Source organism: Ranitomeya variabilis, chromosome 3, assembly GCF_051348905.1.
Source record: "Ranitomeya variabilis isolate aRanVar5 chromosome 3, aRanVar5.hap1, whole genome shotgun sequence".
Lineage (NCBI taxonomy): Eukaryota > Metazoa > Chordata > Amphibia > Anura > Dendrobatidae > Ranitomeya > Ranitomeya variabilis.
Window position 1 is genome coordinate 364840442 of NC_135234.1, and position 62511 is coordinate 364902952.

Genomic DNA, 62511 nt, shown 5'->3' on the forward strand with positions numbered 1-62511 from the left:
ATCATCAGGACGGGCGACCCATCTGCCGCTGCTGCAATCAGGCAGGCCACATTGCAAGGTACTGTCATTTTAACAAGCCACCCCTGGGGAAGAGGGCCCAACCCCCAGGAGTAGGACAACCAGGCCCAAACAACTGGTGAGCAAAGTACATTGGAGGACGACCTGTTCTCCCCATTGTGATCGACGGTATCCCCATGAACGCTCTGTTGGACACCGATTCTCAGGTGACAACTATGCCTTACATCCTTTATAAACGTTATTGGGAAGACACCGATATTACTCGTGGCCCTGATGATGACTTCACCATAGTAGCCAGTAACGGTCAGCCATTGCCACAAGTGGGGTACAAAGAGGTCACCATTAAAGTGGGGCGGGTAGAATTGAAGGCCCAAGGAATTGTAATTGTTGATATTGACCGACGTGAATGTAACCCCATGATGACCATTGGTACTAATGTCATAGAAAATTGTCTTGCAGAGGTTATTGTCTTGTTACAGCAGGTGGCAGAAACAGCTGGTTCCAGTGAGCAACGTGTCCTGCAGAAAGAAATCAAAGCTCTAGTGCAGAGACAGCAGGTAGAACTATCTGGTGGAGAAATTGGCCGTGCCACAGTGAGTGATTCAATCCCCATTGCAATACCCCCCAGGAGTGAAATGTTAATATGGTGTCGGGCAGCAATAGGCCTCAGAGGTAAAGACTATCAGGCCCTGGTAGAACCTGTGTATTCAGACAGCAGGCCCACAATCCTGACAACCAGAGGGGTGGTTGAAGTCCGCAAGGGGAGGGTACCAGTGCGTGTCCTTAACTGTGGAGAAGAAGAGGTCCACCTAACCAAATATGCCACTCTTGCCAAACTGTTTGCTGTTGATAATAATGTGATACAGGCAACAGAATCCTTGGTCCCGTCCAACCAGGTGGAGGACAATGGCTCTGCAGGACAAATGGAAGATTGGTGTCAGAAACTACACGTGGGCACTGACTCTACACCATCACACCAAAAACAAGGAGCTTACAGGGTGGTCCATGAGTATGAGAGAGTATTCAGCAAGCACCCCCTAGATTTTGGGCAGGTAAAAGGGATTCAACATCATATCCACACGGGAAATCATCCACCCATTAAAGAGAAATACCGTCCTGTACCTCCAGCTCATTATCAGTGTGCCAAGGACATGTTGCGAGAGATGAAGGAGGCTGGGGTAGTTAGAGACAGTTGTAGCACCTGGGCAGCTCCATTAGTCCTTGTCAGGAAGAAGGATGGCACGATGAGGATGTGTGTAGATTATAGGCAGATAAACGGCATTACACATAAAGATGCATACCCACTGCCTAGAATAGAGGAATCATTAGCTGCTTTAAAATCTGCTAACTACTTCTCTACCTTGGATCTCACTAGTGGGTACTGGCAGGTTCCCGTAGCAGAGGCAGACAAGGAAAAGATGGCCTTCACCACACCGATGGGTCTCTGTGAATTCAACTACATGCCGTTCGGACTGTGCAACGCCCCAGGGACTTTTCAGAGGATGATGGAGTGCTGTCTTGGACACAAGAACTTTGAAACCATCTTGCTGTATCTGGACGATGTCATCGTCTTCTCCAAGACTTATGAGGACCATCTGGAGCACCTGGCCGAGGTCTGTCCAACTTTGGCCTAAAGGTAAAACCGTCCAAATGCCATCTGTTAAAGCCCAAAGTGCAATACCTGGGCCATGTAGTGAGTGCCGAAGGAGTGGCCCCAGACCCTGACAAGGTCACTATGATCAGAGACTGGCTGAAGCCCAGTAACCTCCATGAAGTCCGGCAGTTCCTCGGGTTGGTAGGCTACTACAGGAGGTTTATCAAAGACTTCACCAAGAAAGCCACGCCACTGCAAGACCTGTTAATGGGCCAATCCAAGAAAACCAAGGGTAAGAATACCCCATTTGACTGGAACGGCGGACTGGAGAGATCCTTCACTTGTTTGAAGTTGGCGCTGATGGGAGAAGAGGTACTGGCTTACCCTGAATACGACCAACCGTTTGTGCTGTATACGGATGCCAGCAACATGGGACTGGGAGCCGTGTTGTCCCAGGTCCATAAAGGCAAAGAGAAGGTAATTGCTTACGCCAGCAGGAAACTTCATCCCACTGAAAGGAACCCTGACAACTACAGTTCCTTTAAGCTGGAGTTCCTCGCCGTCGTCTGGGCAGTGACTGAGAGATTTAAGCATTACCTGGCCTCAGCAAAATTCACCGTCTTCACGGACAACAATCCACTGACACACTTGGACACAGCAAAACTCGGTGCCTTAGAGCAGCGGTGGATGGCCCAGTTGTCCAATTATGATTTCACCATCAAGTACCGGGCAGGGCACAAGAATGCGAATGCCGATGCATTGTCCAGGATGCCCAACTTGCCAGAAATGGGAGAAGACTCGGAAACACTCAAAGAAATAGAGTTGCCATCTTTCCATCGCCCCAAGGCCACTCAGTATTCCCATCATGTGATGAACAGGTGCAAGAACAAGCAGGACGCCACGCTGAATCCCCTGCCCCACCATGGATGGGCAGAGACCCAGGACAGTGACCCCGCGGTCCGTCAGGTGAAAGAGCTCCTGACGCAGGCAGGTTCACACCCTGGCCCGGATGATCCACAAGAGACGCAACAACTGTGGAAGGGGAAAGGCAAACTGTTTATCTACGATAGTAAGTTTTGCCGAAGAAGCATCGACCCACGCACTCATGAGTTAGTATGGCAGATAGTAGTCCCAAGACAAGATGCGCCAATGGTTCTGAAAGTGTACCACAATGGAGCAGGACACTTCGGATGGAGGAAGTTGGAGAGCCTACTTCGTGGAAGGTTCTACTGGGTTGGCATGAAGAAAACCATCGAAAAGTGGTGTCGAGAGTGTGGCCCATGTAGCCTACGCAGGAAGGACCGTGACAGCCAGAGGGCTCCTTTACAGCCCATAGTCACCAAACAGCCACTTGAATTGGTCGTGCTAGATCATGTGAAGCTAACACCAAGCCGATACGGCTATGTCTATGCTCTGACCATTGTAGACCACTACTCCAGATTCCTGGTGGTTGTACCTGTCAAGGATTTGACGGCAAGAACAGCGGCCAAGGCCTTTCAATGGTACTTTTGCAGACCACACGGATTCCCAGAGAAGGTCCTTACTGATCAAGGTCCAGCCTTTGAAGCGGAGGTATTCCAAGAGTTCTGCAACTTATACGGATGCAAAAAGATCAGAACTACACCGTATCACCCACAAACTAACGGAATGTGTGAAAAGATGAACCAAGTGGTAATTGACTTACTGAAGACCTTGCCTGTGGAGGAACGGAACTTATGGCCAGAAAAGTTGCCAGACTTGGTAGATTTGTACAACCACATTCCAGTGAATTCCACCAACTGTACTCCAGCATATCTGATGAGAGGAAGATCCAGCAAACTACCTGTTGATCTAGACATGGGAGTTCTAACCCCGGAAAATCCATCATCTGATGCAGATTGGGATACAGAAAGACAGCAAAAGTACCGTCAAGTACAAGAGTGTGTTGAAGAAATCTATCTCAAGCCAGACAAAAACAAGAGCGAGACTACAACCAACGTGCTCCTGCAACTCCCTTGACACTAGGTGAACAAGTGTTAAAGCGTAAAAGAAGAATGAACAGAAAAGTTGCGGCTACCTCTCCCTGAGGAAGCCGCAACTTTTGCGGCGATACGCGTGGGTTTCTTTTCCCACATCTCCTTCCCTCCTCTCTTTTCCATCGGTACACACATGGCCCTAGCCTGATCTCAACATTTGGATCCCACATGGTGTATGTATTTGATTCTTTTTTTACATGCAGGACCTTATCATACTTTGTGGTCTTTTCATTTAGCATGGCTGCATTGGGTAAAGGCCGTTAAGGCATTGATCTTTATTTGCCTGTGGGGTCCATTGTTTTCCATTGATACCTATAGGGCTATATGGTGCTGTGATACTAGCAGGTCTACACTTGTTTGCTCATATTGTTGTGTTGTTTTGATCTGTGAACCATGTAGATATAACTAATTGTTTCTGTATACTAAGCACATTGTATATGGTTATACCACAGGCCATTATATTGTATTGTATGACCATGCTGGAGTAGTTGGGGATGTGGGTTGTCACTGTTTTCCTACATTATCATATTAGGATATGACTTGTGTACAGGATTTGTGCTGTTGCTGCACTTTTAATGTTTTTATCCGTTTTTCTGTGTGATGTATCTTTTTGTGTGTTGCATTATTTTTTTGTAAAAGCTTACTAATAAAAGATTTTGTATTTTTTACATATGGTTGTGGTGCTCCCTTCCGTGTGGACTTGATCTTTTTCTATGGGTTAAGTTGCTATGTTTCCAAGTCCACGGTGAGCCCCAACATTTATACAGTATATTCAGCGGTGCCCTCCGCCCTCACGAATTTACATCATCCACCATCCATCACCTACACTCTGGGAAGCCCTGGGGACACACTTCACCTGTAGGAAGGTATACCATCTGGCTGCCATAACACCACCCCAGCGGACCCCTAAGTCACGTCGGTCACTCTGACCGAATACCACAGGTGGCATCACGAACATTATACAAACTTTCCCTTTTATTGTACGTCCCTCAAAGGGCCACGGACCGGGTCGGGCCACCGTGACATTCCCCGAACCGAAGGACCCGGTACCGAGTACCCCATTGCCCTTACGTGGGGGCGCTACAACTGCACCTGTAGATACATTCCCAGGCGGGTGTAATTTTCAATATGGGGGTCACTTGAGGGGTGAATTCTTGTCTTCTGGCACTTAGGGGCTCTGTATATGGAGTCTACTAACAATTCAATGATCATTTGTTCCCCAAAAGTCAAATAGCTCTCCTTCCGTTTTGAGTCTCACCGTGTGGGTAAGCAGTACTGAACAGCCACATATGGGGTATTGCCACTTTCAGAAGAAATTGAGTGACAAATTTTGGTGCCATTTTTACATATTTCCCATTATGAAAATGTAAAATCTAGGGCTAAAACCCAATTTTTCCTTACTGCCGAATGGTATACAATTCATTGACACGCCCATGGCATCTATATGATAACTGCGCCCCTAGATTAATTAATTGAGAGGTGTAGTTTGTAAAATGAGATCACTTATGGGGGGTTCTGCTGTTCTGGGACCTCAGGGGTTCTGCACCCTCAAATCATTCCAACAAAATGTGCACAACAATATAATGCTCCTTCCCTTCGGAGCTTTGCTCTGTGCCTCAAAAGTAGTTTTCAACCACATTTGTGGTATTGGCGTACTCAGGGGAAATTGTGTAGCATACATTGTGGCCACTTTCTCCTATTATGCATTCTGAAAATTAAAAACTTGAGGCTAAAGTAACATTTTATTGGAAACAATGGTAATGTTCCATTGACTCAGCCCTATGTTATACAATTCTGTTAATCGCCTAAGAGTTAAAAATGCACACTACATCGCTAGATGATTCTCTCAAGAGGTGTAGTTTCCAAAATGTGGTCCCTCGTGGGGGTTTTCTGCTGTTTTGGCATGTTAGAAGCTCTACAAATGTGACATAGCATCCGCAATCCAGGCAAAATTGCACTCCAGAATTCAATTGGCACTTCCTCCCTTCCAAGCCCTGCCGTGCGCCCAAACAGTAGTTTTCCACCACATATGGGGTATCGGTGTAGTCAAGAGAAATTGCAAAACAAATTGTATGCTTTGGCGCAAGAGGAACTTCTTTGTGGGAAAAATGTAATTTTTCATTTTCACGACTCAACGTTTTAACATTCTGTGAAGCACCTTTAGGTTCAAGGTGCACACCACACATCTACATAAGCTCTTTGAGGGGTGTAGTTTTCAAAATGGGGTCACCTGTGGGGGGGTTTACACTGTTGAGGCACATCAGGGGCTCTACAAATGCAACATGGTGTCCGCTATCTTTCCAGACAATTTTGAACTCCAAAAGTCAAATGGCTGTGGTAAAATTAAAGTGTTAACTTTTTCCTTCCACATTGCTTGCGAAGCCCCTAAAGGGTTAATAAACAAGCACAGAGTGACTATCTTACGTTGCCAGTCCACTGCTGAGTGGGTAGTGGTGAAACTATGTGCATGGGTAACAAGTGTTTCTTCTGCGTAGACGCAATGTGAACGTTGCCGCCAATCAGTGGCTGCCAGTTGGAGGTATTCATTTATGTTACCATCTATTTGGGCCCATTAATACGGGACTTTATTCTCGCGGACATGTCCTTTAGGCCGGGGTTACACTTGTGAGTGCAATGCGAGAAACTCACACATCAATACCCGGCACAGCCGCCGGCACTCGGGGCATAGAAATATATGCAGTCGCACGCTCCGATCCTGAGTGTCGGCTGCAGTGTCGGGTATTGATGTGTGAGTTTCTCGCATTGCACTTGCAAGTGATCCCGGCCTTAACCCCTTCCCGACCTTTGACGCCACGCCACGTAGGCGTCATGAAAACCCGTGCCAATCCGACCCATGACGCCTATGTGGCGTCATGGAATGATCGCGTCGCTGCAGAGCGGGTGAAAGGGTTAACTCCGATTTCACCCGATCTGCAGGGAGAAGGGGAGTGGTACTTCAGCCCAGGGGGGGTGGCTTCACCCCCCCGTGGCTACGATCGCTCTGATTGGCTGTTGAAAGTGAAACTGCCAATCAGAGCGATTTGTAATATTTCACCTAAAAAACTGGTGAAATATTACAATCCAGCCATGGCCGATGCTGCAATATCATCGGCCATGGCTGGAAATACTGAAGTGACCCCCCCCCACCCCACCGATCGTCCCCCCAAGCCACCGATCTGTCCCGTAGTCCCCTCCGTCCTGTGCTCCGCTCCCCCGTCCTCCTGTCCGCTCCCCCCGTGCTCCTATGTCACCCCCCCCGTGCTCCGACGCCCCCCCCGTGCCCCGATCGCCCCCCTTATACTTACCGAGGCTCCCGGTGCCCATCCGCCTCCTCCATGGGCGCCGCCATCTTCCAAAATGGCGGGCGCATGCTCAGTGCGCCCGCCGAATCTGCCGGCCGGCAGATTCATTACAAAGTACATTTTGATCGCTGTGGTAGGTTCTATCACAGCGATCAAAATAAAAAAAATAATAAATACCCCCCCCCCTTTTTCACCCCCATAGGTAGGGACAATAATAAAATAAAGAAAATATTTTTTTTTTTCTTTTTCCACTAGGGTTAGGGTTAGAACTAGGGTTAGAACTAGGGGTAGGGTTAGGGTTACGGGTAGGGTTAGGGTTAGGGGTAGGGTTAGGGTTAGGGGTAGGGTTAGGGTTATGGCATGTGCACTCAGTGCGGATTTGGCTGCGGATCCGCAGCGGATTGGCCGCGGATCCGCAGCGTATTGACCGCGGATCTGCAGCGGATTGGCCGCGGATCCGCAGCGGATTGGCCGCGGATCTGCAGCGGATTGGCCGCGGATCCGCAGCGGATTGGCCGCTGCGAATTCGTAGCAGTTTTCCATCAGGTTTACAGTACCATGTACACCTATGGAAAACCAAATCCGCTGTGCCCATGGTGCGGAAAATTCCGTGCAGAAACGCTGCGTTGTATTTTCCGCAGCATGTCAATTCTTTGTGCGGATTCCGCAGCGTTTTACACCTGTTCCTCAATAGGAATCCGCAGGTGAAATCCGCACAAAAAAACACTGTAAATCCGCTGTAAATCCGCAGGTAAAATGCAGTGCCTTTTACCTGCAGATTTTTCAAAAATCGTGCGGAAAAATCTCAAACGAATCCGCAACGTGGGCACATAGCCTGTTATGGTTCTCAATGGCAAGAGAACATAGCCCAGCATACATAGGAACTAGCTCTTGGAAGGATGGAAACTTAAACTGACCATGAACTAAACCTGCCGCACAACTAACAGTAGCCGGGTAGCGTAGCCTGCGTTTTATCCCTAGACGCCCAGCGCCGGCCGGAGGACTAACTAATCCTGGCAGAGGAAAATATAGTCCTGGCTCACCTCTAGAGAAATTTCCCCGAAAGGCAGACAGAGGCCCCCACATATATTGGCGGTGATTTAAGATGAAAATGACAAACGTAGTATGAAAATAGGTTTAGCAAAATCGAGGTCCGCTTACTAGATAGCAGGAAGACAGAAAGGGTACTTTCATGGTCAGCTGAAAACCCTATCAATACACCATCCTGAAATTACTTTAAGACTCTAGTATTAACTCATAACATCAGAGTGGCAATTTCAGATCACAAGAGCTTTCCAGACACAGAAACGAAACTGCAGCTGTGAACTGGAACAAAATGCAAAAAACAAACAAGGACAAAAGTCCGACTTAGCTGGAAGTTGTCTGGTAGCAGGAACATGCACAGAAAGGCTTCTGATTACAATGTTGACCGGCATGGAAGTGACAGAGGAGCAAGGTTAAATAGCGACTCCCACATCCTGATGGGAACAGGTGAACAGAGGGGATGATGCACACAAGTTCAATTCCACCAGTGGCCACCGGGGGAGCCCAAAATCCAATTTCACAACAGTACCCCCCCCTCAAGGAGGGGGCACCGAACCCTCACCAGAACCACCAGGGCGATCAGGATGAGCCCTATGAAAGGCACGGACCAGATCGGAGGCATGAACATCAGAGGCAGTCACCCAAGAATTATCCTCCTGACCGTATCCCTTCCATTTGACCAGATACTGGAGTTTCCGTCTGGAAACACGGGAGTCCAAGATTTTTTCCACAACGTACTCCAACTCGCCCTCAACCAACACCGGAGCAGGAGGCTCAACGGAAGGCACAACCGGTACCTCATACCTGCGCAACAATGACCGATGAAAAACATTATGAATAGAAAAAGATGCAGGGAGGTCCAAACGGAAGGACACAGGGTTAAGAATCTCCAATATCTTGTACGGGCCGATGAACCGAGGCTTAAACTTAGGAGAAGAAACCCTCATAGGGACAAAACGAGAAGACAACCACACCAAGTCCCCGACACAAAGCCGAGGACCAACCCGACGCCGGCGGTTGGCAAAAAGCTGAGTCTTCTCCTGGGACAACTTCAAATTGTCCACCACCTGCCCCCAAATCTGATGCAACCTCTCCACCACAGCATCCACTCCAGGACAATCCGAAGATTCCACCTGACCGGAGGAAAATCGAGGATGAAACCCCGAATTACAGAAAAAAGGAGACACCAAGGTGGCAGAGCTGGCCCGATTATTGAGGGCAAACTCCGCTAAAGGCAAAAAAGCAACCCAATCATCCTGATCTGCAGACACAAAACACCTCAAATATGTCTCCAAAGTCTGATTCGTCCGCTCGGTCTGGCCATTAGTCTGAGGATGGAAAGCAGACGAGAAAGACAAATCTATGCCCATCCTAGCACAGAATGCCTGCCAAAATCTAGACACGAATTGGGTTCCTCTGTCAGAAACGATATTCTCCGGAATACCATGCAAACGAACCACATTTTGAAAAAACAGAGGAACCAACTCGGAAGAAGAAGGCAACTTAGGCAGGGGAACCAAATGGACCATCTTAGAGAAACGGTCACACACCACCCAGATGACAGACATCTTCTGAGAAACAGGAAGATCCGAAATAAAATCCATCGAGATGTGCGTCCAAGGCCTCTTCGGGATAGGCAAGGGCAACAACAATCCACTAGCCCGAGAACAACAAGGCTTGGCCCGAGCACAAACGTCACAAGACTGCACAAAGCCTCGTACATCTCGTGACAGGGAAGGCCACCAGAAGGACCTTGCCACCAAATCCCTGGTACCAAAGATTCCAGGATGACCTGCCAACGCAGAAGAATGAACCTCAGAAATGACTTTACTGGTCCAATCATCAGGAACAAACAGTCTACCAGGTGGGCAACGATCAGGTCTATCCGCCTGAAAATCCTGCAAGGCCCGCCGCAGGTCTGGAGAAACGGCAGACAATATCACTCCATCCTTAAGGATACCTGTAGGTTCAGAATTACCAGGGGAGTCAGGCTCAAAACTCCTAGAAAGGGCATCCGCCTTAACATTCTTAGAACCCGGTAGGTATGACACCACAAAATTAAACCGAGAGAAAAACAACGACCAGCGCGCCTGTCTAGGATTCAGGCGTCTGGCGGACTCAAGATAAATTAAATTTTTGTGGTCGGTCAATACCACCACCTGATGTCTAGCCCCCTCAAGCCAATGACGCCACTCCTCAAAAGCCCACTTCATGGCCAAAAGCTCCCGATTCCCAATATCATAATTCCGCTCGGCGGGCGAAAATTTACGAGAAAAAAAAGCACAAGGTTTCATCACGGAGCAGTCGGAACTTCTTTGCGACAAAACCGCCCCAGCTCCGATTTCAGAAGCGTCGACCTCAACCTGAAAAGGAAGAGCAACATCAGGCTGACGCAACACAGGGGCGGAAGAAAAGCGGCGCTTAAGCTCCCGAAAGGCCTCCACAGCAGCAGGGGACCAATCAGCAACATCAGCACCCTTCTTAGTCAAATCAGTCAACGGTTTAACAACATCAGAAAAACCAGCAATAAATCGACGATAAAAGTTAGCAAAGCCCAAAAATTTCTGAAGACTCTTAAGAGAAGAGGGTTGCGTCCAATCACAAATAGCCCGAACCTTGACAGGATCCATCTCGATGGAAGAGGGGGAAAAAATGTATCCCAAGAAGGAAATCTTTTGAACCCCAAAAACGCACTTAGAACCCTTCACACACAAGGAATTAGACCGCAAAACCTGAAAAACCCTCCTGACCTGCTGGACATGAGAGTCCCAGTCATCCGAAAAAATCAGAATATCATCCAGATACACGATCATAAATTTATCCAAATAATCACGGAAAATGTCATGCATAAAGGACTGAAAGACTGAAGGGGCATTTGAAAGGCCAAAAGGCATCACCAAATACTCAAAGTGGCCCTCGGGCGTATTAAATGCGGTTTTCCACTCATCCCCCTGCTTAATTCGCACCAAATTATACGCCCCACGGAGATCTATCTTAGAGAACCACTTGGCCCCCTTTATGCGAGCAAACAAATCAGTCAGCAGTGGCAACGGATATTGATATTTAACCGTGATTTTATTCAAAAGCCGATAATCAATACACGGCCTCAAAGAGCCATCTTTCTTAGACACAAAGAAAAAACCGGCTCCTAAGGGAGATGACGAAGGACGAATATGTCCCTTTTCCAAGGACTCCTTTATATATTCTCGCATAGCAGCATGTTCAGGCACAGACAGATTAAATAAACGACCCTTAGGGTATTTACTACCCGGAATCAAATCTATGGCACAATCGCACTCCCGGTGCGGAGGTAATGAACCAAGCTTAGGTTCTTCAAAAACGTCACGATAGTCAGACAAGAATTCAGGAATCTCAGAGGGAATAGATGACGAAATGGAAACCAAAGGTACGTCCCCATGCATCCCCTTACATCCCCAGCTTAACACAGACATAGCGTTCCAGTCGAGGACTGGGTTATGAGATTGCAGCCATGGCAATCCAAGCACCAACACATCATGTAGATTATACAGCACAAGAAAGCGAATAATCTCCTGATGATCCGGATTAATTCGCATAGTTACTTGTGTCCAGTATTGTGGTTTATTACTAGCCAATGGGGTGGAGTCAATCCCCTTCAGAGGTATAGGAGTTTCAAGAGGCTCTAAATCATACCCACAGCGTTTGGCAAAGGACCAATCCATAAGACTCAAAGCGGCGCCAGAGTCGACATAGGCATCCGCGGTAATAGATGATAAAGAACAAATCAGGGTCACAGATAGAATAAACTTAGACTGAAAAGTGCCAATTGAAACTGACTTATCAAGCTTCTTAGTACGCTTAGAGCATGCTGATATAACATGAGTTGAATCACCACAATAAAAGCACAACCCATTTTTTCGTCTAAAATTCTGCCGTTCGCTTCTGGACAGAATTCTATCACATTGCATATTCTCTGGCGTCTTCTCAGTAGACACCGCCAAATGGTGCACAGGTTTGCGCTCCCGCAGACGTCTATCGATCTGGATAGCCATTGTCATGGACTCATTCAGACCCGCAGGCACAGGGAACCCCACCATAACATCCTTAACGGCATCAGAGAGACCCTCTCTGAAATTCGCCGCCAGGGCGCACTCATTCCACTGAGTAAGCACAGACCATTTACGGAATTTTTGGCAGTATATTTCAACTTCATCTTGCCCCTGAGATAGAGACATCAAGGCTTTTTCCGCCTGAAGCTCTAAATGAGGTTCCTCATAAAGCAACCCCAAGGCCAGAAAAAACGCATCCACATTGAGCAACGCAGGATCCCCTGGAGCCAATGCAAAAGCCCAATCTTGAGGGTCGCCCCGGAGCAAGGAAATCACAATCCTGACCTGCTGAGCAGGATCTCCAGCAGAGCGAGATTTCAGGGACAAAAACAACTTGCAATTATTTTTGAAATTTTGAAAGCAAGATCTATTCCCCGAGAAAAATTCAGGCAAAGGAATTCTAGGTTCAGATATAGGAACATGAACAACAAAATCTTGTAAATTTTGAACTTTCGTGGTGAGATTATTCAAACCTGCAGCTAAACTCTGAATATCCATTTTAAACAGGTGAACACACAGCCATTCCAGGATTAGAAGGAGAGAGAGAGAGGAAGGCTGCAATATAGGCAGACTTGCAAGTGATTCAATTGAAAGCACACTCAGAACTGAAGGAAAAAAAAAAAAAAAATTTTTCAGCAGACTTCTTTTTTCTCTCCTTTCTCTGCCAATTAATTTAACCCTTTGTGGCCGGTCAAACTGTTATGGTTCTCAATGGCAAGAGAACATAGCCCAGCATACATAGGAACTAGCTCTTGGAAGGATGGAAACTTAAACTGACCATGAACTAAACCTGCCGCACAACTAACAGTAGCCGGGTAGCGTAGCCTGCGTTTTATCCCTAGACGCCCAGCGCCGGCCGGAGGACTAACTAATCCTGGCAGAGGAAAATATAGTCCTGGCTCACCTCTAGAGAAATTTCCCCGAAAGGCAGACAGAGGCCCCCACATATATTGGCGGTGATTTAAGATGAAAATGACAAACGTAGTATGAAAATAGGTTTAGCAAAATCGAGGTCCGCTTACTAGATAGCAGGAAGACAGAAAGGGTACTTTCATGGTCAGCTGAAAACCCTATCAATACACCATCCTGAAATTACTTTAAGACTCTAGTATTAACTCATAACATCAGAGTGGCAATTTCAGATCACAAGAGCTTTCCAGACACAGAAACGAAACTGCAGCTGTGAACTGGAACAAAATGCAAAAAACAAACAAGGACAAAAGTCCGACTTAGCTGGAAGTTGTCTGGTAGCAGGAACATGCACAGAAAGGCTTCTGATTACAATGTTGACCGGCATGGAAGTGACAGAGGAGCAAGGTTAAATAGCGACTCCCACATCCTGATGGGAACAGGTGAACAGAGGGGATGATGCACACAAGTTCAATTCCACCAGTGGCCACCGGGGGAGCCCAAAATCCAATTTCACAACAATAGCCTTAGAGTTAGGGTTGGAGTTAGAGTTTGGGTTGGAATTAGGGCTAGGGTTGGAAATAGGGTTAAGATTAGGCTTGTGGTTAGGGTTACGGATAGGGTTAGGGGTGCGTTGGGGTTACAGTTGTGGTTAGGGTTGGGATTAGGGTTAGGGTTGGGATTAGGGTTAGGATTAGGGTTGGAATTAGGGTTACGGGTGTGTTGCGGTTAGGGTTGTGGTTAGGGGTGTGTTGGGGTTAGGGTTGTGATTAGGGTTATGGCTACAGTTGGGATTAGGATTAGGGGTGTGTTGGGGTTAGTGTTGAAGTTAGAATTGAGGGGTTTCCACTGTTTAGGCACATCAGGGGTCTCCAAACGCAACACGGCGCCACCATTGATTCCAGCCAATCTTGCGTTCAAAAAGTCAAATGGTGCTCCCTCCCTTCCAAGCCCCGATGTGCGCCCAAACAGTGGTTTACCCCCACATTTGGGGTACCAGCGTACTCAGGACAAACTGGGCAACAACTGTTGGGGTCCAATTTCTCCTGTTACCCTTGCAAAAATAAAAAAATTACTTGCTAAAACATAATTTTTGAGGAAAGAACAATTATTTTTTATTTTCACGGCTCTGCGTTATAAACTTCTGTGAAGCACTTGGGGGTTGAAAGTGCTCACCACACATCTAGATAAGTTCCTTCGGGGGTCTAGTTTCCAAAATCGGGTCACTTGTGGGGTGTTTCTACTGTTTAGGCACATCAGGGGCTCTGCAAATGCAACGTGATGCCCGCAGACCATTCCATCAAAGTCTTCATTTCAAATGTCACTACTTCCCTTCCGAGCCCTGACGTGTGCCCAAACAGTGGTTTACCCCCACATATGGGGTACCAGCACACTCACAACAAACTGGGCAACAAATATTGGGGCCCATTTTCTCCTGTTACCCTTGTAAAAATAAAAAATTGCTTGCTAAAACATCTTTTTTGAGGAAAGAAAAATGATTTTTTTATTTTCACGGCTCTGCGTTGTAAACTTCTGTGAAGCACTTGGGGGTTGAACGTGCTCACCACACATCTAGATAAGTTCCTTGGGGGGGTCTAGTTTCCAAAATGGGGTCACTTGTGGGGGGTTTCTACTGTTTAGGCATATCAGGGGCTCTGCAAACGTAACATGATGCCCGCAGACCATTCCATCAAAGTCTGCATTCCAAAACGTCACTACTTCCCTTCCGAGCCCCGGCATGTGCCCAAACAGTGGTTTACCCCCATATATGGGGTATCAGCGTACTCAGGAGAAACTGGACAACAACTTTTGGGTCCAATTTCTCCTGTTACTCTTGCAAAAATAAAAAATTCTGGGCTAAAAAAATATTTTTGAGGAAAGGAAGCACATTTATTATTTTCACGGCTCTGCGTTAGGCTGGAGTCACACATGGCGTAAGACAATACGCCACGTATTATACGTCCGTACTACGGCCGTAGTACGGAGAAATGTTCCCAAAATAGTGATCCGTAGTCAGGGTGTTTCAGCGTATTTTGCGCATGGCATCCTCCGTATGTAATCCGTATGGCATCCGTACTGCGAGATTTTCGCGCAGGCTTGCAAAACCGACATCTAATGGATTTATGTGCTCAAATGTTCGGGAAAACATATATACAGTATATATATATATATATATGTCATTGAGACACATATATATATATTCTGTATTTATATTTACTTCAGCGCGATATCTGTGAACAGCCGGTAATTCAATTGCCGGCTTTTCATTTCTCCTGCACAAACCCGACAGGATATGAGACATGGTTTACATACAGTAAACCATCTCATATCCCCCTTTTTTTTGCATATTCCACACTACTAATGTTAGTAGTGTGTATGTGCAAAATTTCAGCGCTGTAGCTGCTAAAATAAAGGGTTAAATGGCGGAAAAAATTGGCGTGGGCTCCCGCACAATTTTCTCTGCCAGAATGGTAAAGCCAGTGACCGAGGGCAGATATTAATAGCCAGGAGAGGGTCCATGGTTATTGGCCCCCCCTGTGGCTACAAACATCTGCCCCCAGCCACCCCAGAAAAGGCACATCTGGAAGATGCGCCTATTCTGGCACTTGGCCACTCTCTTCCCACTCCCTGTAGCGGTGGGATATGGGGTAATGAAGGGTTAATGCCACCTTGCTATTGGAAGGTGACATTAAGCCAGATTAATAATGGAGAGGCGTCAATTATGACACCTATCCATTATTAATCCAATTGTAGGAAAGGGTTAAAACACACACACACACATGATTGAAAAGTATTTTAATGAAATAAACACAGCGGTTGTTGTAATAATTTATTGTTCTCTCAAATCCATTTGCAGTCCCTCGCTTGGCAACATAATAAACGCACAAGATACATACCTTCTGATGTACTGTCAGGTCCAACGATGTAATCCATCTGAAGGGGTTAACTAATATTACAGGCAGGAGCCCTGCTATAATGCAGCTGTGCTCCGTGCTTGTAATTCCCCTGCGAATGAATGAAATGTAGGTCATTGACCTACATTTCATTCATTCGCGGTGAGGCGCCCTCTGGTGGATGTTCTCATGAACTGCAGCCTGGGAACTTTTTCCCACGCTCCAGGTCATATGAGGACATCCAGCAGGGGGCGCCTCACCGCGAATGAATGAAATGTAGGTCAATGACCTACATTTCATTCATTCGCAGGGGAATTACAAGCACGGAGCACAGCTGCATTATAGCAGGGCTCCTGCCTGTAATATTAGTTAACCCCTTCAGATGGATTACATCGTTGGACCTGACAGTACATCAGAAGGTATGTATCTTGTGCGTTTATTATGTTGCCAAGCGAGGGACTGCAAATGGATTTGAGAGAACAATAAATTATTACAACAACCGCTGTGTTTATTTCATTAAAATACTTTTCAATCATGTGTGTGTGTGTTTTTTAACCCTTTCCTACAATTGGATTAATAATGGATAGGTGTCATAATTGACGCCTCTCCATCATTAATCTGGCTTAATGTCACCTTCCAATAGCAAGGTGGCATTAACCCTTCATTACCCCATATCCCACCGCTACAGGGAGTGGGAAGAGAGTGGCCAAGTGCCAGAATAGGCGCATCTTCCAGATGTGCCTTTTCTGGGGTGGCTGGGGGCAGATGTTTTTAGCCACGGGGGGGCCAATAACCAAGGACCCTCTCCTGGCTATTAATATCTGCCCTCAGTCACTGGCTTTACCGCTCTGGCGGAGAAAATTGCGCGGGAGCCCACGCCAATTTTTTCCGCCATTTAACCCTTTATTTTAGCAGCTACAGCGCTGAAATTTTGCACATACACACTACTAACATTAGTAGTGTGGAATATGCAAAAAAAAGGGGATATGAGATGGTTTACTGTATGTAAACCATGTCTCATATCCTGTCGGGTTTGTGCAGGAGAAATGAGAAGCCGGTAATTGAATTACCGACTTTTCACTAACACCGCTGCGTATTTCTCGCAAGTCACACTGCAGGTCCGTGTGGAATCCGTATTTTTCTCGCCCCCATAGACTTTCATTGGCGATTTTTTTGCGCAGTACGCTGACAAACGCAGCATGCTGCGATTTTGTACGGCCGTAGAAAGCCGTATAATACTGAACCGTAATATACGGCAAATAGGAGCAGCCCCATTGAGAATAATTGTGCCGTATGTTATGCGTGTTTTACGGACGTAGTTTCTGCGCTCTTACGTCCGTAAAACACGCATGTGTGACCCCAGCCTTATAAACTTCTGTGAAGCACTTGGGGGTTCAAAGTGCTCACCACACATCTAGATAAGTTCCCTTGGGGGTTTGGTTTCCAAAATGGAGTCACTTGTGGGGAGTTCCTACTGTTTAGGCACATCAGGGGCTCTGCAAAAGCAACCTGACGCCCGCAGAGCATTCCATCAAAGTCTGCATTTCAAAACATCACTACTTCCCTTCCGAACCCCGACATGTGCCGAAACAGTGGTTTACCCCCACATATGGGGTATCAGCGTACTCAGGAGAAACTGGACAACAACTTTTGGGGTCCAATTTCTCCTGTTACCCTTGGGAAAATAAAAAATTGTGGGCTAAAAAATCATTTTTGAGAAAAGAAAAATTATTTTTTATTTTCATGGCGCTGCGTTATAAACTTCTGTGAAGCACTTGGGGGTTCAAAGTGCTCACCACACATCTAGATTAGTTCCTTGGGAGGTCTAGTTTCCAAAATGGGGTCACTTGTGCGGGAGCTCCAATGTTTAGGCACACAGGGGCTCTCCAAACGCGACATGGTGTCCGCTAATGATTGGAGCTAATTTTCCATTCAAAAAGCCAAATGGCGTGCCTTCCCTTCCGAGCCCTGCCGTGCGCCCAAACAGTGGTTTACCCCCACATATGGGGTATCATCGTACTCAGGACAAACTGGACAACAACATTTGGGGTCCAATTTCTCCTATTACCCTTGGGAAAATAAAAAATTCTGGGCTAAAAATCATTTTTGAGGAAAGAAAAATTATTTTTTATTTTCACGGCTCTGCGTTATAAACTTCTGTGAAGCACCTGGGGGTTATAAGTGCTCACTATGCATCTAGATAAGTTCCTTGGGGGGTCTAGTTTCCAAAATGGGGTCACTTGTAGGGGATCTCCAATGTTTAGGCACACAGGGGCTCTCCAAACGCGACATGGTGTCCGCTAACGATTGGAGCTAATTTTCCATTCAAAAAGTCAAATGGCACGCCTCCCCTTCCGAGCCTTGCCGTGCACCCAGTGATTTACCCCCACATATGAGGTATCGGCGTACTCAGGAGAAATTGCCCAACAAATTTTAGGATCCATTTTATCCTGTTGCCCATGTGAAAATGAAAGAATTGAGGCTAAAAGAAATTTTGTGTGAAAAAAAAGTACTTTTTCATTTTTGCGGATCAATTTGTGAAGCACCTGGGGGTTTAAAGTGCTCACTATGCCTCTAGATAAGTTCCTTGGGGGGTCTAGTTTCCAAAATGGGGTCACTTGTGGGGGAGCTCCAATGTTTAGGCACACGGGGGTCTCCAAACGCGACATGGTGTCCGCTAAAGATTGGAGCCAATTTTTCATTGAAAAAGTCAAATGGCGCTCCTTCCTTTCCGAGCCCTGCCGTGCGCCCAAACAGTGGTTTACCCCCACATATGAGGTATCAGCATACTCAGGACAAATTGGACAACAACGTCCGTGGTCCAGTTTCTCCTTTTACCCTTGGGAAAATAAAAAAATTGTTGCTAAAAGATCATTTTTGTGACTAAAAAGTTAAATGTTCATTTTTTCCTTCCATGTTGCTTCTGCTGCTGTGAAACACCTGAAGGGTTAACAAACTTCTTGAATGTGGTTTTGAGCACCTTGAGGGGTGCAGTTTTTAGAATGGTGTCACTTTTGGGTATTTACAGCCATATAGAACACTCAAACTGACTTCAAATGTGAGGTAGTCCCTAAAAAAAATGGTTTTGTAAATTTTGTTGTAAAAATGAGAAATCACTGGTCAAATTTTAACCCTTATAACTTCCTAGCAAAAAAAAAATGTGTTTCCAAAATTGTGCTGATGTAAAGTAGACATGTGGGAAATGTTATTTATTAACTATTTTGTGTCACATAACTCTCTGGTTTAACAGAATAAAAATTCAAAATGTGAAAATTGCGAAATTTTCAAAATTTTCGCCAAATTTCCGTTTTTTTTCACAAATAAACTCAGAAATTATCGACCTAAATTTACCACTAACATGAAGCCCAATATGTCACGAAAAAACAATCTCAGAATCGCTAGGATCCGTTGAAGCGTTCCTGAGTTATTACCTCATAAAGGGACACTGGTCAGAATTGCAAAAAACGGCAAGGTCATTAAGGCCAAAATAGGCTGGGTCATGAAGGGGTTAAGTACCGTAAATAATTTCTAGACTATCTAGAAAAAATAGCATGGTAAGCCTCTGTAAGGGTTATAGGCCCTTTGGGAAGATGGGTGGCAGTTGTGACGACTTATTTCATGTCATATGAATCCCTCTCCCTCAGTTCAGTGACAGGATAAGTATATAATAAAACTTCAGCTATGTCCTGCATTCAGACTGCTTTCCGCAGTCAGTCATGGGGAAGCTGCCCATAACCAAGATGGCCGCCCGGTGACTTCCGCGTATCCGCTTCCTTCGCTGGGAATTGGTTGAGCCTAGAGTGTATGGGCTCCTTCCAGGTCCTGACTGCAGCCCATACACTCTAGCCGGCTCACTGTGAAGATGCTAGAGTGTATGGGCTCCTTCCTGGTTCCCTGACTGCAGCCTATACACTCTAGCCGGCTCACTACTGAAGATGCTAGAGTGTATGGGCTCCTTCCAGGTGCCTGACTGCAGCCCATACACTCTAGCCGGCTCACTACTGAAGATGCTAGAGTGTATGGGCTCCTTCCTGGTATATATTATTGTAGATATAGACTGTACAGGCTCCTGTCAGGTATATAGTATTGTAGATACAGACTGTACGGGCTCCTGTCAGGTATATATTATTGTAGATACAGACTGTACGGGCTCCTGTCAGGTATATATTATTGTAGATACAGACTGTACGGGCTCCTGTCAGGTATATATTATTGTAGATATAGACTGTACAGGCTCCTGTCAGGTATATATTATTGTAGATATAGACTGTACGGGCTCCTGTCAGGTATATATTATTGTAGATACAGACTGTACGGGCTCCTGTCAGGTATATATTATTGTAGATATAGACTGTACAGGCTCCTGTCAGGTATATATTATTGTAGATATAGACTGTACGGGCTCCTGTCAGGTATATATTATTGTAGATACAGACTGTACGGGCTCCTGTCAGGTATATATTATTGTAGATATAGACTGTACAGGCTCCTGTCAGGTATATAGTATTGTAGATACAGACTGTACGGGCTCCTGTCAGGTATATATTACTGTAGATATAGACTGTACGGGCTCCTGTCAGGTATATATTATTGTAGATACAGACTGTATGGGCTCCTGTCAGGTATATATTATTGTAGATATAGACTGTACGGGCTCCTGTCAGGTATATATTATTGTAGATACAGACTGTACGGGCTCCTGTCAGGTATATATTATTGTAGATACAGACTGTATGGGCTCCTGTCAGGTATATATTATTGTAGATATAGACTGTACGGGCTCCTGTCAGGTATATATTATTGTAGATACAGACTGTACGAGCTCCTGTCAGGTATATATTATTGTAGATATAGACTGTACGGGCTCCTGTCAGGTATATATTATTGTAGATATAGACTGTACCTACTCCTGTCAGATATATATTATTGTAGATACAGACTGTACGGGCTCCTGTCAGGTATACATTATTGTAGATATAGACTGTACGTGCTCCTGTCAGGTATATATTATTGTAGATATAGACTGTACGGGCTCCTGTCAGATATATATTATTGTAGATATAGACTGTACAGGCTCCTGTCAGGTATATATTATTGTAGATATAGACTGTATGGGCTCCTTCCTGGTTCCCTGACTGCAGCCCATACACTCTAGCCGGCTCATTACTGAAGATGCTAGTTTTATGGGCTCCTTGCTGGTATATATTATTGTAGATATGGACTGTACAGACTCCTTTCTGGCATATATTATTGTAGATACTGACTGTACGGGCTCCTGTCAGGTATATATTATTGTAGATATAGACTGTATGGGCTCCTGTCAGGTATATATTATTGTAGATATAGACTGTACTGGCTCCTGTCAGGTATATATTATTGTAGATATAGACTGTACGTGCTCCTGTCAGGTATATATTATTGTAGATATAGACTGTACGGGCTCCTGTCAGGTATATATTACTGTAGATACAGACTGTACAGGCTCCTGTCAGGTATATATTATTGTAGATACAGACTGTACGGACTCCTGTCAGGTATATATTATTGTAGATATAGACTGTACGTGCTCCTGTCAGGTATATATTATTGTAGATATAGACTGTACGGGCTCCTGTCAGGTATATATTATTGTAGATATAGACTGTACGGGCTCCTGTCAGATATATATTATTGTAGATATAGACTGTACAGGCTCCTGTCAGGTATATATTATTGTAGATATAGACTGTACAGACTCCTTTCAGGCATATATTATTGTAGATATAGACTGTACGGGCTCCTGTCAGGTATATATTACTGTAGATATACTGTAGACTGTACGGGCTCCTGTCAGGTATATATTACTGTAGATATACTGTAGACTGTACGGGCTCCTGTCAGGTATATATAAGTGATGATATCAGAATGTATGGGCTCCTATCAGGTATATATATATCATTGACGGTATCAGAATGTGTGGGCTCCTGTCAGGTGTATATTAGTGATAATATCAGAATGTATGGGCCTCTGTGAGGTATATATTACAGTAGTGATGATATCAGAATGTGTGGGCTCCTGTCAGGTATATATTAGTGATGGTATCAGAATGCATGGGCCCCTGTCAGGTATATATTACTGATAATATCAGAATGTATGGGCCCTGTCAGGTATATATATTAGTGATGATATCAGAATGTATGGGCCCATGTCAGGTATATATTAGTGATGGTATCAGAATGTATGGGCCCTGTCAGGTATATATTAGTGATATCAGAATGTATGGGCCCTGTCAGGTATATATATTAGTGATGATATCAGAATGTATGGGCTCCTGTCAGGTATATATTAGTGATGATATCAGAATGTATGGGCCCCTGTCAGGTATATATTACTGATGATATCAGAATATATGGGCTCCTGTCAGGTATATATATTAGTGATGATATCAGAATGTATGGGCCCATGTCAGGTATATATTAGTGATGGTATCAGAATGCATGGGCCCCTGTCAGGTATATATTACTGATAATATCAGAATGTATGGGCCCTGTCAGGTATATATTAGTGATATCAGAATGTATGGGCCCTGTCAGGTATATATATTAGTGATATCAGAATGTATGGGCCCTGTCAGGTATATATATTAGTGATGATATCAGAATGTATGGGCCCATGTCAGGTATATATTAGTGATGGTATCAGAATGCATGGGCCCCTGTCAGGTATATATTACTGATAATATCAGAATGTATGGGCCCTGTCAGGTATATATTAGTGATATCAGAATGTATGGGCCCTGTCAGGTATATATATTAGTGATATCAGAATGTATGGGCCCCGTCAGGTATATATATTAGTGATGATATCAGAATGTATGGGCCCCGTCAGGTATATATTAGTGATGATATCAGAATGTATGGGCTCCTGTCAGGCATATATTATTGTAGATACAGACTGTACGGGCTCCTGTCAGGTATATATTATTGTAGATATAGACTGTACGGGCTTCTGTCAGGTATATATTATTGTAGATATAGACTGTACGGGCTCCTGTCAGGTATATATTATTGTAGATATAGACTGTATGGGCTCCTGTCAGGTATATATTATTGTAGATATAGACTGTATGGGCTCCTGTCAGGTATATATTAGTGATGATATCAGAATGTATGGGCCCCTGTCAGGTATATATTAGTGATGATATCAGAATGTATGGGCTCCTGTCAGGTATATATTATTGTAGATACAGACTGTATGGGCTCCTGTCAGGTATATATTATTGTAGATATAGACTGTATGGGCTCCTGTCAGGTATATATTAGTGATGATATCAGAATGTATGGGCCCCTGTCAGGTATATATTAGTGATGATATCAGAATGTATGGGCCCCTGTCAGGTATATATTAGTGATGATATCAGAATGTATGGGCTCCTGTCAGGTATATATTATTGTAGATATAGACTGTATGGGCCCCTGTCAGGTATATATATTAGTGATGATATCAGAATGTATGGGCCCCTGTCAGGTATATATTATTGTAGATATAGACTGTATGGGCCCCGTCAGGTATATATATTAGTGATATCAGAATGTATGGGCCCCGTCAGGTATATATTAGTGATGATATCAGAATGTATGGGCCCCGTCAGGTATATATATTAGTGATGATATCAGAATGTATGGGCTCCTGTCAGGTATATATTATTGTAGATATAGACTGTGCGGACTCCTGTCAGGTATATATGCTGCGATTGTTCTCGTATGCTGATTTGGCATGAAAAAATAATCACAGATGTGATCTGCCCCATAGATTAACACTGGTCCGAGTGCCATGCGATGCTTTCTCACATAGCGCTCGTCCGTATTCTACGCTAGTGTGACCCCGGCCTTAAACTTATGAAGCGACACAGACCACCTGCAGTTCAGCCACCATCAATATTTAAATTACAAGTTTTTCACCATCCAAAAAAATGCTAATTTTAACCTAGTTCCATAGGTTTCTTAAAGGGAACCTGTCACCAGGTTTTCCCCATATATAGTACCACCAGCACCTATATGGCCTTATACACACCCTTCTAGAGTGCTGTACCGTATATACTTGCGTATAAGCCGAAATTTTTGGGGGCAGAAAGAGACCCTCTCGGCTTATACTCGAGTCATTGTCGGCGGGGAAGCGGCGGCTGTCACATACTCACCTGCTCCTGGCACGGTCCCTGCATGTCCGATGGTCTCCGGGCAGCTCTTCCTGTGTTTAGCGGTCACGTGGTTCTGCTCATTAATGAATATGGACGCATAATGGTTAAGGCTATGTGCGCACGTTGCAGATTTGCTTGAGGAAATGTCTGCATGGTTAGTGCGTCTCTTAGCAGAAAACGCAGTGGAAATTCTGTACTTTTTTATGCGGATTTGATGCGTTTCTGTAAATCGTGAGCGCTAAATAAAGATATATTAAAAAAAATAAAAATAAATAAAGGAATTTGATGCATTTCCTTATTCAAACTCTTCACGAGATACCCTCATTAATATTAACTAAAGACACACACACACCCATGTAGGAGCATTAACATAATTAACCTACATATGCTGTAAAAAAAAACAACTAAGAAACCTGCGTGAAATGCAAAATGTTTATTTTTCAAAAAATAAAGCCTGCATGGGCTCCCGCATAATTTTCATAACCAGCAGTGGGAAAGCTGACAGCTGATGTTACTATTCTGGAAAGGAGCCAATAACCATAAAGGTTCCCAGGCTATTAATATCAGCTCACAGCTGTTTGCTTAGCCTTTACTGGCTATTTTACAGGGGGACACAAAATATTGACATAAAATCCAACCAGCAAATGCTAGGCAGACAGCTGTAGGCTGATATTTATAGCCTGTGAAGAGGCCATGGATATTGGCAGCCCCACAGGCTAAAAACCATCAGCTCTCAGCCGTCGCAGAAATGGCGCATCTTATAGATGTGCCAATTCTGGCACTTAGCCTCGCTCTTCCCACTTGCCCTGTAGCAGAGGGGTTCATAATTGTGCGGTTGATGTCACCTTTTTATTGTCAAGTAACATCAAGCCCACAGGTTAGTAATGGAGAGGCATCTATCAGACATCTCTCCATTACTAAGCTGGCCTAATGTCACCTTACAATACAAAGGTGAAATTAACCCCTTATTACCCCATATGCCACCGCTACAGGGCAGTGAGAAGACAGAGGCTGAGTGCCAGAATTGGCGCATCTTACAGATGCACCTTTTCTGGGGTGGCAATAACCATGGTCCCTCTCTAGGCTATAATATCTGTCCTCAGTCACTGGCTTTCCCTCTGTGGCACAGAAAACTGTGCGGGAGCCCACGCCAGTTTTTTCAGTGAAAACATTATTAAATACATACAGGCCCCAAATTTTACACACACACACACACACACACTACTAACCGTATAACCCTACGTTCACATTTGCGGTGTGCGCCGCAGCGTCGCCGCCGCAACGCACAGCGCAAATGTGAACACATGCACAACGCTGCTTTTTGCGCCGCATGCGTCCTTTTTTCCATTGATTTTGGACGCAGCAAAAATGCAACTTGCTGCGTCCTCTGCGCCCCGACGCGGGCGCCGCAGGGACGCATGCGGCGCAAAAAGCAAGTGCACCGCATGTCCATGCGCCCCCATGTTAAATATAGGGGCGCATGATGCATGCGGCGCCGCTGCGGTGCCCGACGCTGCGGCGCTAGCCGCGAATGTGAACGTAGCCTTAGTCACTGACCTATATAAGTCTAACTGTTCTGCAATGGTTTACTGTATGTAAACCATGTCTCCTATCCTGTCAGCCTCTGCAATGATTTAACAGAAGCCGACAAATTAACTATCAGCTATTCCGCTGTCCGTGTGATATATTATATATATACACATATACACACACACACATACATACACACACCTCATTTAAAGATTTTTATGTATTTTCATGACTATGAAAACTGTACATTCACACTGAAGGCATCAAAACTATGTGGAATTATATACTTAATAAAAGTGTAAGGCAACTGAAAATGTCTTATATTCTAGGTTTTTCAAAGTAGCCACCTTTTGCTTTGATGACTGCTTTGCACACTCTTGGCAGTCTCTTGATGAGCTTCAAGAGGTAGTCACTGGGAATGGTCTTCCAACAATCTTGAAGGAGTTCCCAGAGATGCTTAGCACTTGTTGGCCCTTTTGCCTTCACTCTGTGGTCCAGCTCACCCCAAACCATCTCGATTGGGTTCAGGTCTGGTGACTGTGGTGGCCAGGTCATCTGGCGTAGCACCCCATCACTCTCCTTCTTGGTCAAATAGCCCTTACACAGCCTGGAGGTGTGTTTGGGGTCATTGTCCTGTTGAAAAATAAATGATGGTCCAACTAAAAGCAAACCGGATGGTATAGCATGTCGCTGCAAGATGCTGTGGTAGCCATGCTGGTTCAGTATGCCTTCAATTTTGAATAAATCCCCAACAGTGTCACCAGCAAAGCCCCCCACACCATCACACCTCCTCCTCCATGCTTCACGGTGGAAACCAGGCATTTAGAGTCCATCCGTTCACCTTTTCTGTGTACAAAGACACGGTGGTTGGAACCAAAGATCTAAAATTCGGACTCATCTGACCAAAGCACAGGTTTCCACTGGTCTAATGTCCATTCCTTGCGTTATTTAGCCCAAACAAGTCTCTTCTGCTTGTTGCCTGTCCTTAGCAGTGGTTTCCTAGCAGCTATTTTACCATGAAGGCCTGCTGCACAAAGTCTCCTCTTAAGGGCTTGTTTCCATTTGCGAGAAACACGTCCGTATCTTGCATGTGGAAACCAAGCTGTAGCACCGGCACTCCAGAGCGGAGCATGCAGCCGCATAGGAACACATGGAGCTGCACGCTTTGCTCCAAAGTGCCGGCGCCACAGCTTGGTTTCCACATGCGAGATACGGATGTGTTTCTCGCAAATGGAAACAAGCCCTAACAGTTGTTGTAGAGATGTGTCTGCTGCTAGAACTCTGTGTGGCATTGACCTGGTCTCTAATCTGAGCTGCTGTTAACCTGCGATTTCTGAGGCTGGTGACTCGGATAAACTTATCCTCAGAAGCAGAGGTGACTCTTGGTATTCCTTTCCTGGGGCGGTCCTCATGTGAGCCAGTTTCTTAGTAGCGCTTGGTGGTTTTTGCCACTGCACTTGGGGACACTTTCAGTTTTCCCAATTTTTCGGACTGACTGATCTTCATTTCTTAAAGTAATGATGGCCACTCGTTTTTCTTTACTTAGAATTTGTATTATGGCAGGGAAAAAAGCAGCTAACAGTCTATTCAGTAGGACTATCAGCTGTGTATCCACCAGACTTCTGCACAACACAACTGATGGTCCCAAACCCATTTATAAGGCAAGAAATCCCACTTATTAAACCTGACAGGGCACACCTGTGAAGTGAAAATCATTCCAAGTGACTACCTCTTGCAGCTCATAAAGAGAATGCCAAGAGTGTGCAAAGCAGTCATCAAAGAAAAAGGTGGCTACTTTGAAGAACCTAGAATATAAGACATAACAAAAAAGTGTGAAACTGAAATTAAGTATATAATTCCACATGTGTTAATTCATAGTTTTGATGCCTTCAGTGTGAATATACAATTTTCAGTCATGAAATACAGAAAAATCTTTAAATGAGGTGTGTCCAAACTTTTGGTCTGTAGTGTATCTCTTTAGATTTTATATACACCTATACTGTGTGTATATGTCTATTCTATTGTAACCTGTCAGTGTGATTTTACTGTACACTGCACCTGAATTGTCGGCCTTTCAAAGGACACCGTTGCGTATTTCTCGCAAGTCACACTGAAGGCCCGTGTGGTGTGAGTTTTTCTTGCACAAATAGACTTTCATTGGCGAGTCTCGGCTGATATACGGTGCAAATCACAGCATACTGCAATTTCACTCGCACATATACGGCCGTGAAAAAAAAAGTGATGGGAGATTAACATTGGTTCGAGTGCTATGCGATTTTTTTCTCTCATAGCACTCGTCCGTATTCCTCTCTAGTGTGACTCCGGCCTTAAAGGGAAAATCATTAAAAATTTATATTTTTTAAAATTTGTAAAATTTCTGATTTTTTACAAAATAAATCAAAACATATCAACTCAAGTTTACCATTATCATAAAGCCTAATATAACATGAAAAAAAAAAATTAATCTCAAAATCAATGGGATGTTGAAGCATTCCAGAGTTATTACTATATAAAGTGACACTGGTCAGATTTTAAAAAATTGGCCACGCCACAAAGGGGCTAAGAGCTTGTACATGTGAACACTGTTTCAAAAGTGGCTTACCTGTCTCAGGCAGGTTTCACACCAGCGTTCGGCAGCCTTCTTCCTCCATTAAGCCCCGCCCACTGCTGCGCCTCTTCCTTCAGCTCCGCCTAAGTCTGCATGCGTCCCCTATCTAACATTGGGTACGCAGGCATGCCTCATTTTGAAGATGCGCTGAACTGCGTCGAACGCAACATGTTGCATTTTATTGCAGTCGGCGCAGCGTTAAAACAACACATGCGGAGGCATCCGCTTGGCCTGCGTACCCAATATTAAAGATAGGGTATGCAGGACGCATGCAGACGTAGGCGGAACTGAATGAAGAGTTGTGGCAGTGAGCAGGGCTAAGGCTACTTTCACACTAGTCAGTCGGTACGGGCAGTCGCAAACTGTCGGCCCGACGGACAGTGTGTTTTATGTAGAACAACGTGGGTAGCGGAGGCAGTTTTACAACGCATCCGGGGCCTATTGTGAGTTCCGGGGAGGAGGGGGCGGAGTTTCGGCCACGCATGCGCGGTCGAAAATGGCGGACTCGACGCACAAAAAAGTTACATGGAACTTTTTTTGTGCCGACGGTCCGCCAAAACACGACGCATCTGTCGCATGATGGATGCGACGTGTGGCAATCCGTCCCAATGTGTTGCTAATGAAAGTCTATGGAGAAAAAACGCATCATGCAGGCAACTTTGCAGGATGCGTTTTTTCTCCAAAATGACGCATTGAGACGTACAGCAAGCGACGTTAGTGTGAAAGTAGCCTTAACGGAGGAAGAAGGCTGCCATCCGCAGCCCTGCCGAACGCTGGTGTGAAACCAGCCTACGGCTGTTATTATAGCACCTTCCATGTGTTACACAGATACATCATGGGCTTGTCCTGCCCTGCGCATGAAATGAAAGGCGAAAATACAATGTGGAGACTTCATCAGAGTAATGTTTTATTTACATTCAGAACTGGTTTAAGAGGAACAAATTACCATTTCCCACAGAAATCTCAGACTTTTACTTATAGAAATACTGGATAAATATCATTTTACCATTAGATATAGAAACATTTCCAATTTTATAAAACTGCATTTTTTTGCATTGAATAACTTTATGCCTTTGCTTGTTTCATTTTATGCATTTCTAAAGTATTGTAAAACTGTAGTATGCTGTTGGTGCATGTGGGTTGGACTGTCGGTTTGGTATGTGGCTCTGTTCCCCCCAGGCCTGCCTCCGATGTCTGAGGTTTCGGTGTCCCAGACCAGAGATCGTAATACCGGCCTTGAATTGTGAAGGACACGGCAGCCGACCCTGAGAAACATCCAAGGTGGGAACGCCCCATCATGTCGAGGAGAGTCTGCTAGATCCAGGCCTAGCAGACCAGTGCTGGTGGGTTCATGGATGCCAGGAGGGGGTTGGCCTAAAGGAAGGTCTCATCTTTTCCTGGCGGGTCGGAGAGTTGTCCCGTCGTTTTTTTGGACAGAACATTTCCAAAACAACCAAAATTGAACAGCAGATCTCTTGGGAGGCAGACTTTAGTCCTCTGTTGCAGAAGCGAAGTACTCTTAAACTGATAGGTGCAGAGTAGGACACACTAGAAAGTTGGCGTGCATGATTGTTCAGGGCACTGGCGGTGTGGACCGGCCACCAGAGAAGGCCTAGACCGAAGCCTGGATATTTTAAGAGCAGGGTCACAGGAGCCTCTGGAAAACATGGAGGCTGCATGAATAGGAAGGTTTCCCCAGAAGATGTCCATATTGCTCAGGGGCAAACTAGGACATACTTGTCCTGTCCTTTCCATTTTTTTTTTTTTTTTTTTTAAAGTAGCCCCCTCACTGCCTGGTAGGATATACCTGTCCTGAAGGTCACACATCATTCTTCACAGACCGATGATGAAGATGGGCATGGAATAACCTGGACGCAGACCTTTCGGCGGCTGGCACATAACGGATTAGTCTTCCCTCCCTACTCTATCTGGCTCTGGGGGGGGCCAGAGGGTAGGGGGATTCGTGGCATGGACCGTCCTCTGGGGAACCACAAACACTTTTGATGTGTTAGGGCCTTGCCTCGTAGACCACAGATGATATGGTAGTGACAATTCTAGGTGGGAGATTAGAGTGACAATTCCACTGTCGCCCTCAAAAGCCGTATCTGAAAAAAAAAAAAAAAAAAGAAAAAAAAAAGAAAAAGGAAAATCGTTAATAAAAAAAACCCCCCAAAACCTAAGTCAGAACTGAGCTGGGTGGTCCAGACCCATGTCTGCCTCCTACTGACATTAAGCTAAAAAGGATTAGCTTCGTGCCAGTTGGTGGTGTGGCCTACTCTACAGGGAAATACCTTTTTTTTTGCATAGCATAAGCAGCATACACTCATATTTTTTTTGTGTACCCCAATGAAGCATTAGCCCCCCCCACATCAACCAGATGGCCACACAGCATAACCTCGCTCCCCCAGTCAGGAACATCCACCTCACATTAACCAGCGGACCCCACAGGATAAATCCAAAGCCCACCAGACATTCCCTCCCCTCAAGCGTAAATCCAAATATGGCGCCCCCTGCCCCAACCATAAATCCCATCAGACACCCCTCCAATCGAACGCCACCCCAGCTTAAACTCTCATCGGACGTCCAACCCCCACAAACCCCCATCGGACGTCCAACCCCCATCGGACGTCCAACCCCCACAAACCACCATCGGACGTCCAACCCCCACCGGACGCGGAACCCCCCACCCAGCAAACCCCCAGATGCAGACCCCCCACCCCGCACAAACCCCCATCACACGTGGACCCCCCCTCCCGAGCACAAACCCCCATCGGACGTGGACCCTCCCACCCAGCACACACCCCCTTCGGATGTCCAACCCCCACAAACCCCCATCGGACATCCAACACCCATCGGACGTGGACCCCCCCACCCAGCACACACCCCCTTCGATGTCCACCCCCCACCCAGCTTAAACCCTCTTCAGCCCCCCCCCAAACCCAACCCATAAGCAGGTCGCCCCCAATAAAAGGGATCCCCCAGTAAGCAGCAGGTCACCCCCCAATAAAAGGGTTCCATCTATAAGCAGCAGGTCATCCCCAAATCCCACCAAGGGATCCCCCCAATAGCCAGCAGCAGGTCGCCTCCCCACATTCCACGACAAGCAGGTCGCCTCCCCACATTCAACGACAAGCAGGTCGCCTCCCCACATTCAACGACAAGCAGGTCGCCTCCCCACATTCAACGACAAGCAGGTCGCCTCCCCACATTCAACGACAAGCAGGTCGCCTCCCCACATTCAACAACAAGCAGGTCGCCTCCCCACATTCAACGACAAGCAGGTCGCCTCCCCACATTCAACGACAAGCAGGTCGCCTCCCCACATTCAACGACAAGCAGGTCACCTCCCCACATTCAACGACAAGCAGGTCGCCTCCCCACATTCAACGACAAGCAGGTCGCCTCCCCACATTCAACGACAAGCAGGTCGCCTCCCCACATTCAACGACAAGCAGGTCGCCTCCCCACATTCAACAACAAGCAGGTCGCCCTCAAATCTCACCACAGGGGTCCCCCAAATAGCCTGCAGCAGGTCACCCCTCACATGCAGGTCGCCTCCCCACATCCCACCACAAGCAGGTCACCCCCGCATCCTACCACAGGGGTCCCCCAATAGCTTGCAGCAGGTCTCCCCCCACATCCACCACAAGGGTCCCCCCCAATAGACAGCAGGTCACGCCCTCCCAAAACCCGACCACAAGCATGTCGCCCTCATACCCCATCACCAGGGTCTCCCCAATAGCCAGCAGTAGGTCGCCCCCACTAAAAGGGGTCCACCCCGTAAGCAGCACGTCACCTCCAAACCCCACCACAGGGGTCCCCAACAATAGCCAGCAGGTCACCCCCAAACCCCACCACAGGGGCCCATCAATAGCCATCAGCAGGTCACCCCTCCACAAGCAGGTCGCCCCCACTAAAAGGGGTCCCGCAACAAGCAGGTCGCCTCCCCAAACCCAACCATAAGCAGGTCACCCTCACTAAAAGGGGTCCCCCGCATGCAGGTCGCCCCCAAATCACACCACAGGGGTCACCCCAATAGCCAGCAGCAGGTCTCCCACCCCAAACAAGTCTCCCCATAAGCAGGTCACCCCTAAATCCCACCACAGGGGTCCCCCCAATTGCCAGCAGCAGGTCCCCCCCACAAGCAGGTCACCCCCCCACTAAAATGGGTCACCCCCAATTGCATGCAGCAGGTCGCCCCCCCCCCCACAAGCAGGTCAGGGGTCCCCCAATAGCCTGCAGCCCCCCTCACAAAAGCAGGTTGCCTACCACAGAAGTCCACCACAACAGCCAGCAGCAGTCCCCCCCCACAAAATCCCACAATAGCAAGCAGCAGCAGGTCCCCCCAAAAGCCCACCACAGGGGTCCCCCACAATAGCCAGCAGCAGCGGAGCCCCCCAAAATCCCACCGCAGGAGTCCCCCACAATAGCCAGCAGCAGCAGAGCCCCCCAAAATCCCACCACAGGGGTCCCCCACAATAGCCAGCAGCAGCGGAGCCCACCAAAACCCCACCACAGGGGTCCCCCGCAATAGCCAGCAGCAGCGGAGCCCACCAAAACCCCACCACAGGGGTCCCCCACAATAGCCAGCAGCAGCGGAGCCCACCAAAACCCCACCACAGGGGTCCCCCACAATAGCCAGCAGCAGCGGAGCCCACCAAAACCACACCACAGGGGTCCCCCACAATAGCCAGCAGCGGAACCCCCCCAAAACCACACCACAGGGGTCCCCCACAATAGCCAGCAGCAGCGGAGCCCACCAAAATCCCACCGCAGGGGTCCCCCACAATAGCCAGCAGCAGCGGAGCCCACCAAAACCCCACCACAGGGGTCCCCCCACAAAGGCCAGCAGCAGCGGAGCCCCCCAAAACCACACCGCAGCTGTCCCCCACAATAGCCAGCAGCAGCGGAGCCCCCCAAAACCACACCGCAGCGGTCCCCCACAATAGCCAGCAGCAGCGGAGCCCCCCAAAACCACACCGCAGCGGTCCCCCACAATAGCCAGCAGCAGCGGAGCCCCCAAAATGCCACCGCAGGGGTCCCCCACAATAGCCAGCAGCAGCGGAGCCCCCCAAAATCCCACAGCAGGGATCCCCCACAATAGCCAGTAGCAGCGGAGCCCACCAAAATCCCACCACAGGGGTCCCCCACAATAGCCAGCAGCAGCGGAGCCCACCAAAACCCCACCACAGGGGTCCCCCCACAATAGCCAGCATCAGTGGAGCCCACCAAAACTGCAGCGGTCCCCCACAATAGCCAGCAGCGGAGCCCCCCAAAACCACAAAGCAGCGGTCCCCCACAATAGCCAGCAGCAGCGGAGCCCCCCAAAATCCCACCACAGGGGTCCCCCACAATAGCCAGCATCAGCGGAGCCCACCAAAACTGCAGCGGTCCCCCACAATAGCCAGCAGCAGCGGAGCCCCCCAAAACCACACCGCAGCGGTCCCCCACAATAGCCAGCAGCAGCGGAGCCCACCAAAATCCCACCACAGGGGTCGCCCACAATAGCCAGCAGCAGCGGAGCCCACCAAAACTGCAGCGGTCCCCCACAATAGCCAGCAGCAGCGGAGCCCCCCAAAACCACACCGCAGCGGTCCCCCACAATAGCAGCAGCAGCGGAGCCCCCCAAAATCCCACCGCAGGGGTCCCCCACAATAGCCAGCAGCAGCGGAGCCCCCCAAAACCACACCGCAGCGGTCCCCCACAATAGCCAGCAGCAGCGGAGCCCCCAAAATGCCACCGCAGGGGTCCCCCACAATAGCCAGCAGCAGCGGAGCCCCCCAAAATCCCACAGCAGGGATCCCCCACAATAGCCAGTAGCAGCGGAGCCCACCAAAATCCCACCACAGGGGTCCCCCACAATAGCCAGCAGCAGCGGAGCCCACCAAAACCCCACCACAGGGGTCCCCCCACAAAGGCCAGCAGCAGCGGAGCCCCCCAAAACCACACCGCAGCGGTCCCCCACAATAGCCAGCAGCAGCAGAGCCCACCAAAATCCCACCGCAGGGGTCCCCCACAATAGCCAGCAGCAGCGGAGCCCACCAAAATCCCACCACAGGGGTCCCCCACAATAGCCAGCATCAGTGGAGCCCACCAAAACTGCAGCGGTCCCCCACAATAGCCAGCAGCAGCGGAGCCCCCCAAAACCACACCGCAGCGGTCCCCCACAATAGCCAGCAGCAGCAGAGCCCACCAAAATCCCACCGCAGGGGTCCCCCACAATAGCCAGCAGCAGCGGAGCCCACCAAAATCCCACCACAGGGGTCCCCCACAATAGCCAGCATCAGTGGAGCCCACCAAAACTGCAGCGGTCCCCCACAATAGCCAGCAGCAGTGGAGCCCCCCAAAACCACACCGCAGCGGTCCCCCACAATAGCCAGCAGCAGCGGAGCCCACCAAAACCCCACCACAGGGGTCCCCCACAATAGCCAGCAGCAGCGGAGCCCACCAAAACCCCACCACAGGGGTCCCTCACAATAGCCAGCAGCAGCGGAGCCCCCAAAATGCCACCGCAGGGGTCCCCCACAATAGCCAGCAGCAGCGGAGCCCCCCAAAATCCCACAGCAGGGATCCCCCACAATAGCCAGTAGCAGCGGAGCCCACCAAAACCCCACCACAGGGGTCCCCCACAATAGCCAGCAGCGGAACCCCCCCAAAACCACACCGCAGGGGTCCCCCACAATAGCCAGCAGCAGCGGAGCCCCCCAAAATCCCACAGCAGGGATCCCCCACAATAGCCAGCAGCAGCGGAGCCCCCCAAAACCCCACCACAGGGGTCCCCTCACAATAGCCAGCAGCAGCGGAGCCCCCCAAAACCACACCGCAGCAGTCCCCCACAATAGCCAACAGCAGCAGAGCCCACCAAAATCCCACCGCAGGGGTCCCCCACAATAGCCAGCAGCAGCGGAGCCCACCAAAATCCCACCACAGGGGTCCCCCACAATAGCCAGCATCAGCGGAGCCCACCAAAACTGCAGCTGTCCCCCACAATAGCCAGCAGCAGCGGAGCCCCCCAAAACCACACCGCAGCGGTCCCCCACAATAGCCAGCAGCAGCGGAGCCCCCCAAAACCACACCGCAGCGGTCCCCCACAATAGCCAGCAGCAGCGGAGCCCCCAAAATGCCACCGCAGGGGTCCCCCACAATAGCCAGCAGCAGCGGAGCCCCCCAAAATCCCACAGCAGGGATCCCCCACAATAGCCAGTAGCAGCGGAGCCCACCAAAATCCCACCACAGGGGTCCCCCACAATAGCCAGCAGCAGCGGAGCCCACCAAAACCCCACCACAGGGGTCCCCCCACAATAGCCAGCATCAGTGGAGCCCACCAAAACTGCAGCGGTCCCCCACAATAGCCAGCAGCGGAGCCCCCCAAAACCACAAAGCAGCGGTCCCCCACAATAGCCAGCAGCAGCGGAGCCCCCCAAAATCGCACCACAGGGGTCCCCCACAATAGCCAGCATCAGCGGAGCCCACCAAAACTGCAGCGGTCCCCCACAATAGCCAGCAGCAGCGGAGCCCCCCAAAACCACACCGCAGCGGTCCCCCACAATAGCCAGCAGCAGCGGAGCCCACCAAAATCCCACCACAGGGGTCGCCCACAATAGCCAGCAGCAGCGGAGCCCACCAAAACTGCAGCGGTCCCCCACAATAGCCAGCAGCAGCGGAGCCCCCCAAAACCACACCGCAGCGGTCCCCCACAATAGCAGCAGCAGCGGAGCCCCCCAAAATCCCACCGCAGGGGTCCCCCACAATAGCCAGCAGCAGCGGAGCCCACCAAAACCCCACCACAGGGGTCCCCCCACAATAGCCAGCATCAGTGGAGCCCACCAAAAATGCAGCGGTCCCCCACAATAGCCAGCAGCGGAGCCCCCCAAAACCACAAAGCAGCGGTCCCCCACAATAGCCAGCAGCAGCGGAGCCCCCCAAAATCCCACCACAGGGGTCCCCCACAATAGCCAGCATCAGCGGAGCCCACCAAAACTGCAGCGGTCCCCCACAATAGCCAGCAGCAGCGGAGCCCCCCAAAACCACACCGCAGCGGTCCCCCACAATAGCCAGCAGCAGCGGAGCCCACCAAAATCCCACCACAGGGGTCGCCCACAATAGCCAGCAGCAGCGGAGCCCACCAAAACTGCAGCGGTCCCCCACAATAGCCAGCAGCAGCGGAGCCCCCCAAAACCACACCGCAGCGGTCCCCCACAATAGCAGCAGCAGCGGAGCCCCCCAAAATCCCACCGCAGGGATCCCCCACAATAGCCAGCAGCAGAGCCCCCCAAAATCCCACCACAGGGGTCCCCCACAATAGCCAGCAGCAGCAGAGCCCCCCAAAATCCCACCACAGGGGTCCCCCACAATAGCCAGCAGCAGCGGAGCCCCCCAAAATCCCACCGCAGGGATCCCCCACAATAGCCAGCAGCAGCAGAGCCCCCCAAAATCCTACTGCAGGGATCCCCCACAATAGGTAGCAGCAGCGGAGGCCCCCCACAATAGCCAGCAGCAGCGGAGCCCCCAAAATCCCACCGCAGGGAACCCCCACAATAGCCAGCAGCGGAGCCCCCCAAAATCCTACCACAGCGGTCCCCCACAATAGCCAGCAACACCCCCCAAAATCCCACCACGGGTCACTCCCCACACAGACAAGTAGGTCGACCACCACAGGGCCTCCCCCCAATAGCGAATAGCGATCGGCAAGTAGCATTTTTCACCCTGAAACCACTGACCTCCATGGCGTCCACAAGCTGTCATGCTGCTTTCCTTTGCCGCCTTGGAGAACACGCCCCCTCCCGATAGGACACGCCCCCGGAAATGACGTCACACCTGGAAGGAGCCCATACACTCTAGCATCTACCCTGGGAATTGGCTTGTATCGCTCCTACGTCACTGTATCCGTGCAGCTTGTTTATCCTTGGCCGGTATCGGGCAGGTCTGTTGTGACTGCATTGTTCTGGGGTTACTACTAATAATGGGGGTTATATGGCGGCGGCTGCTCTCTGGGTGTGACTAGAAATGCCTGCCGCTCGGTGTTACGTTCTGCCCCCGGTGTGCTTTTGTCAGTCCGCTGCCAGCAGTTCGCCTAAATGTGGAAGGGCTTGTCTGCCGTTAGAGAGGAGCGCCCTGGTGACTGAGACAGCTAGAATGGCTGACTGACATGTGACTGGCTCTGAGAGGTAGGGTAATGGCTGACCACTATAGTATCAGGGTAGTTGGCTCATCTTAGTGCTGTCCGCCCCATCTCATGTCTGTACACGGGGTCACCTTAATCCCCCCTAGATGTAATGGAGTGATGATCTCAATATGTGTCACCGTAATGTAAAGATTCAAGAGCATGAGTCTATATGTAAAATATGCCCACCCGAGCCGCTGTGTGTAAGGGGGCCTTCCATGTTACATGCAGAGCACGTGTAGCGTGCCGTGTAATATCCAGAGGGTTTCCCTAATAGTGAGGGTGCTGAAATCCTCTGTGCTGCAGCGCTCGGCTTGTGGAATCATGTGAGTCTCGCATGAGCGGACGCTCCTTTGCCTGGAATGTAGCAATAATCCCACAGTGACACTTTGGGATAACCCAAGGGAATTGCCGCATATCCCTCTTACTGGAAATCATCATTTTACAAGCAGATTCTCTATGGTAGGAGTGAACAACATGCCCGGGACCCCTACCACCCTTCTGAGGGTTGCCATGAAATTGTAGGGTTATTAGGACAGGAGTCTCAAAGTAAGATGGGGTTCAGGGCCTATGAAAACAAATTCTGTAGGATACTGCACTGTTAGATTTAGGCTGTGGTTACATGGCAACTATGGCCTCAGAGATAGTCCCCACTGCGCCCCTGACTACAGATATGCACAACACCATTAATATATAATTAGCCACTGTACAACCCACCAATCAAAATAGAAATTGATTAGCCAGCACTGTGCCCCACATTAACCAGGATTATAAAAATATAAATTAATGACTGTGCACCCCCTATCATTCATTAGTCCATGTCCTATCCCCCTTCCCCAGTTTCATTATAAGTTTCTATCCTGCTTCCTATCCACCCTAATTCATTGCAATTCCATAACCCCTGCCCCCCCCCCCCCCCATATCATTGCTATTTTGTGACTCCTCTCCCACCCACATCCTCTCCTACCCCACTCTGTTAAAAAGAAAAAAATCACTTACCTCTCCAGACAATCCCCTGCGGAGCAGCTTCCATCGTCTTTTGGCCGGGTACATCCTAAATGACGCGATGACATTATTACGCCAGGCGAGTCCAGAGAGTGTGTAGGCAGACATGGCTTCCTGCAGCTACTCTACTCTTCATGCCTGGTGATGTGCACGGCCTGTGGTGGCAAAAACTACTAAAAAAGGCTATGGTTACTCCGCAGACTTGGGCTCTAGCCCAGATTACCTTCATTAGAATTTGTCCCTGGCTGCAAGACATCTCTTCGGACCTCTTATTTGAGTCCCCTGGTTTAGGTGATGTTCATACTGTGCAGAAAAAGTCTGCTGTAGGTTTAGTCACAAATTTTTTTTAAAAAAATCACCATATTTGTATGTTTTCTGCCGATTTTGTTTCAGATTTCACCCTATTGCATTACACCGAGTGAAAGATGCTCCTTTTTGTGTGGCGTTCAGATTTGTAAATCTGCAGCATGCTGTAATTTTTTTTAGCTGACTTTTTTTCTGAAACGTGTGCACAAGGTTTTGAAACAATGAAAGGCTGAGATAGGAATAACACTTGAAGAACTGATGGGTGGAGATCCTACCTCTAGGACCCTCATCGATGGTGAGAAAGGAAGAGAGGTTTTCTCCTCACAGCTGCACTGCCGGTCACCCAGCTGTGCAAAGAAGCGCAGCTGTACCTACTCAGATGTACTGGGTCTGCAAAGCTGAAAAAACCAATGAACGCTATGCTAGGGCTGCCTGACCTTCATTCCCCGGATCGCTGAGGGTCACTGATCCTAGCCATATGCTCTTACATTAAGAGATGGGAACATCCTTTTAATGGAGGCATATGAGAACCTTGTTCTGAGTGTCAGACTGATACAGAAGCCAGTTTGTCAGGCGGCAGGTCACAGTTGTGATCACATGATGCAGGAGAGGACCAGAGCGGCGCAGGAAACGGCAGAAGACCACAACAAGTAAAAGTTGGGTTCACATGGCACTTTCTCCTATGCTCAGTGGTCCTGTGAGGGCTTATGTCTGAACCACAGCAAAACTGAATTTAGATATATGCGCCAACGGAGCCTTATCTATCCATATGCCCTAATTTGCCGTACCTGAACCCAGCCTAAGTATTTTAATCCACACAAACTCCTCTCCCTCTCCTTCTCCCCTCTCCCTCTCCTCTCTCCTCTCTCCTTCTCCCCTCTCCCTCTCTCTCCTCCCTCTCTCTGTCTCTCTCTCTCTCTCCTTCTCCCTCTCTTCTCTCTCCTTCTCTATCTCTCTCTCCTCCCTCTCCTTCTCCCTGTCTCCTCCCTCTCTCTCCCTCTCCTCCCTCTCTTCTCTCTCTCCTTCTCTCTCTCCTTCTCTCTCTCCTTCTCTCTCTCCTTCTCTCTCTCCTTCTCTCTCTCCTTCTCTCTCTCCTTCTCTCTCTCCTTCTCTCTCTCCTTCTCTCTCTCCTTCTCTCTCTCCTTCTCTCTCTCCTTCTCTCTCTCCTTCTCTCTCTCCTTCTCTCTCTCCTTCTCTCTCTCCTTCTCTCTCTCCTTCTCTCTCTCCTTCTCTCTCTCCTTCTCTCTCTCCTTCTCTCTCTCCTTCTCTCTCTCCTTCTCTCTCTCCTTCTCCCTCTCTTCTCTCTCATTCTCCCTCTTCTCTCTCCTCTCTCTCTCTCCTTCTCTATCTCTCTCCCTCTCCTTCTCCCTCTCTCTCTCTATCTCCCTCTCTCTCTCTCTCCTTCTCCCTCTCTTCTCTCACTCCTCCCTCGCTTTCTCTCTCTCTCTCCTCCCTCGCTTTCTCTCTCCTTCTCCTTCTCCCTCTCTTTCTCTCCTCCCTCTCCTCTCTCTCCCCCTCTCTCTCTCTTCACAATTGCAACTGATCCGTTTTATTACAAATTTGCCGGATCCTGCCTGACGACAAAAACCTGATGTGTGAAAGTAGCCTTAGAGAGATAAGCAAGAGACAGGTCTGCAATGGTTGTGGGTGAATTTGCCTTGGGTTTTGCCTACTTTTAGTTGGTCTCTATGTCCTGCCATATGTGGTGTACGCTATGTAATGTTCAGTATTCCATGTTTCTGACTGTAGGCATTCACAATGTCTGGCTTTTTGGATACAGCACGCTGCTCAGAGTGCATAGACTGGGGAGAAAAAAGGAACACGATTGCCTCCATTGGAGCTGGAGTTCTTGTAAGTTACCTTCATCAGGTGGTATCCTGGGACATACATCATTTATGTAGCTGCTCATCCTGTGTCTTTCTCGTTTTGATGAAATGTCATTGCAGTTTCAGGGTGTCGTCACAGGTTTGTTTTTCTGCCAATGTGCTGCTTTTTTTTGCCATTTTTTCACTGTTCCCGCTGAGTGTTGCAAATAGTAAATTTGTGAAATAATTTTTTTGCAGGGGCATATTTCTGTTCTTTGCGTTTGTGTCATTCTTTGTATTTTTTTTTTTTCTTTAAGCTTCTCAAAAAAAAATGCATACAAAAGCAGAACACAAAATTTGGTTTTAGCAGGATTGTCCAGCAATTTATTGTGTAAGGGAGATTCACAATTTTTCAGAAAAACATTAGGTCTCCCACAAAATGGTGGCGGCGCATGCGCTTTCGCATTCAAAAATTTATACTAATTCTGAATCTGCGCATGAAGTATAGAATTAGTATAGAATTTTAGATGCGACTGCACATGCGCCACCATTTTGTGGGAGACCTAATTTTTTTGGGAGACAAGATAAAGTACTGTGCAGGCACGAATTAAATAGTAGGCAGGTCAGTGACTTGTCATTCAAACAGGAGGCAGACAGAGGGGCCAGAGCAACAAGAAAAGGGACTGCCCATAGCCCCACCTCATAGCCTGCCTCGATGCAAGAAAAGGGACTGCCTATAGCCCCACCTCATAGCCTGCCTCGATGCAAGAAAATGTACTGCCCATAGCCCCACCTCATAGCCTGCCTCGATGCAAGAATAGGGACTGCCCATAGCACCGCCTTGTAGCCTGCCTCGTTGCAAGAATAGGAACTGCCCATAGCCCCGCCTCATAGCCTGCCTCGATGCAAGAAAAGGGACTGCCTATAGCCCCACCTCATAGCCTTCCTTGAAGCAACAATGGGGACTGCCCATAGCCCCGCCTCATAGCCTGCCTCAATGCAAGAAAAGGGACTGCCCATAACCCCGCCTCATAGCCTGCCTCGATGCAAGAAAAGGGACTGCCCATAGCCCCGCCTCATAGCCTGCCTCAATGCAAGAATAGGCACTGCCCATAGCCCCGCCTCATAGCCTGCCTCGATGCAAGAATGGGGACTGCCCATAGCCCCGCCTCATAGCCTGCCTCGATGCAAGAATGGGGACTGCCCATAGCCCCGCCTCATAGCCTGCCTCAATGCAAGAATAGGCACTGCCCATAGCCCCGCCTCATAGCCTGCCTCGATGCAAGAATAGGCACTGCCCATAGCCCTGCCTCATAGCCTGCCTCGATGCAAGAAAATGTACTGCCCATAGCCCCGCCTCATAGCCTGCCTCGATGCAAGAATAGGGACTGCCCATAGCCCCACTACATAGCCTGCCTCGATGCAAGAATAGGGACTGCCCATAGCCCCACTACATAGCCTGCCTCGATGCAAGAATAGGGACTGCCCATAGCCTCACTACATAGCCTGCCTCGATGCAAGAATAGGCACTGCCCATAGCCCCACTACATAGCCTGCCTCGATGCAAGAATGGGGACTGCCCATAGCCCCACTACATAGCCTGCCTCGATGCAAGAATAGGGACTGCCCATAGCCTCACTACATAGCCTGCCTCGATGCAAGAATAGGGACTGCCCATAGCCCCACTACATAGCCTGCCTCGATGCAAGAATAGGGACTGCCCATAGCCTCACTACATAGCCTGCCTCGATGCAAGAATAGGCACTGCCCATAGCCTCACTACATAGCCTGCCTCGATGCAAGAATAGGCACTGCCCATAGCCCCACTACATAGCCTGCCTCGATGCAAGAATAGGGACTGCCCATAGCCCCACTACATAGCCTGCCTCGATGCAAGAATAGGGACTGCCCATAGCCTCACTACATAGCCTGCCTCGATGCAAGAATAGGCACTGCCCATAGCCCCACTACATAGCCTGCCTCGATGCAAGAATAGGGACTGCCCATAGCCCCACTACATAGCCTGCCTCGATGCAAGAATAGGGACTGCCCATAGCCTCACTACATAGCCTGCCTCGATGCAAGAATAGGGACTGCCCATAGCCCCACTACATAGCCTGCCTCGATGCAAGAATAGGGACTGCCCATAGCCTCACTACATAGCCTGCCTCGATGCAAGAATAGGCACTGCCCATAGCCCCACTACATAGCCTGCCTCGATGCAAGAATAGGGACTGCCCATAGCCCCACTACATAGCCTGCCTCGATGCAAGAAAGGGGTCTGCCCAGTGGCCTTGCCACCTCATTGCAATATGCATTAAATTGCAACAGATAGCATTTTTAAGTGTCTATGGATTTACCAGCATGCTGATTTATGCAGCTTGGGGAGGGGAGTGATCTTACTGTCAGATTCCCTTTAATATACAGACTAAGCAAAGCATTAAGTTTATTTCTTTTCCACAGATGCCATCAGTCTGCTGTCCATGATTAGCTTTGTAACAGATAAAAGAAGCTTTGTAATCTATTTATTTATCCATACGTGAATAGCCGTGATGACACCGGTACCTTTTTTTGAGTATGTGAAAAACAGGAAAGTCTGAATGAGATTCTAAACACAACTGCTGAATGTGCAAAGTACAATTATGTCATGCTGTATTATTCTGTGGGCTGCACTACTTTCATCTACCTGGTGCGATGAACAGAAGCTTGTATCTACTGTGCAGTGAGCTGCCTCTCCATGTATAGACCCCAGAAATAAAATAAGCAAAGCATTGGGGCGGTGTGAAAAAGGAAGTTTTCTAAAAGCAAGTTATGGTCTGTTTTCAGGAGTTACCGTATTTTTCGGACTCGCTTTTTTAGTCCAAAAATGTGGAGGAAAATGGGGGGTGCGTCTTATAGTCCTGATATATGGTGGGATACGGTGTATAGTCTGGCTGAGGTGGGGGGACGGCATTGGCGGAGCAGCACGTCACAGGAGGCCAGGGGCTGCAGCTAACTCCTGTTCCTGCTGCTAAAGAGAAATGAATTTTCACTGCATTCCATGCCCATGGGCGTGGAGGGCAATTAATATTCATTTTCTCTTTAATAGCATCTTAGTATGATTTCCCCCCCCCTACCCCCCCCCCCCAACTCCAGTCCTGGTATGCATGGCCCCGTCCTTATAATTGGCCCCCACCCCATCCCGGTCCTGGTATGCATGGCCCCACCAGAAAACATAAAAATAAGCAAACCATTACACTTACCTACCCGGTGCTCCCTCACAGGGTCCCGCTCCGGTGCCAGCAACAAGCAAGCGCATGGCAGGGACATCATGCGCTTCTAGAAGCATAGCACAGCTGCCGGAATACTCACTGCTTCCCACGTCGGGACTGTGTGCAGAGAGCAGTGAGCATTCATTGCTCTTCAGTAGCGCTCACAGTGTCAGCCGCCGGCTTCCCGCTGCTGCCAGTGGTCACGGGTGCCGCTACTTAAGAGAAATGAATGTTCATGAATATTCATTTCTCTTAAGTAGCGGCACATGTGACCGCTGGCAGCAGAAGGAAGCTGGTTCCTGACACTGCGCACTACAGAAGAGCAATGAATGCTCACTGCTCTCTGCGCACACAGTCCCTGTGAGTATTCCGGCAGGTGTCATGTGCTGCTTACAAGCATAAAGCAGTAGCTGGCACCGGAACAGGACCCTGCGAGGGAGCGAATGATAGGTAAGTGTAATGGTTTGTTTTTTTAAATGTTTCCTGATGGGGCCATGACGGGGATGGGGGGAAATCATATCAGAATAGGGATGGGTCCCTGCATACCAATATAGGGATGGGACCATGCATACTAGGATGAGATGGGGGGCTCTGTATACTAGGATAGGCATGAGAGGGCCCTGCATACCAGGATAGGGATGAGGGGGCCATGCATACCAGGATAGGCATGAGGGGGCCATGCATACCAGGATGGGGATGAGGGGGCTCTGCATACCAGGATGGGGATGAGGGGGCCCTGCATACCAGGATAGGGATGAGGGGGCCATGCATACCAGGATGGGGATGAGGGGGCCATGCATACCAGCATAGGGATGAGGGGGCCATGCATACCAGGATGGGGATGAGGGGGCCATGCATACCAGGATGGGGATGAGGGGGACATGCATACCAGGATAGGGATGAGGGGGCCCTGCATACCAGGATAGGGATGAGGGGGCCATATATACCAGGATAGGGATGAGGGGACCATGCATACCAGGATAGGGATGAGGAGGCCCTGCATACCAGGATAGGGATGAGGGGGCCATGCATACTAGAACGAGATGGGGGCCGTGCATACCAGGATAGGGATGAGAGGGCCACGCATACCAGGATAGGGATGAGGGGGCCCTGCATACCAGGATAGGGATGAGGGGGCCATGTATACCAGGATGGGGATGAGGGGGCCCTGCATACCAGGATAGGGATGAGGGGGCCATGTATACCAGGATGGGGATGAGGGGGCCCTGCATACCAGGATAGGGATGAGGGGGCCATGTATACCAGGATGGGGATGAGGGGGCCATGCATACTAGGACGAGATGGGGGCCGTGCATACCAGGATAGGGATGAGGGGGCCATGCATACCAGGATAAGGATGAGGGGGCCATGCATACCAGGATAAGAATGAGGGGGCCCTGCATACCAGGATAGGGATGAGGGGGCCCTTCATACCAGGATAGGGATGAGGGGGCCCTTCATACCAGGATAGGGATGAGGGGGCCATGTATACCAGGATGGGGATGAGGGGGCCCTGCATACCAGGATAGGGATGAGGGGCCCTGCATACCAGGATGGGGCTGAGGGGGCCATGCATACTAGGACGAGATGGAGGCCGTGCATACCAGGATAGGGATGAGGGGGCCATGCATACCAGGATAAGGATGAGGGGGGCCATGCATACCAGGATAGGGATGAGGGGGCCCTGCATACCAGGATGGGGCTGAGGGGGCCATGCATACTAGGACGCGATGGGGGCCGTGCATACCAGGATAGGGATGAGGGGGCCCTGCATACCAGGATAGGGATGAGGGGGCCCTGCATACCAGGATAGGGATGAGGGGGCCCTGCATACCAGGATAGGGATGAGGGGGCCCTGCATACCAGGATGGGGCTGAGGGGGCCATGCATACTAGGACGAGATGGGGGCCGTGCATACCAGGATAGGGATGAGGGGGCCGTGCATACCAGGATAGGGATGAGGGGGCTGTGCATACCAGGATAGGGATGAGGGGGCCGTGCATACCAGGATAGGGATGAGGGGGCCGTGCATACCAGGATAGGGATGGGGCCATGCATACTAGTATAGGGATGAGGGTGATCATTCCTGCTAGGATAGGGATGAGGGATCCATGCATACAAGGATAGGGATGAGGGGGCCATATATACCAGGGTAGGGATGAGGGGCCATGAGAATCAGGATGGGGATGAGGAGACATATATACCAGGATAGGGGATATTAAGTACAGAATTGACCACATTTTTTTGCTTCAATTTTTTTTTTCAGAATTTACCGTACTCACCAAATCTAGGTGCGTCTTATAGTCCGAAAAATACTGTAAACGTTTACATGTGTGTAATATTAATCTGAGCTTGGCATACTGTATGCCTAGTTTTTTACAGGTTGGTGGATCATCATTGATGCTGCTGTTAAATATCCTCTTGAAACCGAACTGAACCACGCATACCATGCCTGTGGAGTCATAGCTACTGTAGCCTTTTTAATGTAAGTGGCTCTAATCTATCTTTCCCTTCTGTTTTAAAAGCTGTCTCTTACATCAAGCTAACATTTTACTGACCTATGGAGAAAATATAATGTGCACCTGTCAGTGTTACTAACCTCTGATTTAATAAGTACTTGTATATTCCTTTTAAAAGAACACTATCTTTTTTTTTTTTTTTTTTTCTTGCTGTGTTACAACTCCTGGAAATGTATGAGTAAATTTACAACTGGGTGTTACTACTCTCTAAGTCAAAGTTATGTGTCTTTTCACAGTGTTTCATTATTAAATCAGTTCTTACAACGGTATATTATATGTTGCCCAACAAACAAGCAATACTTGATTAGGACACAAGAATGCTTGGATAGCACCTTATCCGAGCACACTCGCTCGTCACTACTATGGACACATCTTATTTAGAAGGGGAATGGCAGTACCCAGTTATTTATCAGAGGGATCCTGTCCCTAGATTCATGCTACCTGAACCAGAGGCAGCATGAATCGGAGCCTTGCTGCACGATTCAAACATAATTTGAAATGCCAACCAGGGACCATATGGAGAGATGTGACTAGTCCGATGAAGCCTCTGGCTCACTTTTCCCTGTCCATTTGATTATCAGATCTCTGCCTATAAACGCACATGAGAGAGAGACCTGTCAACTGGAGCGGTGCTGGGAAAAAAGGCGGTTGGGGGTTGCAGCAGACTGGTCAGGTCTCCTCTGTATAGCCTCCAGATGACTTACAAACCATATTTTCTGTGGAACAACGCGGTGATTCAGAGACATACCAACTTGGCTACAATCGTGCAGCCAGGCTCTCATTCATGCTGCATGAACCTAAAGACAGGTTTCCTTTAATACATTTCAAGAAGGAATGACAGAGGTTTAACTCAATGCAGAGGTATTGTAAGAAGTTGTGCTTTAGAATTATTTCACAAATAAAATAATTGTTTACCAAAAATGACATGAGACTTGGTGCCAGATCTTCTACAAAAGAATGATCTGGATTTCACAGTTACCCAAACTCATTTTGAATAGGCACTACAAAAAGGTGATTATTTCAATTCATTTTATTGTGCAGGATAAATGCAGTGTCCAATGGCCAGGTCCGTGGTGACGGCTATAGCGAGGGAACTTTGGGACAAACAGGTAATTAAATAAGCTGTGCATGTGTTTATTGTGATAAAGTGCTTTATTAGAAATGTATACGCACAGTACATTAAGTTGGGGCCTGTGTTGTATCCATTTTGCATTTGTGAAACCATGCCATAATAAATAAATAAATAAATATAAATATATATATATATATATATATATATATATATATATATATATATATATATATATATATATATATATATATACACACACTACTAGATGGTGGCCCGATTCTAATGCATCGGGTGTTCTAGAATATGTATGTAGTATATAGCACAGCCCACGTACTATATAGCACAGAGACGTAGTATATAACACAGGCCACGCAGTATATTGCACAGCCATGTAGTATATAGCACAGCCCACATAGTATATAGCACAGCAACGTACTATATAACACAGCCCACGCAGTATATAACACAGCCCACATAGTATATAACACAACCCACGTAGTATATAGCAATGTGGGCACCATATCCCTGTTAAAAAAAAGAATTAAAATAAAAAAATAGTTATATACTCATCTTCCGGCGGCTGCCGGATCCAGGCCTTTACCGATGCTCGTCGCTCCGTTCCCAGTAATGCCTTGCGGCAATAACACGTGATGATGTAGCGGTCTCGCGACACCGCTACGTCATCATCTCGCGACACCGCTACGTTATCTCCGGTCATTGCCGCAATGCATTCTTGGGACCGGAGCGTCGCGAGGACCGGGAAAGGCTGGCGCGGAAGGTGAGAATATAATGGGTTTTTTTTTAAAATCATTATTTTTAACATTATATGTTTTTACTATTGATGCTGCATGGGCAGCATCAATAGTAAAAAGTTGGGCACACTTACACGGTGAATGGCAGCATTAACGGACTGGGTTACACTGCGTTATGCCGTGTAACGCAGTCCTAAAACGCTATGTGGGCGCTGACTGGAGGGGAGTAGGGAGGGGCCAATTCGCGGCTGGACTTTGCCTGTCGCTGATTGGTCGCGGCCAGCCGGCCGCGACCAATCAGCGACCCGGGATTTCCATTACAGACAAACAGACGGAAGTACCCCTTAGACAATTATGGTATATAGATAGATATATATAATACAATTTTATATACCCGTAATGTTATGGCATATTGCTAGGATATGCCATAGCATTTTGATTGGTGGTAATCCTGAGACTATAGGGACTTATAGATTATGGTCATGTTGTAGTTCCTTGCACAGTGGGTGGCTGGGAGCATAGCTGAGCCAAATCATTTTTTAAAGTTGACATTTTATTCTTTAATCTCCGCAAATCGTAAGTGATGATATGCAATTGAAATGTCAGTATGCTATCTCATACTGGGAAAACTACTTTATTGGCCGGATCAACATACCAGTCTGTTGACTTTTAATTTCCAGACTTTATTCCTTACGTATAATATTTAAATGTCATCTGGACATTGCTTATTTTGGCGCCAAGAACTCTGCTTTATGTTCTGTTTTTGCAGCCTCTCATTCCTAATTATTGTTAGAGGTAGCCGTCTCCTAATCTGGCACCACTTGAATCCATCAATTACTATTGAGTTGAATATATGAATAGTTAAAGGGGTTGTCTTCTACTTGAATAAGTTCTTCTCAATCATTATGTTCCCTCCATATAAACTAACACCTGTACTCAACTCCGATGCTGGTGTTGTTCCAGTCATATCAGCCCTGGCACTCCCAGGGCTTGCGTGGCATTATATCAAGCAATCCCTGAGGCCAATCCGCACTCGCTTCTACCAACCCTTCTTTGGACAAAAACGACATCTGGGGGAAGTGAGAGAGCAGCCACAGCTCTCAATCCAGGTGTCAGTTAAAGGGAACCTGTCACCCCCAAAATCAAAGGTGAGCTAAGCCCACCAGCATCAGGGTCTTATCTACAGCATTCTGGAATGCTGGCCGCTGTAGGGCTCGCGTGATATAACAATGGCATACAAGCCCTGGGAGCGCCAATGCCAACACTGTTGGAACGGCATCAAAGTTTAGCATAGGTGTTATTATTTTATAAGGGGAGCAATATAGTGATTGAGAAAGGATTGTGAGAACAATGGGCATCCCCTTTAAACATCAGGGATTAGAATTATCTCGTATTTCATCAAGTACAGTTGTATATTATAGTCAATACAGTATGTCCTTCTTCTTGTGTGGGCACTGCTCCTGGAAGTGCTTCTAGTCTGTGCAGTAAATATGTGATGCAGGATTGTACCATGAATGTACTGTTTTATGAATTAAGAAAGAGTTCATAAAGTTACCATAAGGTTGTGTGCCCACGATCAGTAATACTAGCTTTCTGGACGTAGCATATTTTTACTGTGTTCAAAACTCTGCATTGTACAGTACAATCACAGTGGATGGAATTAATAGAAATCCCATTCTCACTGTGCTTATTTTTCCCCATAGACTTGCATTAGATGTGGTAAATCCGCAGATAAAAAAAAGCACTTGTGTTGTGAGTACGTTTCGCAGGTGTTTTTAGCCTGGTTTTAATATATATTTTAAAAAAATGAAGTGGGGGTCCCCCCTATTTTTGATAACCAGCCAAGGTAAAGCAGACACCTACGTATTGTATTATCAGGCTGGGAAGGTCCCTAGTTATTGGCCCATACCCAGCCTAAAAATATCAGCCCGCAGCCACCCCTGAATTGGCGCGTCACATTTGATGCATCAATTCTGGCGCATTTCCTGGCTCTTCCCGATTGTCACCGCACCAGGGCAATCGGGTAATAGTAGTTGGGGTTGATACCAGCTGTCATTCATCAAAAATTACAGCTGGCATCAACCCCTGGGGTTAGTAATGAAAGACATAAAAAGACAAATAAAAACAAGAGACAGTCCCTCGTTCAATTTATTACCCAAAATACCAAGCATGTCCGATGTAGTCAACGTTCCTCATTCAGTCTCTAGTGTCTGTGAACTGCAGGAAAGTGACCACTATGCACAGGCGCTGGGTAGGGACTACAACGTTCATCAGAGCCGCTCAGTCTCGCTGAGCACAGCGAGACCCAGCCATGATTTCTTTTTTATTACCAGGCCAGTAATGGGGGTGTCTGAAAGACACCTCTCCATTACTAACCCCAGGGGTTGATGCCAACTACCATTACCCCGATTGCCATCATCATATTTTTAGGCTGGGAAGGGCCTAATAACCATGGATTTTCCCAGCCTGGTAATATGAGCCCACAACTATCTGTTCCAACTTGGCTTGTTATCAAAAATAGGCATTTTTTATTAGGTAAACTTCACATGCACAGCACTAATTATATATCTCACGGCTATCTATCTTATCTATCTATATCTTTGCACATCTAATATTATAACAAAGGGAGTCAAAAATGCAAGGAAAAACGTAAGTGAGGTGTGGGAAATTCCGCTGCGTGAAAGCCTGAATAAACACTGATCATGGGAACGTACCCTAACAGTTAGTTAGCAGCCAAGTTTCTGAATTTGATAAGTAAATCGGATGACCTCTTTGCTGATGTATTTTTCATTACCATTTTTCTAGGCGCTCGAATTTGGCTTTTCATTGGATTCATGTTGGCCTTTGGCTCTCTGATTGCTTCCATGTGGATATTGTTTGGCGGTTATGTGGCCAAAAGTAAGTTTTGCACAAATGCACCTCTGTAACACCACAAATAGACCTCTTTAACAGATCACACTAAACCTCTGTCATACAGCCATGAACTTCTCACAGTAGCAATCAAAACTGGTTTAGAACTGCTGGTTAACTCCTTAAATACCACTGTTAATCTCTGACAGCATTCAAGAGGCAAAAAACAGTGGGGGATGAATTCTGGTGCCCACAGTCCTCTCACTACTCCCCCCACCCCCCCTCAACATTGCAATCTTGGGGTGCCAGTGCACTACCATGGCAGCCAAAGGCCCACTCAGGGCCCCAGTCATCACAGTTTTTATTCCTATGGTGGGAAATTGTCAATTTTACTATATACTGCAATACAGAAGTTTTGCGTCATGCAGTAGAAGTTATCAAATGATCGCAGGTTCAAATCCACTAGGGACCCAAAAAACAGAAGTAATTTAAAAACAAAACTTGAGTCGCCCTGTTTTCCTTTTCCCAATACAAAATTTAAAATTTCAAAAATATATACCGTATATACTCGAGTATAAGCCAAGATTTTCAGCCAATTTTTTTAGGCTGAAAGTGCCCCTCTCGGCTTATACTCGAGTCATTGTTCCAGGGGGGTCGGCAGGGGAAGGGGAGCGGCGGTCTCCGGGCGCTGACAGCTTCTTCCAGCAGTGAGCGGTCACATGGTACCGCTCATTACAGTAATGAATATGGACCCGACTCCACTCCCATAGGGGTGGAGCCGCATATTCATTACTGTAATGAGCGGTAACGGTGACCACTCAACGCTGGAAGAAGCTGTCAGCGCCCGGAGATGCAGGGACCACGCCAGGAGCAGGTGAGTATATTGGGGAGGGGGAGCACTGTGCGATATTCACCTGTCCTCGTTCCGGGCGCCACTTCGTCTTCCGCGTCCTCTGCAGTGACGCTTAGGTCAGAGGGCGCGATGACATGGATAGTCCGCGCCCTCTGCCTGAACGTTAATGCAGAGGACGCGGAAGACACAGCGGCGCTGGAACGAGGACCGGTGAGTATTGCAAGTGCCTGAGGCCTGAGCGACGAGAGGTGAGTATGTCATTTTTTTTTTTTTTTTTTTAATAGCAGCAACAGCATATGAGGCAAATATCTCTATGGAGCATCTTATGGGGCCATAATCAACGTTTGTGCAGCACTATATGGGGCAAATATCTCTATGGAGCATCTTATGGGGCCATATTCAACGTTTGTGCAGCACTATATGGAGCAAATATCTCTATGGAGCATCTTATGGGGCCCTTATTAACCTATATACAGTACTATATGGGGCAAATGTGTCTATGGAGCATCTTATGGGGCCATTGTGCAGCATTATATGGGGCATATTTTAATATGGAGCATCTTATGGGGCCCATCATGAACTGTATGGAGCATTATATGGGGCTCCTGATTCAATATGGACATTCAAAAACACTTAACCTACTGATATCTCAATTAAATTTTCTTTTATTGGTATCTATTTTTATTTTTGAAATTTACCAGTAGCTGCTGCATTTCCCACCCTAGGCTTATACTCGAGTCATTAAGTTTTCCCAGTTTTTTGTGGCAAGATTAGGGGGGTCGGCTTATACTCTGGTCTGGCTTATACTTGCGTATATATGGTATTTCTGATGTTGCCTCTTCTGCAAAAGTCCAATCTATGAAAATATAAATGTAGCCTATACATTAAACATTGGGGAAAATGATAATGCTAGAATTGCTGTTTTTGGTAACTAAACCTCAAAACTATACAAGAATAAGCAATCAAAACGTCAAATGGTACCGCAAAATGATATCAATAAAAATATCTGACCAGCATGTAGAAAACAAGCCTTCACACAGCTTCATCGACATAAATATAAATAAAATGGGTTTTAGAAATAACTCCGCAAAATACTTTTTTTTTTTTTTTTAAATAAAAGTTGTGATTTTCTTTAACCACGAAAATAATAAAAATAAACGTTTGGTATCGCTCTAATCACACTGATCTTCAGAATTATGTTACTAGGTAATTTTTACTGCACAATAAACACCGTAAAAATAAAACCCAGAGGGAAATTGCTTTTTTTTTGTCACCATTTCAAATCACTTCAAATTTTTTGCCTGTTTTTGGTACATATTATGGTAAAATGATTGATGCGATTTCATCTAAAGCTACTCATGCAAAAAAAAAAAAAAAAAAGCCCTCATATAATTATGGAGAAATATAAAAATTTATGGATTTTGGAATTAAACAGAAGAAAAATAAAAGGGGAATAATAAGAAATGGCCTGATCCCGATGGGGTTAATAGAGTGCATTTTTGTAGATATTTAACAGTAGATGGATCATATAAATTGCGTTGTTTCTCTTGCAGATGCTGTCTTAGTCTATCCCGGAATAGCTGTGTTTTTTCAAAATGCTTTCATATTTTTCGGGTGAGTAAATCTGCTTACCAACGTTCTTGCTTTATAACCTTGAGGCATCATGCCTGGAACAATGATGGCAAGCTTTCTAGCCAATTTTCTAGAATTTGTGTTTATACTTTATTGCCTGAGGCAACCTGTTGATGTGTTAAGTGGTCATTCTTACAGTATGGGGTTGGATAACTGCTTATATTTGTTGTCTAATAGTTTACCCCCATAACGGTATTTTTGGTTTTGCATTTTCATTTTTTGCTCCACTTCTTCAAAGAGCCATAACTTTTTTTTTTTTTTTTTTTAGTCAAAATGGCCATGTGAGGGCTGTTTTTTTTTTTTCTCAGGAAGTACTTTTGAACAACACTATTGGTTTTAACATATCGTGTACTGGAAAACGGGAAAAAATTCCAAGTGCAGTGAATACTGTTTTGTTTGTTTTTTACCATGTTCACTAAATGCTAAAACTGACCTGCTATTATGATTCTCCAAGTCATTACGAGTTCATAGACACCAAACATGTCTAGGTTTTTTTTTTGCCGCGCCGAGCTGACATTTTTAATGATACCATTTTGGTGCAGATATGATCTTTTGATTACCCATTATTGCATTTTAATGCACTGTTGCGGCGACCAAAAAAAACAAATTCTGGCTTTTTTACTTTTTTTCTCATTACTCCATTTAGTGATCAGTTAAATTCTTTTTTTTTATATATATTGATAGATCGGGCGCTTCTGAACTCGGCAATACCAAATATGTGTATGTTTGATTTTTCTTTTTTTTTAATTTTGAAAGGGGGACGATACTTTTGGCATGCTTCAATACTCTCCATGGGAGACTAGAAGCTGCCATAATCCGATCGGCTCTGCTACATACAGACGATGATCATATCCCGGAAGCACGTGTTAAATGCCGCTATCAGAGATTGACATGTGCCGGATAAGATGTGGGCTCACCACTGGAACCCATTTCAAAGGGAGGTAGTCCGACATTGGGGTTCTATCACGCCCACTTCAAAGGGACGGAGTCCGACATCGGCGTTCTATTTTGCCCACTTCAAAGGGAAGGAGTCCCACATCGGCGTTCTATTATGCCCACTTCAAAGGGAAGGAGTCCGACATCGGCGTTCTATTACACCCTATGTCGGAAAGGGGTTAAAACTGCTCATTCTCGCTTTTTGGCAACTTGTAAAATAAGTAACCATAAAAAGCATTCAGTGTCACAAGTATGCAGTATGACGAGGTATCCAGAAGAGGGAGGCAAATACTTTTCATAGCATGCTATTCATATGAAATATTATCATTAGATAAATTAGATTTTCTTTTCTTTCTCAGGGGTCTCGTTTTCAAGTTTGGTCGGACTGAAGATTTATGGCAATGAGGAGCACCCACCGATTACATCTCTTTTCCTATTTTGTAATGCACATTCCCAGTAAACACATATGACTTTTTTGAGTCCTCTTTTGCTACTCATGAATGTTGGATAAATACGTGTACTGCAGGCTGTTCATAACTTTATGCAAGTCTTTGCACTTTTTATTTTAAAAGAAATGCGCTCTGGTTTCTATGTATGGATTTTGTAAGAAGAGAAATGAAGCGTTTAATAAAAGCCTATACCAATATTTAAATATTGTATGCAATTTAATTGTGAAAGAAAAAAAGGTATGGAAAGAAGCAAATGCATAAGGGGGTTTATTATTCCATATACACAAGCTTTCTGGTGTGTAAAAATAAAAGGTCCAAATGTGTTGGAAATGGCCTGTGTGCAAAAATTGTGCAACAATTTGCACAGACCCTGCATTGCTGAAGGGGAAATAGTCACCGACTGCACAAATGTAATTTATGACAGAAAACTAGTGTAAATTGTAGTTGAAATTTACACCACTTGACAGTTTGCATAGATTTAATTTCAAAGGGATTTTCTTGTTTCAGGAAACTTATGCTTGCAGGCACAGTTGGGTATAAAAAAACAAAAACAAATTTGCTTTCCTTAACCCCTTAACGACCGCCGATACGCCTTTTAACGGCGGCCGCTAAGGGTACTTAATCCACAGCGCCGTTAATTAACGGCGCTGTGGAAAAAGTGAATAGCGCCCCCCAGAGTCGGATTTTCTCTGGGGTCTCGGTTGCCGAGGGTAGCCGAGACCCCAGAGAACATGATTCAGGGGGTTTTTACCGACCCCCGAGTTGCGATCGCCGGTAATTAACCGTTTACCGGCGGTCGCAACAAAAAAAAAACAAAACGCGATTTGCCATTTAATTTCTCTGTCCTCCGATGTGATCGCACATCGGAGGACAGAGAAATGTGGTCCCCGATGGCCCCCAATAGCCCCCCAATACTCACCTACCTCCCCCGGTGCTCCTCGTGGCTCCCGATGGGCGCCGCCATCTTTTTTCCGGGAAAAAATGGCGGGCGCAGTGCGCCCAGCACCTGGAAGATCTTTGGGGTCTCGGCTGCCGGGGGTAGCCGAGACCCCAAAGAACATGATCGGGGTCGGTTTGCACCGACTCCTGCTTTGCGATCGCCGGTAATTAACAGTTTACCGGCGACCGCAAAAAAAAAAAAAAAAGCGATCAGTTATTTCTCTGTCCTCTAATGTGATCGCACATCAGAGGACAGAGAAATAGGGGGATTCGGGGACCCTTACATACTCACCCGGGGTCCCTGGGTCCTCTTCTGTCTTCTCCTGCCAGCCGGCTTTTTCATCATGGCGGGCGCATGCGCAGTGCGCCCGCCATCTGCTGCCATCTGCCGGCCGGCAGGAGAAGACAAGTTGGGGCTAAAATTAGGGTTAGGGTTAGGGTTAGAGTTAGAGTTAGGGTTAGAGTTAGGGTTAGAGTTAGGGTTGGGGCTAAATTTAGGGTTAGGCTACTTTCACACTAGCGTTTTTTGGCTTCCGTCGGAATGCGTCGTTGGAGAAAAAACGCATCCTGCAAAAGTGCTTGCAGGATGCGTTTTTTCTCCATTGGCTTGCATTAGCGACGCATTGCGACGGATTGCCACATGTCACATCCGTCGTGCGACGGATGCGTCGTGCTTTGGCGGACCGTCGACACAAAAAAAACTACATGTAACTTTTTTGTGCGACGTGTCCGCCATTTCCGACCGCGCATGCGTGGCCGGAACTCCGCCCCCGCCTCCCCGCACCTCACAATGGGGCAGCGGATGCGTTGAAAAAACAGCATCCGCTGCACCCGTTGTGCGGCGCTTACAACGCTAGCGTCGGTACGTCGGGCCGACACACTGCGATGGGCCGAGTACGACGCTAGTGTGAAAGTAGCCTTAGGCTTCTTTCACACTTGCGTCGGTACGGGGCGGTCGCAATGTGTCGGCCAGATGTACCGACGCACGTTGTGAAAATTGTGCACAACGTGGGCAGCGGATGCAGTTTTTCAACGCATCCGCTGCCCAGTCTATGTCCTGGGGAGGAGGGGGCAGAGTTACGGCCACGCATGCGCGGAAATGGCGGACGCGACGTACAAAAAAAAGGTTACATTGAACTTTTTTTGTGACGACGGGGGCTAAAGTTATGGTTAGGGTTGGGGCTAAAGTTAGAGTTGGGGCTAAAGTTAGGGTTAGAGTTGGGATTAGGGTTAGGGTTTGGATTAGGGTTGGGATTAGTGTTACGTTTGGGATTAGGGTTGGGATTAGGGTTAGGGTTGGGATTAGGGTTAGGGGTGTGTTGGATTTAGGGTTGTGATTAGGATTATGGATCGGGTTGAGATTAGGGTTAGGGGTGTGTTGGGGTTAGGGTTGGAGTTAGAATTGGGGGGTTTCCACTGTTTAGGTACATCAGGGGGTCTCCAAACACGACAGCCAATTTTGCGCTAAAAAAGTCAAATGGTACTCCCTCCCTTCTGAGCTCTGCCGTGCGCCCAAACAGTGGTTTACCTCCACATATGGGGTATCGACGTACTCAGGAGAAATTGCACAACAACTTTTGTGGTCTAATTTCTCCTGTTACCCTTGGGAAAATAAGAATTTGTGGGCGAAAAAATCATTTTTGTGAAAACAAATGCGATTTTTTATTTTCACGGCTCTACGTTATAAACTTCTGTGAAGCACTTGGGGGTTCAAAGTGCTCACCACACATCTAGATAAGTTCCTTGGGGGGTCTAGTTTCCAAAATGGTGTCACTTGTGGGGGGTTTCCACTGTTTAGGCACATTAGGGGCTCTCCAAACGCGACATGGCGTCCGATCTCAATTCCAGCCAATTCTGCATTGAAACAGTCAAACGGTGCTCCTTCACTTCCAAGCTCTGCGGTGCGCCCAAACAGTGGTTTACCTCCACATATGGGGTATCGGCGTACTCAGGAAAAATTGCACAACAAAATTTGTGGTTAAATTTCTGTTTTTACACTTGTGAAAATTAAAAAAAATGGTTCTGAAGTAAAATGTTTGCAAAAAAAAGTTAAATGTTCATTTTTTTCTTCCACATTGTTTTAGTTCCTGTGAAGTACGTAATGGGTTAATAAACTTCTTGAATGTGGTTTTGAGCAGCTTGAGGGGTGCAGTTTTTAGAATGGTGTCACACTTGGTTATTTTCTATCATATAGACCCCTCAAAATCACTTCAAAGGTGATGTGGTCCCTAAAAAAAACATGGTGTTGTAAAAATGAGAAATTGCTGGTCAACTTTTAACCCTTATAACTCCCTAACAAAAAAAAAAATTGTTTCCAAAATTGTGCTGATGTAAAGTAGACATGTGAGAAATGTTATTTATTAACTATTTTTTGTGACATATCTCTCTGATTTAAGGGCATAAAAATACAAAGTTTGAAAATTGCAAAATTTTAAACATTTTCGCCATATTTCCATTTTTTTCATAAATAATCGCAAGTAATATCGAAGAAATGTTACCACTAACTTGAAGTACAACATGTCACGAAAAAACAATCTCAGAATCAGCGGGATCCGATAAAGCGTTCCAGAGTTATAACCTCATAAAGTGACACTGGTCAGAATTGTAAAAATTGGCTCGGTCATTAAGTACCAAATTGGCTCTGTCACTAAGGGGTTAAACTCTCTGACTGCTTTGCTGCCCCGATTTCTGTTGTTGTCTGCCAATGTGTACAGTCCTGCTCATCGTTATTGGCACCCTTTCATTTTTTCATAGACTGTACAATATCTTCAGAAATAAATGGAAATGTACCAAGGTTAGATCCTCAGGATTTTTTAATTAGTGGTCCAAAGAAATACAAAAATAAAACATTGTTTTTCAACTTACATGTTGCAATTTCAAAGAAGAAACAGAATAAACAGCATGAGCAGCAATAAAGGCAACCCTATTTAGTACTTGGTTGCACACCCTTTGGCATTAATGACAGTCTTCAATCGTTTCTTGTAGCCACCTAAAAGCTTCTTTCACTTCTCAGCTGGTGTTTTCTCCCACTCTTCCTTTGCAGTTTGTTCAAGCTCGTGAATATTTGCAGGATTCTTTTCTCTAATAACCCCCCCAACAGCACACAGGAGGATGTCATCTCATCCTAATAGGGACAGGAAACTCAGAGGTCAAATAGCCCCTCCCACCTCCTTTCCACAGTGTTTTTTCCTGTCCCTATGGCTATGAAGAGGTCATCCCGTGGTGCTCTGTGCAGGCGCCAGAGACCACACAGCATAGCCGGACAGCGGGTGATCGGTTGGTCTTACCCTCCTTCTCCAGGTGCTGCTGTTCCTGGCTCCTTTGGACTCAGGATGTGTTGTTTCCCCAGTCTGCGCCTCCGGGTAAAGTCTGGGGGAGTTCTCGGGTGGGATGCCTCTCTGAGCTCCCCCTGTTTCTGCTGGATCGTGAGCACATCGCTGCAAAGGCAGCGTGCTTCCGGCTTCCCTCATTGTAAACCTGATGCAGTCCCAGTGGCCGAATGTGATGTCAGAGATCGTCACTTCTGGTTTTGGAAGACATCGAGAAATTAAAATGCAGGAGACAGATGGACACCACCTGGGGATACCCTTAACTGGGGAAAGTGGAGGAGGAGCCCCTCTGATTAGAGGGAGGCGCTAGTCCGGTCGCCTTACTTAAAGAGCCCCGGACAGAAGGTCAAGTTAGGTAGGACAAAATTGTGGGTAACATGGAGTCCGGTCCTGCTTGCTCTGCATCTGTGGAGCCAAGCGCTGTTCCGGTCCATGTAAGTATACAGGCATTGGATCCCCTCCATGATGCAGGTATAGATATTTAAAGTCCTTTTACCTTCTCCTGTCTTCAGGTGGACAGGGAACCTGCATCAACGAGTAAATCCAAGGCCACTGGCCATAGATGTGCAATGTGTGCAAAAAAGTTTGTATCCTCACATGGAAAATGTCCATGTCAGGAATGTATAGAGAAGGTTCTGAAGGAGAAACAGCCCTCCTTAAGAGAGGAAATTAAAGGGATAGTCCAGCAGGAGATACAATCTTCCTTGGCGTCCTTCTCCCAGGCAATACCTGCTCCCAGGGGCCCACCAGCAACCAAGAAGAGGAGAATCTATCAGGAAGAGGATTCAGATTCCCAGGAGTCCATGCCGGAAGAGTTCCTAGAGGAGGGTGAGCCGAGTCCTGGTCCCAATATACAGGATAGGAAATACTACTTTTCCTCAGAAAACATGAAGGAACTTCTCACAGCTGTGAGAAGAACCATGGAGGGTGGAAGAAGAAAGACCAGCACTTACAGTGCAAGGAGGAAATGTTCAGAGGTCTCCGATCAAAAAGAAAGCTTGAATTCCCTATACATAAAAATATCCGAGAGCTGGTTCTGGAAGAATGGGAGGCTCCAGAGAAGAGGCTGAGTACTCCCTCAGAGTTGAAGTATAGATTCCTAGTACATGACGAGACTGCGGAATGCTGGACAGAGGTGCTCAAGGTAGACGTTCAGGTTGCCCGGGTGGCCAAGAACACTACCTTGCCTTTTGAGGATTCTTCCCAGTTAAAGGATCCCCTAGAGCTCAAAATTGAGGGCCTACTCAGTAAATCCTGGGAGAAATCGGCGGCATTACCAAACACAAATGCGGTCTCTACATCTGTAGCCAGGTCGGGGCAGCTAGAAGAACACCTGGCGGCAGGGACCCCCAGAAAGGAGATCCCCCGTCTCACTATCCCTTCTTGGCAGATGCCTCAGCGGAATCCCTCAGCGTAGCGGCGAGATCATCGGCCCTATCCAACTCGGTGAGATAGGCTCTTTGGCTGAGCTCATGTTCCATTCCCTTTAAGGGGAAATATATGTTCGGGCCAGCTCTGGATGACTTGTTGGAGAAGGTTTCAGACAAGAAAAAATATGCCCGAGCCAAAAAGTGCCAAGAAGAGGTCCTTTTGGCCAGCTCAAGAACAACCTTCCCAGGACAGGGGTAAAGGAAAGACCGGAAGGTGGAGCTACCACAAAGGCAGCCAGGGCAGAAATCTATTTCTCTCCCAGGGCCAGCGTCAGAATTAACTATGATGCTCAAGGGAGAGTAGGAGGTCGCATCTCACATTACATTCCGCAATGGCAAGAGATGGACCAACCTCTGGGTCCTAAAATCCATCCAGGAAGGGGTGAACATAGTTTACCTCTTATCCTCCACAGAGAGCAAGGATAATGGAGCTCTGCAGAGATGTTCCAGGATACCTTCTACAAAAAAGACTCTTAGGAGTACAAGATGCTCAGGAACAATCATCTTTTTTGCCCAAACAAAATCAGATCCAACTGAGGACAAAGATAAAAATCCTGCGACACAAAAGATCGGTGTCCATGAGATTTGCCATGTCAGTCCTCTGCTCTATGACATCTTGTAACCAGTCAGTAGCCTGGGCCCAAGCACATACCGGAGACTTTCAGACTTATATGCTGGCAGAATGGCATGGATCCCACCGATCACTGGACAAGAAAGTGTCGATACCTGCCCAAATAAGGACGTCATTATCTTGGTGAAACAACCCAAGAAAACTGAACAGCGGAGTGCCTTGGATCCAGATCCCGCTGGTCACTATAGAAGTGGATACCAGCAAGAGCGGATGGGGTGCCATAGTTTCCCAGACATCCTTCCAGGGTCACTGGTCAGCCGAAATCAGCAGACAGTGCTTCGAATTTCAGATAATTGAAGGCGGTGGAAGAGACCCTCAAGGCAGCAACATCAGTGGTCTGAGGTACCCACATAAAGATCTATTCGGACAATGTGGCCACGGTCGCACACCTCCGCCACCAGGGAATTTCAAAGTACGATGACCTGAAAGGCATCTCCGTGAGAAATCTCTCCATGTGGGCCCTTCATATAAAGGGAAAAGCCAACAAGTAAGAGATATCCACCCAGGAGAGTGGAGTCTGAATCCGGGGGTATTCCAAATGTTGACCAGGAAATGGGGTTGTCCATTAGTCAATCTATTTGTGGGAAACCAGAATGCAAAGGTGACCCGCTAGTGACCTCACTAAACCCAGACACATGGGGGCGTGGCTATGTAGCCGAGCGGAGAGGACGTGTTTGGCTGGAGCTCCTGTGATCCTGATTTGAATCCTGCAATATACTCACCCAGGAGGGTTCCTTCGGCTGCCGCTGTGTTCCCCTGCATACCTGGAGGCGCCCGGCTTCAGAGGAGGTGTTCGGTGCAGCTCTGGCTGGGTGAGCGCCGGGGAAGCCAGGACGTTGGACGGGCCTTGAAGGAGACGGCAGCCATTTTACCTGCTGCATGCGCCGGAGGTGAAGGACATGGAGCGGTGGCACTTGGCACAAGGGGAGTTAGCTGGACTCAGGCGAAGTTCCGGGAGGTACGACAGGGGGACCGCGCGGTGTGAGCCCTGAGAAACGGGCCCTGCGCTCCCCCCATCCTCAATACGGTATAGTGCCTGATAGTTCCAGTGTCTGCTCCCAAACGGATGTATCTCCCTCCGCTCCCGCCAGAGTGTAACTGCGGACACTGGTGCCTGATGGGTGGTTGACCTGCCGAACACCACACAGAGATATAGATAAATTCACCGCATACAAACATTGTTTGGAGGAGGACCCTATATGTCTTGATAAACATTGAGCTTTATTTATCTTGGCTTTGTCCCCCTGACTTGCACCTCCCCCCAGGGTAATAAGTGCAGCAGCTACAATAAATCCTTGGTGCCACACGCTGCTTCCTCCGTAAGGATCTTCTGTAGGCTGTGTAGATACTTACACAGACTTATTTGCTCTGCAACACATTGCTGCATTAACTAAGTAGTGACTGTATTTAA

The 62511-nt window shown here is 47.4% G+C and overlaps 1 protein-coding gene and 1 long non-coding RNA gene across 3 annotated transcripts; one reads left to right on the plus strand and one right to left on the minus strand.

The window, feature by feature from the left end:
• Positions 1-29063: 29063 nt before the first annotated feature.
• Positions 29064-37020, minus strand: LOC143816017 (uncharacterized). The gene is made up of 2 exons (XR_013223872.1): positions 36899-37020; positions 29064-30283 (listed from the first exon to the last, which is right to left on the minus strand). It is a non-coding gene; the product is annotated as an uncharacterized LOC143816017 (long non-coding RNA).
• Positions 37014-54968, plus strand: TMEM50A (transmembrane protein 50A). 2 transcript variants are annotated; one of them, XM_077295917.1, is made up of 7 exons: positions 37014-37101; positions 40402-40503; positions 46081-46193; positions 47269-47336; positions 50857-50949; positions 53308-53368; positions 54682-54968. In XM_077295917.1, the coding sequence occupies exons 2-7, from the start codon at positions 40411-40413 to the stop codon at positions 54725-54727; spliced, it is 474 nt and encodes a 157-aa protein (XP_077152032.1). In that variant the 5' UTR covers positions 37014-37101; positions 40402-40410; the 3' UTR covers positions 54728-54968. The 2 variants fall into 2 exon arrangements, with proteins under 2 accessions (XP_077152032.1, XP_077152033.1); XM_077295918.1 differs by lacking the exon at positions 37014-37101 and adding an exon at positions 37142-37345.
• The last annotated feature ends 7543 nt before the right edge of the window (positions 54969-62511 follow it).

Excerpts from the sequence above, each read along its gene's own strand:
- TMEM50A (XM_077295917.1), top strand. The coding sequence starts at position 40,411 with ATGTCTGGCTTTTTGGATACAGCACGCTGCTCAGAGTGCATAGACTGG. Across the intron at positions 40,504-46,080 it reads CCATTGGAGCTGGAGTTCTT|TTTTTTACAGGTTGGTGGAT; the intron begins GTAAGTTACCTT and ends CTGTATGCCTAG. Across the intron at positions 53,369-54,681 it reads AATGCTTTCATATTTTTCGG|GGGTCTCGTTTTCAAGTTTG; the intron begins GTGAGTAAATCT and ends TTTCTTTCTCAG.